Raw genomic sequence first — 72,089 nt, 5'->3', positions numbered from 1 at the left:
TGTGTGTGTTTTCCTTGTTGAAGATAAGAAAAAATGAAATTCAAAGAGGTTAAGAAATACCCTAAATCGTGGATGTGGTGAGTGGTAATGTTAAACTTTATACCCAGGTCTGTCAGGCTCCATTAGACATTATCTTTATTACGCTGTGTTTCTGAGATTAACATGACTACTTCAAAGGTTACTGTGGAAATTAAATAAAATCGTGCACATGGTTTATAAATGCTAATATACTACACTAAATGTTGGGTTGAGCTTTGCAAGGACATATTTTTATCTTGCCACCATGCCTATTAGCTTTAGACAAATGGTCTCCAAACTTTGATCTCATACTTTCATTGGCCTTTTTATTGGTTTGGAAATAAGTAATTTATATGTAAATTAAATGTATGCATTACTGTAGTAATAATTCTTGATTCTGTCACTTTTTTTTTTTTTTTTGAGACAGAGTCTAGCTCTGTCGCCCAGGCTGGAGCGCAGTGGCCAGATCTCAGCTCACTGCAAGGTCCGCCTCCTGGGTTCACGCCATTCTCCTGCCTCAGCCTCCCGAGTAGCTGGGACTACAGGCGCCCGCCACCTCGCCCCGCTAGTTTTTTGTATTTTTTTAGTAGAGACGGGGTTTCACCGTGTTAGCCAGGATGGTCTCGATCTCCTGACCTCGTGATCCACCCGTCTCGGCCTCCCAAAGTGCTGGGATTACAGGCTTGAGCCACCGCGCCCGGCCTATTCTGTCACTTATTAGCTAGTTGGTCTTATGTTTGTTTCTTAAGCTCTGTGTGCTTCATTTTGCTCATCTGTTAAATAGGGAGACCAGTATAATCATCATTATGTGTTATGAGAATTAAAATAATTATGTATCTAAAGCATTTAAAACAGTGCCTGTGCATGGTCATGTGGTGTCTTAGTAATAAATAAAAAAAGGAAACAAATAAAACAGTGTCTGGTATACTGTAAAATGTATAAAGTGTCACATATAATTATTGATTGTCTCATTATAAAACATACCAAAAATAAAATTTTTTAAACTTAATTTTTTCATTTTAATTATTAATAATATAAAACTGCTTTAACTAAAAATATTAATTTTAGCAAGAGAGACATGATTCAGTATGCTTTACTGTCTTTAAATGTCTAGAAACAACATTTTGTGATAAAATGATTCAAAAGCCTAGTTCTAAATGTATTTTTATTTTTGTAATTTTAATGACTGCCATAGTTAAAAACATAGTTTACAAAGAAGCACAGGTCCATACGGAAAAAGCATATCCACATACAAGTTATCATATTAGCTTTAAGTATTAAATCATCATCCCTACTTTTTGGCCCTATCTACCAGTAATTCCAAGTTTTATGTTGATATTTGACTAATAAATTTCCATATTATGCAATGTAAATCATTTTGCAAATTAATGGAAGATATTTAATATTTTATTTTTTTATAAATTGTTTCAAAACCTACTTATTCATTTGAAAGATTTTTAAACAGAAAATGTAGTTTCAAAGACTTAGTGTTGAAATATTAGAATTCTATAAGTAATATATAGCAGTTGTAGTCTCAGGGAGAAAATCTCATAATGATAAATATATTTAAACATTTCAAAATTTTTAAAAGAATGAGTTTTCTTCAAAATAATATTTTTTATTTATTATCAAAAATATTACTTTTAACTAAAAGGGATCAAGTAAATGGATATATATATATTTTTAAATTCTGCTAATATATCACCAATAGCCATTGATTTTTTTCTCACAATGTGGCTGAAAAAGTGTTCAAACCAGGAAGAGAGGCATCTTGTTCTTCCATTTCTTTGTTAGTATCTGCAGCTTGAATTATTAGTATTATTTTAACCTGAAGTATCTTTGCAGGAAATATTTTTTAATGACTTATGTATTTTAAGAGGATTAGTTTAGTTAAAATCAGTATAGCCTATAAATCCATTTTACTAAACAAATCCACTAAACTGTCTCATGCCAACAGTGCCACCACGTGGTCAGCAAAGACTAGTATGATGTGTCTTTTTGTCATACCTTCAACTTATTAAAGGGATTTCAGCACTCACAGCTGCTTTCCTCTTCTGTTTACCATTGTCTTTTACTGTTTACTTCAGTTAAACATAAACATATTAACATACATACATACATTCTTTTAAACTCCATTTATTTTATTTCACTCTTATACTACCGATAAATGTTCCTTTTCCCTACTCCTTTTTCTCATGAACGTAAAGGATAATATTAGTCGTTTGTCTGAAAATCATCCATATTTTGTTTCTTTGTTCTTTTGTTGTTGTTGTTTTGAGACAGGGTCTTTCTCTGCAGCCTCCAACTCCTGGGCTGAAGCAATCTTCCCACCCTAGCCTCTAGAGTATCTGACACTCACAGCCCTGTGATACCACTTCTACTTGTTTTTTTGTTTTTTTGTTTTTTTTCAGTAGAGTCAAAGTGTTGCTGTGTTGCTCAGGCTGGTCTCCTTGAGCTCAATCCTCAGCCTCCCAAAGTGCTGGGATTACAGGTGTGAGCCACCGTGCCCAGCTGGAAGTATACAGTTTTATCTAAAATCAGACACAATGAGTGCCCGAATTCTCAAAAGCTTTTGTAAAGTTTTAGACATAGAATCACTACTTTTTTTACTTAAACTTCTATTTATATATTTGTCCTCTCCTAATTATGTATATTGGATTTAAGCATTTGGCTGGGTTCAGTGGCTCATACCTGTAATCCCAGCACTTTGGGAGGCTGACAGGAGCACATCAATTGAGACCAGGAGTTCGAGACCAGCCTGGTTAACATGGTGAAACTCTATCTCTACTAAAAATACAAAAGTTAGCCAGGTGTGGTGGGGGGTGCCTATAATCTGAGCTACTCGGGAGGTTGAGGCATGAGAATCACTTGAACCCAGGAGGTGGAGGTTGCAGTGAGCCGAGATCACACCACTGCACTCCAGTCTGGGTGACAGAGCGAGACTTTGTTTAAAAAAAAAAAAAAGCATTAGCATTCAAAAGCAAGTTTTTACTTTATTTTTTATTCAATTTCAACCTTGCTTTATTTCAGGAGGTTCCAGTTCTTGGTAAGATGGGATGAGCACAGTCTACCCTGTCTCTTGCACTGACAGCTTCCACTACAGTTATGAAGCCTGGACAGAACATGATAGCTGCATGGAACAGCTACTTGAGGACTCTCAAAAATAAATAGCAAGAAGATTGGGAAGGCACCCCAAAGTTTAAAGTACCACCAAACCTGGGATGAATTTTTATGTTTTTCTCTTCTGGTATTCTCTAGCCCGAAACCCAGAAAGAAGCACCAGAACACCCAGAGAGCTCCAGGGGAAACCCTTTTTTTGCCTCAAGGTGTGAAAGGCAAACTCCTAACATTCATGTAAGAGAGTGAGTAATTCCCTCCCTTTCTTTCATTCTTTCTGTTTTCTCACACTATGATCCCCAAGCAATTCCACAGCAGTGATGGCAGAGGCCTCCAATAGGAGCCCCACTGGAGGGGGAGGGTTCTGGGGGATCTTCCTTTCTGATCAGTGGAGCTATAATTCCAAAGATGTGAAGTGACTCTCCCTTAATTTTTATTCTTTCTTTATCCTCCCAGCAGTTAGCTCTGGATATGTGTACCAGAGTGGGAAAACTAAAGCCTCCGTTCTCTAGCAGAAAAAACCAAAAAGAGACTCCCATGAAACAAGTACCAGCAGATTGCAAAGAGAGGGGATATCAAGAAAGAAACCCCATAAAGTTGCTTATGAACTCCGTGGCTTACCTCAAATTTATGTATGTATGGGTCTGGCCCTAATCAACATACCAACAAGTCTAAGAACTAGACATGTAGACAGACATTGCCCAGGTCACAAGCCCACTCCTAAGTGAGGCACATATGAGACAGATATGATTAGAATTGTGAAGCCTTTAGAAATGAAACTAACATCAGAACTATAGCCCACTGGCTGGGTATGGTGGCTCACACTTGTAATCCCAACACTTTGGGAGGCCAAGGCAGGCAGATCACCTGAGGTCAGGAGTTTGAGGACAGCTTGGCCAACATGGCAAAACTCCACCTCTACTAAAAACAACAACAACAAACAAACAAACAAACAAAACAGCCAGGTGTGGTAGTGCAATGCCTGTAATCTCAGCTACTTGGAAGGCTGAGGCAGGAGAATCGCTTGAACCCAGGAGATAGAGGTTGCAGTCAGCCAAGATAGTTTCACTGCACTCCAGCCCGGGTGACAGAGAGAGACGGTCTCCAAAAAAAAAGAACTATAGCCCAAAGAAGCCAGGTTAAAACTTGTAGCCTGAACCTAACCAGGTCAGCTACCTGCTAAGACAAAAATATTTGTGTTTTCAATAGGAGTTGAATAAGACCAAGAGTCTTATAACAGTCAAAATGTGCAGGACACAATGCAAAATTACTCAGCACATGAAGAACCAGCAAAATCTCAGTTTACATAAGAAAAAACACTCAACAGATAGCAACATCAAGATGACACAGTGTTAAGGGCTGAATTGTGTTCCCTCAAAATGTGTATGTTGAAGTGCTAATCACACAAAATTCAACTGTATTTGGAGATATGGCCTTTGAAAAAGTAATTGACTTAAAATGAGTCATTAGGGTGATCTCTAATCCAATATGGTTAGTGTCCTTATAAAAAGAGGAGATTAGAGGACACACAAAAAGGGACACCAAGGATGCACCCACAAATAAAAGACCATGTGAAGACACAGAGAGACAACAGCCACTTACAAACCAACAAGAAAAGTCCCAGGAGAAACAAAACCTGCTAACATTTTAAATTTCTGTTGTTTAAGCCACCATGTCAGTGGCCTTATAATATCAGTGTGTATTACTGTGCTTGGATTTTCCAACAAATCTCAAAGTAGCTATTATATGAATGCCATAACAAGTAATAGTAAATATTCTTGAAACAACCGGGAAAATAGAAAATCTCCACAAAGAACTAAAAGATATATAGAAAAATAAAAAATTTTTAGAAATAAAAAATTCAAATAAAAAGTAAATACATAAACTTACTAATTGAGCACAATAGCAGATTGGAAAAGAGAGAAAATTATTACTGAACCAAAAGACAGATCAATAGAAAACATCCCATCCAAAGAACAAAGAGGAAAAAATATTGAACAAAAATTAACAGAATCTCATGGACCCGTAGGGCAATAAAAAGGATCAAAAATTAAGATCACTGGAATCCCATAAAAAGAGAGAGAAGAGTATGGTGTTGAAAACATATTTAAAGAAACAATGACTAACATCTTCCCAAGTGTAGCAAAAGATGAAAACTACAGGTCCAAGAAGTTAAGTAAAACTCAAACAGAATAAACTCCAAAAAAAATCCACACCCAGGTAATCAAACTGCTGAAAACTAATGACAAAATAAATAAATAAATAAATAAAGCAGAGAGGCTGGGTGCGGTGGCTCACACCTGTAATTCCAGCACTTTGGGAGGCCAAGGCAAGCAGATCACCTGAGGTCAGGAGTTAGACATCAGCCTCGCCAACATAGTGAAACCCCATTTCTACTAAAAATACAAAAATTAGTCAGTTGTGGTGGCAGGTGCCTGTAATTCCAGCTACTCAGGAGGCTGAGGCAGGAGAATTGTTGAACCCAGGAGGCAGAGGTTGCAGTGAACCAAGATCATGGCACTGTACTCCAGCCTGGGCAACAGCAGGAGACTCCTTCTCAAAAAAAAAAAAAAGAAAAAAAGAAAAAAGAAAGAAAGAGAGAGAGAGAGAGAGAGAGAAAGAAAAGAATGAAAGCAGAGAGAAATAATGCACTATCTATGGGGGAACAACTTGAATGACAGATTTCTTATCAGAAACCGTAGAAGATAGAAAATCTGGGGTTCTTACAAATAACACAAAAGCACAAACCATTTTTAAAACTGATTAACTGGCTGGGCTTTGTGGCTCAAACCTACCTGTAATCCCAGCACTTTGGGAGGCTAAGGTGGGAGAGTTGCTTGAGCCTAGGAGTTCAAGACCAGCCTGGGCAACATGGCGAGCCCTCATCTCTACAGAAAATTTTTAAAAAATTAGCCTGTGATATGGTCTTGCTGTGTCCCCACCCAAATCTCATCTTGAATTCCCATGTGTTGTGGGAGGAACCCAGTGGGAGGTAATTGAATCATGGGGACAGGTCTTTCCTGTGCTGTTCTCATGATAGTAAGTCTCACAGATCTGATGGTTAGAGTAAGGGGGAGTTTCCCTGCACAAGCTCTCTCTTCTCTTGTCTGCTGCCATGTAAGACTTGTCTTTCACCTTCCGCCATGATTGTGAGGCCTCCCCAGCCACATGGAACTGTAAGTCCATTAAAACTCTCTGTTTTGTAAATTGCCCAGTCTCTGGTATGTCTTTATCAGCAACGAGAAAACAGACAAATACAGCCAGGCATGGTGGTGTGCACCTATAAACTCAGCTACTCAGGAAGTTGGGACAGGAGGATGTCTTGAGCCCAGGAATTGGAGGCAGCAACGAACTGTGATCGTATCACTACACTCCAACTTGGGTGACAGAACAAGATCCAATCTCAGAAAATAAATAAATAAAACAAAATAAACTGGACTTCATGAAAATCAAAGTCTTTTGCTCCATGAAAGACGTTATTAAGTGAAAAGGCAAGCTATGGACTAGAAGAAAATATCTTCTAATTACCTATCTGACAAAGAACTTATTATGTATATATAATAACCTCTCTAAACTCAATGCAAGAAAACAAAAACCCAATTTAAAAATGGACAAATGAACAGACACTTGCTTACAGAAGATACAGGGCTGGAAAATATGCATGTGAAAAGATGTTCTACATAATTAACCATTAGAGAAATGCAATTTAAAAGCATAAGATTCCACTACATATATATTAGAATAGCTAAAATAAAAAGTACTATTAGAACTAAGTGCTAGTGAGGATTTGGAGCAACTGAAACTTGCACATTGCTGATCGGAATGGAAAATGATATAGCCAGTTTCTAAATCAGCTTGGCAGTTTCTTGCAAAGTTAAACATACAAGTATCATATACCATTTCTACTGCTGGGCATTTCCTCTTTGAGAAATGAAAACTTGTATTCACTCAAAAATCTGTACATGAATGTTTATTGCAGCTCTATTTCCCATTGCCAAAAACTGGAAATAACTCCAACATCCTTCTGAAACCAGCTTAATTGTTCCATAGAACTGACGTTTGCAGCTTTTTGAATAAACATAGAAATCGACACTTCTGGTCTCAAAACCTGAAATTAAATTTGTCTTATCATCTCAGTTTCTTCCTCAGAAAACCAGACCTCAAACAAGAAACTGAGGCACTGAAACTCACCATATCACTGCATCCAGACAATGAGATGCCAGACCCCTTATCTACCATGTTGTTGTTGTTGTTGTTGTTGTATTTTGTAGAGGTGGGGTCTCAGTGTGTTGCCAGGGCTGGTCTTGAACTCCTGGCCTCAAGTGATCCTCTCACCTTGGTCTCTCAAAATGTTAGAATTACAAGTATGAGCCACTGCACCTGCTTCACATGATTCTCTTACCCTTCCCTATTTCCTGCTTACCAACTTTCTTCCTCATTCCCCCTAATTCCTGTTTACCATCTCTTCTTCCTTGCCCCTCCCTAATTCCTGTTTTCTCGTATCTAACAACATTCGTTCTCCTACATAGAAACCCCTGATTTTAGTTGATTGGGGAGATGCACTTGAGACTCATCTCCCATATCCTTGGCTGCAGCACCTGAATAAAGCCTTCTTCCCTGGTAACACTCTTTGTCCCAGTGATTAGCTTTCTGTGCAATGAGAAATGAGACCTAGACAAACCCCTGGTATTTTGGTAACGCTTCATTGGTAAGTGGAAAAACAAACTGTGGTATGTTCATACAATGGAATACAACACAACATTAAAAAATAACAAACCATTGATACATGCAACAATTTGGATATATCTCAGAGGAATTATGCTACGTGGGGAAAAAAGTCAATCTCAAAAGATTCCATTTTATATAATATTCTTGAAATGTCAAAACTATAGTGATGGAGAACAGATCATTGATTGCCAGGGTTTAGAATGGGTGTAAGGTATGTGACTGTAAAGAAGTATCAGGGTCGTTTTGGGAGTGCTGTAGCTGTTCTGTATCCTAATTGTGAAAAGCATACATGTGTTAAGATTCATAGAATCATATACAAAATGTTAATTTTTCTGTACAGTAATTTAAGAAAGAAAATTAATAAATAAAAATATATTATTCTGCTTTATACAATTATTTATTTGATAACATTATTACTTCTCCAAAAATTTGAATTGCCAGATATCAGGTACCCTATTGGAGAAATGACCCTTTGGCAACTTGCCTAGAAATCTAAATTTCAGGGAAAAAAAAAATGTATCTTCAGTTCCCGTCATTACTTGACCATGAAGGATGACTTAGATTAAGAAGTCAAAGAAGAAAGATGGGGGCCAAGCCCAGGCTAACATGAAGTAGGGTGGAGGAAGCTCTGTGCAAAGCCAAGTTGTAGAAACAGGTCCAGCCAAGGTGAGTGAGTGTGGACCTTCCAAGAAGAAAGGAATAACTTCCTAAGAGGTAGAACACCAGGCCCAAAGGGAGTTTGAGCTTTTAATCAACAGTTTATTTACCTGAGAGGATCTTTAAAAACTATTTTTTGTTTTTATTTTTTGAGATGGAGTCTTGCTCTATTGCCCAGGCTGGAGTGCAATGGCACAGTCACGGCTCACTGCAAGCCCCGCCTCCCAGATTCAAGCGATTCTCGTACCTCAGTCTCCTGAGTAGCTGGGATTACAGGTGTCCACCACCATGCTCAGCTAATTTTTGTATTTTTAGTAGAGACAGGGTTTCACAATGTTGGCCATGCTGGCCTCGGACTCCTACCTCAAGTGATCTGCCTGCTCAGACTCTCAAAGTGCTGGGATTATAGGCATAAGCCACTGCACCCAGCCAAAAAACTGTTTTCTAGAAAAGGAAGAGATTGATCTTTTTAGTTACTAAATTTTTGTTCTACCACTCCACCACACTCCTCAGCATCAGTGGTTAAGAGGGTACCAGAGCAAGATGAAATAAATTCTAAAAACAGCACTTTTTTTTTTTTTACCACCGATACAGATACAGCTAGACTGTACATACAGATTATATATATACAAATATTTGTACATGTATACATATATAATATATATCCCCAAAATATATACTACTATATTTATATTAAAAGTTGACATTTATTAAGAGTTTGTCATGGCTTTAATATATGCCTGTAAATTCTTTGACACTCTTCCACTCAAACAGTGGAAGCTAAATCCCTTCATTTTGAATGTGGGCTGATCTTAGTGACTTAGTGACTCACCTTCAACAAAAAGAATGTGGCAGAGCTGATGTTATGAGAAATCAGAGATTAGGTCATAAAAAGGATTCAGCATTTCTCTCTCTCTCTCTCTCTCTCTCTGTCTGTCTGTCTCTGTCTCTCTCTCATTGCTCTGTCTGGGGTGCAACAGCTGTCAAACCATGAGGGCATCCATTCAGCCCTATGGAGAGGCCCACGTGAAGAGAAAAGAGGTCTACCACCAACAGCCAGCACCATGTGAGTGGGCCATATGAGACAGCCACCTTCAACGTGGATGCTCCAGCTGCCATCAAGCCTTCAAATACTTGTAGGTCCAGCCAATATCTTACTGCAAACTCACGAGAAACTCCAAGCCTCAACAGCCCAGCAAAGCTAGTCTTGAATTCCTTAGTCACGGAAACTGTGAAGGATATTACTGCTCTAAGCTACTAAGTTATGCAGCATTAGATAAATAAGTAATACAAAGGCTATATGCATCAGGCTTCAAATACATTGTCAAATTTAGCTCTCATAAAGTAGAGCATCTCATTTTACAGATAAGCAGCCTGCTTCCTGGAAGTTTTGAAAAATTTACCACATGGTCATGGACTTAATTCATAGCCGTGCAGAAATTCAACCTCCGGACATGCCATATAGATCATGTGACTGGATGTCAGGCACTGGGAACATGGTCACAGAAACTTTAGGAGTCATGGGAGTGTTTATCAGAGGAGAGGCTGTTGAGCAAGAGAAGGAAAAACAACATCAAGTTCAGCTAGAAGAAATAAAAAAAGATAAATTAGCAAATTCAGTAGAAACTCTACCTACAAATCAGATTTAACTGGAAGGTAAGGAGTAACATTCTGGGCAAAGAGAAAAGCCAGACAAGGTGAGAAAAAGACAAAACTATGGAATGGTTTGTGTTCTTTTAATCACAAACAAGAGGGTAACCAAGAACACAATAAGAATCAGCCAAAGTGGAGTAAGTCATTTGTCAAAGCCGTACTGCTCATTTTCTATTATTGGTTGCCCTGGTAATAGAACCCCCACTTTATGGTAATGAAATTTAAATGAGAATATCACATGCAAATGAAGTTATGTGATTTTTTTTTGGGTGCTGATGTTCACATTTATCTATTTAGCTCCATTTTCTCAGGAATTCTAGGTACAATTTGGGAGGAGTTTTGTCGCAGAAAAAGAATGATACCATGAAAGAGAACATGAAGAATACAGCTCATTCTATTAGCTTGGCCATCCAGAAAGATCTTCTAGGTACCATTGATGTGTTTATTTTCCCCACAACCCTGGTAGGAGTCAGTGTTAAATAATAAATCTTGTAATTTTTCTTGTCTGGCCCAAAAGGAACCGTGTAAGTCAGGGCTGCAACCAGGCCAACTGATCACTTCCCCAGGGCCCTCAGTAAGGGGTCAGAGCCCTATATATGCTCACTGCTTGGACAGCTCTGCCTACTGTGGCCATTTCTTCATAGACATAGGCTGCCCAGAGAGACTGTATCAGTTTCCTAGGGCTGCTATAACAAACCACCACAAGCTAGTTACCTTAAGCCAAAAGAAATTTATTATCGCATAGTTCTGAAGGTTAGAAGTCCAAACCAAGGTGTCGGCAAGGCCATGCTCTCTCTCTGAAGGCTCATGTGGGAGATCCTTCCTTGGTTCTTCCTAGCTTCTGGTTGCTTACTGGAAATCCTTGGCAATCCTTCGCTTGCAAGTGTTACACTTCAATCTCTGTGTCCTATGTCATACACCCATCTACTCTTTGTGTGTCTACATGCCTTCTTATAAGAATACCAGCCAAATTAGATTACAGCCCACCCTAATGACCTTATCTTTTTGTTTCGTTTTGTTTTATTATACTTTAAGTTCTAGGGTACATGTGCACAATGTGCAGGTTTCTTACATATGCATACATGTGCCATGTTGGTGTGCTGCACCCATTAATTCGTCATTTAGATTAGGTATATCTTTTAATGCTATCCCTCCCCCCTCCCCCCACCCCCTGGCAGGTCCCAGTGTTTGATGTTCCCCTTCCTGTGTCCAAGTGTTCTCATTGTTCAATTCCCACCTGTGAGTGAGAACATGAGGTGTTTGGTTTTTTGTCCTTGCGATAGTTTGCTGAGAATGATGGTTTCCAGTTTCATCCATGTCCCTAAAAAGGACATGAACTCATCCTTTTTTATGGCTGCATAGTATTCCATGTGTATATGTGCCACATTTTCTTAATCCAGTCTATCATTGATGGACATTTGGGTTGGTTCCAAGTCTTTGCTATTGTGAATAGTGCCACACTAAATATACGTGTGCATGTGTCTTTATAGCAGCATGATTTATAATCCTTTGGGTATATACCCAGTAATGGGATGGCTGGGTCAAATGGTATTTCTAGTTCTAGATCCTGGAGGAATCGCCACACTGTCTTCCACAATGGTTGAACTAGTTTACAGTTCTACCAACAGTGTAAAAGTGTTCCTATTTCTCCATATCCTCTCCAGCACCCGTTGTTTCCTGACTTTTTAATGATCGCCATTCTAACTGGTGTGAGATGGTATCTCATTGTGGTTGTGATTTGCATTTCTCTGATGGCCAGTGATGATGAGCATTTTTTCATGTGTCCGTTGCCTGCATAAATGTCTTCTTTTGAGAAGTGTCTGTTCATATCCTTCGCTCACTTTTTGATGGAGTTGTTTGTTTTTTCCTTGTGAATTTGTTTGAGTTCTTTGTAGATTCTGGATATTAGCCCTTTGTCAGATGAGTAGATTGCAAAAATTTTTCCCATTCTGTAGGTTACCTGTTCACTCTGATGGTAGTTTCTTTTGCTGTGCAGAAGTTCGTTAGTTTAATTAGATCCCATTTGTCAATCTTGGCTTTTGTTGCCATTGCTTTTGGTGTTTTAGACATGAAGTCCTTGCCCATGCCTATGTCCTGAATGGTTTTGCCTAGGTTTACCTAGTTAAGACCTTATCTTAACTTGATTACATCTGCAAGGATCCTTTTAAAGAATAAGATCACATTCTGAGGTATGGGGGGCTAGAATTTTCAAAATAAGAATATTCAAAATAAGAATATTTTGAAGGGTGTAATGGTTAATTTTATATGTCAACTTGACTGGGTTAAGGGATGGCTAGATAGCTGGTAAAACATTATTTCTGGGTCTGTCTGTGAGGATTGTTTCCAGAAGAGACTAGCATTTGAATCAGTAGGTTGAGTAAAAATATCCACTCTCACCAATGTGGACAGGCACTATCCAATCCATTGAGGGCCTGAATATAACAAAAAGGTGAAAGAAGGGTGAATTCTCTCTCTCTGAGCCAGGACATGCATCTTCTTCTGCCCTCAAACATTGGAGCTCCTAGTTCTCTGGCATTTGGGCTTGGATTTAATGCCATCAGCTTTCCTGGTTTTCCGGTTTGCAGACAGCATATAATGGGACTTCTTGGCTTCCATAATTGCATATAGATAGATAGATAGATAGATAGATAGATAGATAGATAGATAGATATGGCAGAAGAGCCCAGAGTCAACAGAGATGGCAGAAATGGGCAAAAGAAGAAATGACCCCGAAACAAACCACTTGCAGTCCTCACAATGCCCCAGTTAATCTAAGATATAAGATGCTGGGCTAAAAGTGTGAAGACTTGGCTTTCCATTACTCTGCTGCAGACTGTGTGTGAGCTTTCTGTGTTGTGCACCTGAGCACCTAGCAGTGACCTTCAAATGAGTGTCCCTTCAACACACAGTAGCTCATGGGTCACTTGTGCTTTGGTGAGCCATTCCCTCTGCTCAGCACTTTCACCAACACAAGACACAACTACTCCCTAGATAAGCTCTGGGTCCAAGATATATCTTCTAGGACGCCATAATCACATCTGCAACTCAACCTTCAGGGTAAAGAATGGGCAAAAGAAATATGTGAATATATTCACAAATACGTGGGGACAAGATAAATGTGTGAACATTTCCACAAATACTTGGGGGCAATCTGGAAATGGCATGAAACACTCCATGGTCCAAAATTCAGTTTCATGATCGTACCCAGCAGCCAACTACTTGGAGACAATCTGGAAATAGCACACATCACTCGTGGTCACATTCCACAGTCCAGAATTCAGATGCATGGTCATGCCCCAGCGGCCAAGGAGAATGAGAAATGAGGTTTCTAGCTGTGTAGCCATGTGTCCAGCTAAAAGTCTGGAATTCTATTCTTTAAAAATTCCATTATTTTAAAAAATTAAATTCTGTCATTAAAAGAGGAGAATGGATTTTGGAGGAAAACTTGTCTCTCCCATACTCTATACATATTTTGCTAACATGCTAACTTTTTTCTTTGCAGTCATCCTGAAAACACTACTTTATAACATTTACATAGTTTTCAGCCATCCAGTTGTATAAAAGCTTATATCATCATTTTCCTATTGCTGGACATTTACAATATTCACTTTTTCACGTTATAAATAATGCCTTAAAGAAGAAACACACTCATCTCTGTGCGCGTCTCTGTTAATCTCCTTATGGGAATCTCTTAAAAGGCTTTTTTGAGAGTCCATGACCAGGTCTGTGATACAGGAACCACATTAGCCTGAAGAACTGCTGTTCCAGGTCTCTCTTTGAGAGAAGTGAAACTTTCATAGTCTTAGTGCATTCTGACCATCTTTCCAAGCCATTCTGCTTTGGCCAGTTCCTCTAGGCCCTCAGCTGGATTTCAGAGGCAGGGTACTAGGGAGATAATTTTTTTTATAGCCAGATGTGATATTAGCAAAAGCATGCCATTACTAGATGTTTTCAGAGGTTTGACCTGAGGGTTTGCCTTGAAATTGTGTCCCAGGCATCTCCAGGTTATGTGTATGTACAATTTTTACTCATTAACTCTATTTGCACACCTGTTTACAACTTGCAAGGTACTTAACCACACAGGATCTCATTGGCTGTATCCAACAGTGATTTTTTCTAAAACACAAATCTGATACTACCAGTTTTATGGCTTAAACCATTTGAAATATCCACACACCTGCAGATTAAAGTCCAAATTCATAAACATAATTCATAAGTCTCCATGACTGCCATACCAATTAGCTTATTACTGCAAACAAACAAACACCCCCACCACTCCCACCCCACACACAAAAGCTTCATGGATTAAAATAATAGCCTTTTAGTTAGCTTATAATACCATAAATCAGCAATTCGGGCTGGGTTCGGCTGGGCAGTTCTTATGCTAAGCTCAGTTGGGCTCACTCCTGCATCCATGGTCAATTGCAAGTCAGCTAGACAACTCTATTTCCGAAAATAGCTGATTGTAGGCTGGGATGACCAAGAAACCGAGGCAAGTGTCTCTTACCATCCAGCAGACTACCTTGGACTTATAAAAATGTCAATGTCGGGTTGAAAGAGTAGCAAGAATCTCCCATGTCAAAGCATTTTTCTTTTCTTTCTTTCTTTCTTTTTTTTTTATACAGAGTCTTACTCTGTCACCCAGGCTGGAGTGCAGTAGTGCTCACTGCAACCTCCACCTCCTGGATTCAAGCGATTCTCCTGCCTCAGTCTCCAGAGTAGCTGGGAATACAGGCACACACCACATGCCCAGCTAATTTTTTATTTTTAATAGAGATGGGGTATCACCATGTTGGCCAGGATGGTCTCAATCTCTTGACCTCATGATCCACCTGCCTCGGCCTCCCAAAGTGCTGGGATTACAGGCATGAGCCACTGCACCCGGCTTTCTTTTTTTTTTTTTTGAGACAGAGTCTCACTTTGTTGCCCAGGCTGGAGTGTAATGGTGCCATCTTGGCTCACTGCAATCTCCACCTCCCAGGTTCAAGTGATTCTCCTGCCTCAGCTTCCCAAGTAGCTGGGACTACAGAAGCACACCACCATGCCTGTCTAATTTTTGTATTTTCAGTAGAAATGGGGTTTTACCATGTTGGCCATGTTGGTCTTGAACCCCTGACCTCAGGTGATCCGCCTGCCTCAGCCTCCCAAACTGCTGGGATTACAGGCATGAGCCACCTCACCCAGTCTGCAAGCATTTTTCAAGTGTCTTCTTGCATTATGTTTGCTAATTTCTCAATGGCCAGAGCAGGTCCTATAGCCAACTCAGATTGAAGGGATGAAATGAGAAAGCAGACTTTCCCTGATGATGAAAGGGAAAAAACAATTGTGGCTATTTTTGCCATCTACAATGACTTCTTTCTCCAGTCCCATCTCCTTGTGTCTCCACCTCAATACTCTGCTCCAACTAAACAGAACTGCTTACAGTGCCCCTACCCTAACTTGTTCTTTCAGGCCTCCAGCCTTTTGCCCATGCTAATGCCTTGCCTACTAGGTTTCTATCACTATTCAGCTCCAAGTAAGACCCATCCTAGATATCCCTTCCTCCAGGAAGCCTCGCTTCTCTCACCTCTAGCAGGGCTGATATTCCTCTTCTGTGCTCTTATCCTTCCCCTTATAGCCCATACCATGTTCTGTTACAAATGTCTGTTTTCTTGTCCATTTTTCCAAAAAGACTATAAGGTTCTTGAGAGCAATACTTGTTTCCTATTGCATACTTGGTACCTAGTGCCATACAATAGGAGCAAATAGCTATTTGTTGGTGACTGCTTATGAGGGAGTGAAAGAAACAGAGGTAAGAAAACCTTTTGCAAATCGATAGGCACCACATATATCACAGTAATGGAAACTCAGAGTAAGAAGGAACTTTTTTTTTTTTTGAGACGGAGTCTCGCTCTGTCGCCCAGACTGGAGTGCAGTGGCGCAATCTCAGCTCACTGCAAGCTCCGCCTCCCGGCTTCATTCCATTCTCCTGCCTCAGCCTCCCAAGTAGCTGGGACTACAGGAACCGCCACCACATCTGGCTACTCTTTTGTATTTTTAGTAGAGACAGGGTTTCACCGTGTTAGCCAGGATGGTCTCGATCTCCTGACCTCGTGATCCACCCGCCTTGGCCTCCCAAAGTGCTGGGATTACAGGTGTGAGCCACTGCGCCCGGCCAAGGAGGAACTTTTTATCTTATCCATGCACAATTCCTTGGAAGAACATGGTTAAAAATTTCCTCTCAGTCCATTGGTCACAGCTGTAAATACAGAAAACAATGCATGCCCTCATAGAGCTCATTCTATTTCCAAACTCTTTTTAGGCTTAATACTCTCTTTCTTCACTGAACCCAAACCTTCCCAGTAACTTACACCTATTGTCCAAGGCCTGCTGTCTGAAGCCTCGAGGTTAAAGTGCAATCCTTTTTCTTCTCACATCAGGCCTTCTCACACCTAATCTAACGCCTGTCCCTCTTAGCGTGTGTCTTCACAGCCCTCACCGACCCGGTGGCCTTCTTATGGCCACACCAAATGTGTCTTGGTTTCTCTTGGAAATAAGATCGGGAGCTAGACAGGATATTCCCTTGGGCTTGAGAGATGAGCTTCTCAGTAAACTAGCAGTCAAGACTGTAATGGCACCAGCAAAGGTTACTGCCGAGAATTGTAGCTCCCGCTGAAATGGAACTCACCCACGAATCACACCATTAATATAACTTTTCTAAAAAGGTTAAACTCTACACAGGTATTGATATGAGGAAAATTCCACCTGAGTCTTTTTACCTGTTCTTATCATTTGTATCCCAGTCAAGGCCCCCAAAACGCTTAACACTGCTAGATTTCAAATATCTCTAGCAAAAAACAGCAAGAGATACTGAGGTGTATTTCATCATGAATGGACCATACACTTTGGAATGAACCAAAACTGCATTGCAGAGCTAGTTCCAAAATGTACTAAGTATGTGCATTAGGAAGGGAGTTAACCTCTTTAGGGCAGGCAGTTCCTCATCAGCCTCCAGAGTTACTATTAGGACTAAACGTGTCTAACTCGAGCTGACACTTAAATTTCAAGCTTGTCATGTGTCAAGCTAGGTACTTATACATATGCTATGCATTTTAACATGCACCTACCTTTATGAAGAAAATTCCATTAATATGTGTATTTTATATTATATAAGAGGACATAGAGGCTCTGAATTTTGAAGTTATTTGCCCAACGTCACAGAACTAGCAGGTAGCAACACTGGGCCATGAACCCAAGTCTTTTGCAACCGGTGAACCCTCTAGAAAAGTTGGTACTTACGTTCCTACCTTGAAAAGCAGAGACACAGGTGATTCCTAAGTCACCCATGTTACTAAATGATGACTAATGTGAGCTGCCATGGTTCTGTGGCTTCAGGGTTTACACGGTCACTGTGATCTGCAGTAAAGGCCTGGCAAGAATACTAGGCTCAGTACAACACTGCCAATCTCTTGGGGATTAGCAGTGGTGCCCAATTTTGCTGCTATATTAGCTCACTTTCCCAGAGATACATTAGAAGGCAGGAAAAGAAAGAAGGAAGGAAGGAAGGAAGGAAGGAAGGAAGGAAGGAAGGAAGGAAGGAAGGAAGGAAGGAAGGAAGGAAGGAAGGAAGGAAGGAAGGAAGGAAGGAAAGAAAGAAAGAAAGAAAAGAAAGAAAAGAAACCTACCCCAATGTGTTATTTTGCTAACAGCCTTAACTTTGCAATAAATAAAGACTGCAAATGGCAAGAAAATGCATAAAATGAAAATAAGCTGAGTGAATCATGGCACGTGGTTTGTACAGTATATAAATATTCATGTTAAATTACCTTTTCTTCCAACTCCATGGTTCTCCTGTGTGCACTTAGGGCTGAGTGGTTTCGGTAGGCCTTAGTTACCTACACAAATGTGGTGACTTTCGTGAGAGCCTGAGGAGTAAATAACGACTATTAGCACAAGCCTGAATAATATCTAATCCCACTGAAAGCCCTGGATGCTCAAGCACCCCTCTCCATTTGGCAAGGGAACAGTAATCCATCTCTTGGTCTTTCCTAGTCAACGGAAACTGAGCTGAGGGAGAAAAGAGAGGGGAAAATCCTTAATCTTAGCAACAGCGAGATCTGGTATTTTAGCTGTGGAGCTTAAAGGAAAAAAAAAAACAAAAAAAACAAAAAGCCTTGTTGAAAAGTTCAACTCTAGGTAACCAGGTTCTGAAAGCCTCTTTTGTATGAGTAGAGAGGTGGGTTGTGTGAGCAAAGAGGAACGAGGGTCACGCCGGGGTTGCTTGACTGCCTGGCAGCAACATCGTTCCCTTCCTGTTGAGGAGGAACAGGGCAGGGTTGCTAAGGACCGTCACAGCTCACAGCTCGACTGCATGGGAAGGCCCAGAGACAGGAGCCTGCCCGAGGCTCAGCTGGCCCCAGGGGCCAACATTCCTTCCCTGATTCTGCTCTGGCCTCCCAGTGACCTTAGGTTAAACTGCAGTCAAGTCCATTGCTGGTAACATTTATCACCCCTCTGTGCAGCCCTCAGCCGCTTCCCACCCAAGGCAACATTCTAAATGTGAGTTATTGGAATTTCCTTACATCAGCACAGAGAGATGTGCTGGCGTCTTACTCCCCAAGCGATCCCAGTTTATCTCTACCTAGGAAAAGGAACATCAGCATATGCGGGGTGTGGTGTGCATGTGATTGTATGTTCTATCTGTGGTGAAGCAATTTTCTGCATGTAAAAAGGATCCTATATAAATTGTCTTATATATAACAGCAAGATGACTAAGTGTTAAGCCTGGCTTTCTCTTATACCTCTTCAAATTTGTTAAAATGCCATTTTCTTCAAATAAGAATATATAGTTCATAAAGCTAAAAGTTTCCGAGTATAGCTTTGGGTGTTTATTTCAGCTAATCCAATAAGCATTTCTTAAAGACATACTATGAGGCAGGTATTGCACCTGGAGCTAATACCAACATGACTAGTGTGGAGGGAAGAAAAACACAGACTCTTCAGGCGGACCAGGTTCGAATCCTGGCTATGCTACCTGCACCTTTGAGACCTTAGGTAAAAAGCTAAAACTTTTTTCTCCTTCTTTTTGAGACAAGGTCTCGCTCTGTCGCTCAGCCTGGAGTACAGTGGCGCAATCTCAGCTCATTGCAATCTCCGCCTCCCAGGCTCAAGTGATTCTCCAACCTCAGCCTCACAAGTAGCTGGGACTACAGGCGTGCACCACCATGCCCAGCTAATTTTTCTATTTTTGTAAAGATGGGGTTTCACTATGTTGCCCAGGCTAAAAGCTAAAACTTTGGATGCCTCAGTTTCTGTATCCTTAAAGTGGAGGTAACAGTACGGATGTGAGGATTCAATGAGATGGCATGTATAGAAAGCAGAGCGACACAGTGACTGGCACCGGGAAGCTCTATACATGTGTCTGCTCAGATGCTGCCTGCAGAGAGTGCTCAGCCTAACTGGGAGCCTGTGGGCAGATCCCAGCATCACAGCGTGATGAGCTCTTTAATTGAGATATGAACACAACTCTACAGAATGATAGACAAAGGAGAAATGAGAAGGAAGATTTGACGGCAACAGACAGGTGGGAAGGCAGCTTTTCAGAGACAGGATCAGCAGGAGCCGTGCATGGAGTGGGGAACCTAGAGGACATTTTCAGAGATGTGCGTAGCCATGGCACTTGAGTGTAGAAGAACTGGGAACTGCCTATTTTCTGTTGGTGTTGATTTAATAAGTCAGAGAATCCTGTGAACTACCCCTGGCTCCCTATTATGGGTGCATTAATGGATGCTTTTAAAATAAAGTAAAATAAAATAAAAGGGGTTTCAAGAGGAAGAGTCATTTATTGAGCATCCACTAGCCTTTTGCATATGTAATTTTCTTTTTCTCATCTCGCCGTAACAAACAAGGAAACTGAAGATCAAAGAGATGACGCAGCTCATCCAAGTTCATATTAATAAGAGGTGGGACTGGGTGGCAACCCTATCTGGACTAATGGGACCAAAGGCTGTGCTTGTCTCCTTTGCCATGCTGCCTCCCACTGAAGCCCTTCAACTCAATATGTTCCCCGCCCTGTCTTCTCTAGCCATTTTCTTCTGCATCCCTTGGCTAGAGGACCACGGGGTTATCTATCTGAAGCATCTCTCTTCCTCCCATTCTTTCTGCTCTCTTGACCCCCCTTTTTATTCCCCGTGGCAGTCCAGACAGCCTCCCAGCCCAGAAAATATATACAGGCAGTAGGAAGGCAAGCTACCTTCTTCATGCAAAAAGACCCACGTGTTTTGTGTCATTTTTAATCTGTAGAATATTTTTGTGAAGTAAGGCTGACAATTTACAGAAATCCAGGTAATATGACTTGCTCATGGTCACGCGGAAAGTAAAGAGCAGAAACATAACCATGTGGAAAGTCTGTTAATACCAAGGTCAGGAGTGGACCTGTTTCTAAAATATCAGCCCCCATGGTGCTAACAGCTCATGTCTACACCCCACACATAACTGCATCTTGGCACTTTGAGGCCCCATTTCCTGTCCCTCCAATAACCCAAAGAACCCTTACTCTTTTGAGAACACTTACATTGGTGAATAGTAGCTTAAAAGACATTTTCTTCATAGCAGCATGTTCACATGCTAACAGGAAAGACAAGAAAAGATGGTACAGGTGAAAGACGTGGAAAAGAGTGGAAGAAATATTTGAGCATTTCTCAGGAGAGGAGAAACAAACTTCATTTTCTTTCTTTCTTTATGTTTTGAGACAGGGTCTCACTCTGTTGCCCAGGCTGGAGTGCAATGGCCCAATGACAACTCGCTGCAGCCTCGGCCTCCCAAGGCTCAGGTGTTTCTCTCACCTCAGCCCCTGAGTAGCTGGGACTTCATGTGCACGCCACCATACCCAGCTAATTTTTTTAATTTTTGTGGGGTTTTTTGTAGACAGGGTTTCATCTTATTGCCCAGGTTGTCTCAAACTCCTGAGCTCAAACAATCCACCCACCTTAGCCTCCCAAAGTGCCTGGGATTACAGGCATGAGCCACCACACCCAGCCACAAACGTAATTTTATTTGGATACCAAAAGAAGCACAAACTTTTCATTACCTGGGCTTGTGTGGGGGCCACATGTGTGGCCCTCTGTTGTTCCATTTAAGTCCTGCTTCATGTCCTTAACCCTAAAGTATTGGCAACTCACTTACATCCAACAAACAGCAACGCTAATAGTCACAGCTAACTTTCATGAAATACTTCGTGACAGGAAATGTGCTAAGCCCTTAATGTCATTACATTATTTAATCAGCTCAGCAAGGCTGTGAGTTGGTTTGTGCTGGATGTCTTCCATTTGCCCTCCACAGCCATTTCCACCCATTTCCATTTGTCTCTCTACCCTAGGAGGCTGCTCTGTGCAGACTGTATCACCTGCTCCCATGCCCTCTGGCTTCTTGTTGGGTTTGGCCAGCAGGGAGCTTCAAGAGAGCAGGATTTTGGAGACAGAAAGTAAAATAAGGTCATATTTCTTCTCTGTAAGGTCATTTCTGATAAAAGCCATGGCTGTTCTCAAAGAGGGCTTTTCTAAGTACCTCTTCTCTTCTCTGGGTTCCTATAATTTCTATCTCCCCTCTTAGATATTGGCTTAGAGAAAGTCACAGATCTGCTGCTCTAACTCTGGGTATCTCACTATCTTTCGTGGTTTTCTAAACCACTTCCACACATTTATAATTTGTTACTATTTCCTATTGGGATCCTGATATATAGGTACTATTATCATACCCATTTTACAGGCAAGTCAGGGAAATGAAGTAACTTGTGTGAGGCCCCACAGCTAGTTAGCAGCAAAGCTGGATTTCAAAGCCAGATTCGTCAAAATCCAGAGCTCAAGTTCTTAGCTGCTTCACTGAGCAGCAGAAAACAGTTCTGAACAAGGCAGACAAGCTGGGAGGCCTGGGAGCTGCATCCTTGAGGGACTCCTCATGGAAAAGTGCAGTGGGCAGAACTAAACGGTGTGGGTGGTTTGCTGCCACTGTCCATGCCCACCTGTCAACCTCTTGATAAGGCAGATGGAAGGAGGAGAGGAAAGACGGACATCTTCATTGAGCCTGCTGTCCTCTCATCCTGGAGTCAGCCTATGTTGTTGGGACAGAACATCTGCTGGTACCAAGAGGCTGTGAGGAGCTGTCAGATCTCACCCACATTCAATTCCTGTTTGGAAATGCATTCCAAGGCCCCAGAGGCTTTTCTCTAATTGCCCTGGCTGAGCCTAGAGGTGGTGCCATTGAGACAAAGCCTTACTTAAAACAACCAAACATACCAAGGGCAGACAGTGGTTGACTTTATTTCAAAAGAAAAATCCAGGATACTTAAGTTCCCCAAATATCTATCTTTTTTCCCAAGACACCAAGAGAATCCACAGCAGGAAATAAATAACAATGTGGCTTGCATCTGAGCTAGACTGACCTCTGCATATTGGCTTTTGACTTCCACTTTGGGAAGCTGAATGATCTTTATTTAATGCTGGGACACTGAGGCTTCTTCCACAGTGAGAAATTTATCATCTCAGGCTTTAGATTAAGTGAAAGAGAATATTTTAGCTAAAATAGTTACATACATTTCCATAAATGATTTTCCTGTAAAAGAGGAAGAGGTCTACTTCTTCTGCTTAAAGCCAAACAAATTTTAGGCAAGGGCTTTCAACAGTGCCTTCTTCCAAACAGTTCTGTTACCTCTTGTCTCTTTCTTAGAGTCCCCTGCACTAGAAAGTAAGGTCCTTGTAGGTGGATCATGTGTCTCTTTCATCTCCACATCCCTGGCCCAGCACACAGCACTCAATATATATTGCAGGATGAACAGACACATGGATATCCCCAGAGGACCCTGGGAGAGCTGCCGTCAGAGAGTGCATTATGCAATTATATGTTGACTCAAAGACAGACTCCATATTTCATTTAATCTTAAAAACCCCATATTTGAAACATCGTAACTGCTCAAAATATGTGTTGGAGGAAATTGGAAACAGAGGATGTAGCAAAAAATAATAATAATAATAAATAAATAAAGCTTCATTAACTATTGCCCTCCTGTCTTCCTGTATTGCTTGGAGATACTTTGGCAGCAATTTGGGTTGGTATTACAGGATAACACCCACTGTGTGCTTCAGTTATTCCAACAAGAGCTGCATTCCACAAGGCAGTTGCCCCATGGAGAAGACAATGGAGAAGGGGCTGTTAAGCAAGATGCTGGTTGAACTGATCACAGGCCCAGCAACTTCTTCCATCTCCGAAGTCAGCTTTTGGTTAACTTTAAGATGGCAGCTCAAGTGTCCTTTCCTCTAGGAACTTTCTTTGACCCTCCAAGAGAGGCCAAGTTTTCCTTCCTTCCAAGCACTTTACTCCAATTGTAATTACATATTCATTAGTGTGACTCTTTGGCGAATGCCTGACTCTCCCGAAAGTTCCATTTATCAGTTCCATTTATCTGCTGTGTTCATTATTCCATTCCTAGGACCAAGTATGACATCACAGAGTCCGGTGTTCTGTAAATCAGTGTTGAATGAATAAATCAGTGATGAATGAATGAATAAATTTTCAGTCTCTGCTAAATCATACTAAGTCACACCCTTGTTCTTGGTCCACTGTTCTTCCCCTAATACCAGCCATTTTAAATGGATGGTGTGTGTGTGTGTGTGTGTGTGTGTATTGTTGTTTTTTTTTTTTTTTTCCATGAAGCAATCATTCTCATTCCACCCCCACATCTGTTTCCATGGGCACTATACCTACAGGTTGACCTATCCCACACCCTGGCCACCCCATAAAATTAAACCATAAACACTAAACTGACAATTTTTAAATGTACTCTTTGTAGAAAACCTCTTTTAATAATCTACATCCAAAAAATGATGGTATATCCATACACTGGGATATTAATGATTTTTTTAAATGAGCTAGCAAGCCAGGAAGGCATGAAGGAGCCTTAAATGCATAGTGTTAAGTGAAAGAAGCCAGTGTGAAAAGCCTACATGCTAAGTAATTGCAATTATATAATACTCTAGAAAAGGCAAAACTGGCTGCTCCTAGAGGCCCAGCCTCTGTGGCTCCATTGTGGCTCCATCACCTGCAGGTACTGGGAGATCCACAGCTAAGATGCCTGGACCCCCTGGAAGCCTAGAAATGGAACCATTGACATTTATGGACACAGAATTGTCTCTGGAGGAGTGGCAATGCCTGGACACTGCGCAGCGGAATTTATATGGAAATGTGATGTTAGTGGACTACAGAAACCCAATCTTCCTGTGTATTGCTGTCTCTAAGCCATACCTGATCACCTGTCTGGAGCCAAAAAAAAAAAAAAAAGAGCCTTGGAATATGAAGGGACATGAGATGGTAGCCAAAGCCCCACTGGATGGGAGCAAAAGTGAATACAACAGACGACACAGATGAGAAGTCCAAAGGTCAAGGAGAAAGTCAGTCCTTAAAATGTGATTTGGGAAGCTGTGTTCTAACGAAAATAATGTCTGGGAAGCCTGAGTTTTTTTATATTGCTTTCTCATAGGGCATCTTCTGTCTTATGCTTTTAAATTCTCTAAGAATTCTACTTCCCTTTGGTGATCTTCTTTCAAGTTTACAGTGAGAGCCAAAAGTCTTCTCCATGGCATATTAGAGACTGCACAATCTAACTGCTTTTCCGTTGTTTTGGGGAACACACAAATATCTGCATACTTTTGAGAAACTCTAGGTTGAACTATTTTTTACATTCTCTTTTTGCATCATGTCTGAAATGTGTGAGTAGTGATTTCTGTTCCATTGGTTTTTTTTTTTTTTTTTTTTGGTATATTTTTTGAACTTTCCATCCTGTTTGCATTACTCTAGTCTTTAAATATAGTTTGAAATTATAAAGTTAAAAAATAAATAAATAAAAAGCAAAACTATGGAGACAGGAAGAAATCAGTGGTTGCCAGGAGCTGATAGAGAAGGAGGAAGGGGTGAATAGGCCAAGCGCACGACATTTTTAGGGCAGTAAAACTATTCTGTATGATACTATGATGATGGATACATAGCTTTATGTGTTTGTCAAAACTCAGAGAATGTACATCAAGAGTGAATACTAATGTAAACTATAAACCCTTGAGTTTTTTTGTTTTTTGTTTGTTTGTTTTGTTTTGTTTTTAAGATGGAGTCTCACTCAGACTGGAGGGTAGTGGCCAAAAATCTCGGCTCACTGCAACCTCTGCCTCCCAGGTTCAAGGATGCCGGGCTGGGTGCGGTGGCTCACGCCTGTAATCCCAGCACTTTGGGAGGCCGAGACAGGTGGATCACCTGAGGCCAGAAGTTCAAGACTAGCAAGGCCAACATGGCAAAACCCCGTCTTTACTAAAAATACAAAAATTAGCTGGATGTGGTAGCACATGCCTCTAGTCCCAGCTATTTGGGAAGCTGAGGAACAAGAATCACTTGAATCCATCCTTGCTCCCAGAGCTCCCAAGATGGTGGCAGCTGCTCCCAACATGGTTGCAAGCCTCTTGTTCTCTGACCTGCGGTTCTTGGCCTCAGGGATTCCAAGGAATGGAACCCTGGGCTATGTGGCGAGTGTTATAGCTCTATTAGAAGCCATGGGTCACGAAAGAGAACCACGGAATCCAGCGACTAGTGTTCAGCTCGATCAGGACCAACCCGGGCACTTAGCCGTGCAGGAACAATGGCAAGCCTTTAGCCCGATCGGGAGCTGCAATGAGCACCTCACTGGATCAGGAGCACAGCAGACACCCTGCTGGACCCAGAGGGGTGCAAGTCAGCAGCGGGTCTGCAATGGTGGCAAAGAGCAGTGGTGGACAGCGAGCGAAAGCTCAGCTTGAGTGGTAACAAACACAGACCAGAAGAGTGTGCAGTTTCAAGATTTAAGAGAGTGAAAACAGAGCTCCCATACAAAGGGAGGGGACCCAAAGAGGGTAGCCACTGCTGGCTCTCATGCCTGGGTTTATATCCGATCATTGTCCCGCCCCCTGTGCTCTCAGGCGATAGATGATTGGCTATTTGTTTACCTCCCGTTTTTGCCTAATTAGCATTTTAGTGAGCTCGCTGTACTACCTGATTGGTCAGGTGTGAGCTAAGTTGCAAACCCCATGTTTAAAGGTGGATGTGGTCACCTTCCCAGCTAGGCTTAGGGATTCTTAGTTGGCCTAGGAAATCCAGCTAGTCCTGTCTCTCAGAGGGATGCCGGGCTGGGCGTGGTGGCTCACGCCTGTAATCCCAGCACTTTGGGAGGCCGAGGTGGGTAGATCATCTGAGGCCAGAAGTTCAAGACTAGCAAAGGCCAACATGGCAAAACCCCGTCTTTACTAAAAATGCAAAAATTAGCTGGATGTGGTAGCGCATGCCTGTAGTCCCAGCTACTTGGGAGGGTGAGGCACAAGATTCACTTGAACCTGGAGACAGAGGTTGCAGTGAACTGAGGTAGTGCCACTGCACTCCAGCCTGGGTGACAGAGCAAGACTCCATCTCTGAAAAAAAAAAAAAAAAAAAAAACAGGGATGCCAGTATGCCAGCTGAAGTAGGAGTGCTGTCCTAATCCATCCACTTACTTTTGCACCCACAGACACATCTCAGATTCCACTTTCCTCTTCCCAGGTCCCCAAGACACCACTGAGGACCAGTAGGAATGTAAGCCCCAGTTGTGTAGGGAGGAGGAAGCCAGAATTCTGAATTGGGAATAGGTGAAGTCAGATTGCCTTAATCTTCCGAAGTCACAGACAAGACCCTTCAGCCATCCTGCTGATAAATACACCCTCATTGTCATCAAAGAACCCAAGAAGAACTCACTAACCCCTTGAAGGCAAACCACAGCCTGTTAACTAACAGTGGTGGCCCCACAATTACTGGCAAGTGTTTGCTGGGCAGAAGAGTGCCAGTGAAATGCTGCAGGGCACCAAGGCAGAGAAGAGCCGGCTCCACCAATTAAGGGTGTGCTTCTGAGCAGTCGCTGTGTCTAGGAGAGTTTCTGAAATAAGCCCAGGCACGCCAGCACAGGCCCCTGGGAAGAGACAGCAAGCAGCCTCTCTCTGGCAGCAGGGAGCCAAGGGGCACAGCATCGCCATGGCTACCTCTCAGAGCCTGCCTCAAAGCCTTTCAGGAATCTCTGCTATTTATGGAATTGGATCACATTCCCCAAGGCCAGCATTCCTTCACTCTCAGGCACTCTCCCTTTACTTTCCTTCGCCCCAGTTAAATTAAGGCAAAGGTGGGCCCTGACACTGTCCGTGCTGGGGAACCTCAGTGAGATGCAGCAGAGGCCCTGTGGCCGAGGCCGTCCCAGACATTTCTGCTTGCCACAAATCCCACATATCCACAGAGCACAAGGTGGAACATCCTTCGCATGCTCTTAAACTTCTAACAGGATTTGAGGAAGAAACAGACCCTTCCTGATGTGACTGATGTGCCAGTTCAGGCCTTGATGGATGTGCCAATTAATGCCAATTAATGCCTTTTTCCATTCTGTCTTCCCAGCACAGTTTCAGGAAAGGGAGAATGAGACAGTAACGCAATCAGTATTGTATATTTGCCACAAAAAACACCCAGCTAGGTTTCCTATTGGGCCAGCATCAGATGCTAGTCTGATTTAATTATTTTTCCAAAATAATTAAATAAATAAAATGTATAGCTTTGTTTATTAGGTAATGTTTTGGAAAATGATAGAAATTGAATTTAAACTGCTTAAATTCTTATTAAAACCAGCTTCTTTCAACCAGCTAACAAAACAAAAACCTCCAGAAATAGAGTCCGTGAAGTTTCCTGCTCAAATAGTCCCTAACTCCATCTGTTGGTCTTGTCTGGCCAGTATGTCTTTGTTATTCCAGGGGCATCACCTCATTTTTAGGATGGTGGCTCCAAAACTGTTCCTTCTACAACCCCATCCAAACGTGTAGTTACAGTGGAAACTGGCGATAATAGTATCCCGATTACTTAGCCTCAGGACAGGCGTCAGACCATGTCAGGCTAGTCAGTGTGCTTCCCAGCACCTAAGTGGGAAGCTGAGAAAGGGATTTCTAGAGCTAAGGGCAGCTGTGGTTACTACCCTGGGGAAAGGGGTGTATCTAAAGGAATGAAGAGGACTTGCAGAGAAAAGCAATGACAAGATAAGGAGATCCCTGTAGACATTCAAGTCATTGATTTGAGGCTTATGTGGTGGATTGGTAGAATAATGGTCCCCAAGAAAGTAGGTCTCCTTGTAGATGCCACCTTGCATAGTCCCCTCCCACATTGATTCTGGGCTTGACCATGTGGCTTGCTTGGGCCAGCGGGACATCAGCAAATAGGATGCAAGTAGAGGCTGGAAAAGCACTTAGACATTGAAACTTATCTTTTCCCTTGCTGCTGTTCAAACCTCTTCACCATGTGAAGCAGCCCGGGCTAGCCTGCTGGCATCAGGTGGCCCAGCCAATATCCAGCACCAACTGCCAGACATCAGTGGACCATGGCCAGTAAGAGCATCACAGACCATTCAGCCTCAGTTAAACCACATGGAAGACACCAGGACAGCCCAGAAGAAGAACCATCAAACTGAGCTTCACCCAAAATGATGACCCACAGAGTTATGAGCAAATAAAATGGTGGCAGCTTATTCATCAAGTTTTGGAGTCATTTGTTACTCAACAATAGGAGACCTTTCTGCCATCATGTAAAGAAGGTGACTATAGGAGAAGAAACCATGTAGAAAGAAGGCCCAGATATCTTAACCACTCCAACTATCCCCACCATCTGGCTGAAGTCACAGATATAACACAAAGCCCAGTTGACACTGAAGGGAGCAGAGATTAAGTCTCCTAGACGAGGCCAGTCCAAGCTGCCAATCCACACTTTCATAAACAAATTGATGTGTGTTTAAACTTTAAATGTAAAAAGTCGCCACATTCGGAATGGCTTGGTATGCAGGAAAAGCTAACTCAAATAACTTCCTTAAAGCTGTCCTTCTTATCTTTTTCGTGAAGGCATTTATTTGCCCATGCTGCTGAATGAAGCAAGATCATTAAGGGCATTCCTCATATCCAGTCATTTCTCCCTTGACAACAAAATCCTATTTTTGTGTAGGGAGGCAATTTACAGAAGTAAACAATCCTTGTATTCCTTTGGAGTTTGGAGTACAAGGAAAATGGACATTTTCCTGGCTGCTGGATATGTTTATATGACACAATTGAAGCTACAAAGAGGTTATGAACAATTGATAAAATGGAACACACTCTTTTCACTTTCTGCCTTCTTTACTAGAACACAGAGGTGATGCCTGGAGCCACAGCAGCTATTTTCAGAATGGGAGTATAAAATAATTTTTTTTTTTTTGAGATGAAGTCTCTCTCTGTCACCCAGGCTGGAGTGCAGTGGCGCAATCTCAGCTCAGGGCAACCTCCACCTTCCAGGTTCAAGAAATTCTCCTGCCTCAGCCACTTGAGTAGCTGGGATTACAGGTGCGCACCACCATACCTGGCTAATTTTTGTATTTTTAGTAGAGACAGGGTTTCACCATGTTGGTCAGGCTGGTCTCGAACTCCTGACCTCATGATCCACATGCCTCAGCCTCCCCAAGTGCTAGGATTACAGGCTTGAGCCACCGTACCCGGCCCAAAAAAGAAAATTTTTAAAGAATTACAGAGATGCCAGATCTGATATTGAGCTGCTAAAGCAATGCCCCTCAACAAAATAATGCAGTGACCATCTTACTCCAGAAATGTACAAGAACTATACAGAAACTCAGTTACAAGACACCTCTTTAATGTGGGTTTCTGGCTGGGCACATTGGCTTATGCCTGTAATACCAACACTTTGGGAGACCAAGGCCAGAGGATTGCTTGAGCCCAGGAGTTTGAAACCAGCCTGGACAACATGGTGAAACCCTGTCTCTCCAAAACAATACAAAAAGTTAGCTGGGCTTGGTGGCACATGCCTGTAGTCCCAGCTACTCTGGAAGCTGAGGGGAGGATCGCTTGAGCCCATGAAGCGGAGGCTGCAGTGAGCTGAGATCGCACCACTGCACTCCAGACCCTGTCTCATAAAGAAAGTGTGTGTGTTTGGGGAGTGCGGGGGAAGTCTTGCACACAGGCAAATACAATCTGAAAAGAAATGACTTGAGATAGATTTCTGTCCCTGTGACTAGAAGACTTGTGACTAATGATTTGGTCTTTCCATTGGTGAATTCTGTGATCACCCCTGCATGCTATACTGTAAAGTACACTAATCCCCCATTCTCTCCAGCCCAAGCACAGACACAAAGTTATTACCCTCTTTCTCTTTAAAATAAGTGAGATACATGGAGACTTTTTAAAATTATTTTACTAAAACTCAAGCAAGGCCAGGCACGGTGGCTCATACCTGTAATACCAGCACTTTGGGAGGCTGGGGCGGGCAGTCACAAGGTCAGGAGTTCGAGACCAGCCTGGCTAACATGGTGAAACCCCATTTCTACTAAAAATACAAAAAATTAGCCAGGCATGGTGGCGTGCACCTATAAACCCAGCTACTTGGGAGGCTGAGGCAGGAGAATGGCTTGAACCCGGGAGGCAGAGGTTGCAGTGAGTCAAGATCGTGCCATTGCACTCCAGCCTGGGTGACAAGAGCGAAACTCTGTCTCAAAAATAAATTAATAATAATAATAAATAAAAAATCGGTTTCCTGAGTCCAGTTCAAATCTCTCAATACTCTTAGCTACTGCAACTTCAGCCAAGTGTCAACATGAAGAGCACAGCTCTTCATAGCTTAGTAGCTGATTTGCTGAAATTATTGGCAGGCGTCACTCCCCAGTAGTTGGTATAGCCCTTTTTGGCTTGGATTGGAGGAACTGCCTACCTCTTGAGCGCCTCTATCCTCTTTACCTCCAGAGGTCTTGTGTCAGTCCACTTCTTTCCATTAAGTAAGAAAACAGCCTTTAACCATGTCATAAATACACTCAGAGTTAATCACATTCAGAGACAATTATTCGTGGAGAGGACGCAATTCAGAAACATCCAACTATAAGATGGATATTTGACATGGTTTGCTATTTTTTTAGTTTATCATTTTGAATAAGGAATCCATACCCATGATTAAAAGATTCAAATACTATACAAGAGGATGTTATGCCAAGTTATTCTCTTTTCTACCTCTGAAACTTAAATCCCTACCCAGAGGCAACCACGCTTATCAGCTTTTTGGATAAACTTCTAGAAATAGACTATAGAGTATATAGAAGAATCAAGAGGAAGAAAGCATGAATATATATACAAATATATATAGTATATAGGATATATTTCTCTCACTGTTTTCCACAAAATGTAATTAATATATTATTATCTATGCTATCTGCACCAAGAATATGGAAAGCAACGGGACAGAGGGAGGCTGATTAATAAGAGACCTTAATAACCTGAAAAGTCCTACACTGAGGAAGCCTGAGTGTTCTAATGACATTATCTGCAAAACAAAAGGATCGTGTCCTGTGCCTCTGGCTACACACAAATGCCCCCTTGATTGTGGTTTCTGTGTCTCTGTGCGTGCATGCAAGTCATACACGCACATGTCTACCTTACTGTGAACACAAATTGGCCACACTCATCTTTGGGGATCAATGTGTTCTCCATCCCACTGGCCTGGTCATTCAAGAGTCCTAGATGGGGTCGGGCGCAATGGCTCACACCTGTAATCTCAGCACTTTGGAAGGCTGAGGCGGGCAGATCACCTGAGGTCAGGAGTTTCAGACCAGACTGACCAACATGGAGAAACCCCGTCTCTACCCAAAATACAAAATTAGCTGGGTGTGGTGGCACATGCCTGTATTCACAGCTACTGGGGAGGCTGAGGCAGGAGAATTGCTAGAACCTGGGAGGTGGAGCCGAGATCGCATCATTGCACTCAAGCCTGGGCAACAAGAGTGAAACTGTCTTAAAAAAAAAAAAAAAAAAAAAAAAATTCCTAGATGGGGCTTCTAGTCCCTAGGCCTCTGGAATTCCCTTGCATTGGTGACTGGCTCCCCATTTGCTTCCCTTCTGCCTGAGTCTGTGCAGCAACATTTAATTTATGGGGGACTCACACTGGCCTTGGCTCAAGCCTTGAAGCCCAGTCTCCCTGGCTGCATACTTCCTCCTCCTGCACTTCTGATACCCATTATCAAGCAGCCTATGGGACCATACATGAAATCCCCCCATATTTTACAAATGGGTGAAATGGTACCTAGGCATGGACTTGGCAGAGAACCAAAAAGAATATGGACGGCAATATATGCCGGAATGAGGACTCTTGCTTCAGCTTGGGTGACCTGGGATTGGGTGACTAACGGTCACAGGATTGTATCCCGGTTCCTCTACATAGAAGATGTGTTTTCTTGGTTGGGTTTCTTATTTCTGCAGCCTCAGTTCTCAATATCTGTAAAGTGTGGATAATAATACATTATAGAACAATTAGGATTATAGAAAATATATGCAAAACACCACATAGGATATTTTATTGGATAATAATAATTTTCCAAAATTTACACTGCATTTTTTATTTCTAAAATAGGCTCACCCTCAGGTTCTGGCCTCTTTCTTATTTCTGTAAACATTATTAGCACCTATAGAGTATGCTTAGACATAGGTGATACAAAGATTATCAAGATATTATTGCCTTTGTCCCCTGGAGGTAGAAGTTGTGACAGAGGAGACAGAACAAGCCAGTTCCAGTGGCACAGTAAGTACTTCTTCTGTGCAGGTGTGAGGAGAAACTATGGAAATATAGAGTGCTTAACCATCTGCTATTAACAATATATGCAGCAGAGCCAGGTCCAGAGTGAGTGTGACTGTGGGACCAAGGTCAAGTGTGGGCTGAAATGGGAACCTCCATTTCCCAGCATATTTTCTCAATCATGCCCAGGCATCACACAGTTACTTGCTGCCTGGCTTCTCTCAGAAGTGACCCAGCTTTTCTCTGGGATTTTCCAAATACCATAGCCAGCGCCGTGACCCCTTCCATTTCTGAGCTTCCAGGTGCACAGGAACGCAAGAGTTCCCCTCCTCTGCACGCAGGCACTTCCCTCCACCTTTCACTCTTGGGCCCTCGCATGACCTCTAGATGAAGTCTCCAAGAAATACACCGCTGAGGATAATTTGCCAAGCCAGCAATTCAGCAACAGGGCAGGGAATCTTTCCTGACTTCTGCAGTTAGGGGCTTACATGCCAGCATGAAATTTGTTTACCCTTATCTTAGCACACAAGAACAAATTATCCAGCCCTTGTTATAAATCCAGCAGCTCTGTGTCTGTGGGTAGATTTCTGTGTAAATCTCCAGCAAACTCTACTTAGGTGACTGTTCACTTTTGTTGGCTGCCTTTTCCTGGCTCTGGGCTCACAGAATTGTCCGTCTCACTAGAGGACACACTGGTTTTCTTTTTTTTTTTTTTTTTTTTTTTTGAGGCCGAGGTCTAAACTCCTGTCGCCCAGGCTGGAGTGCAGTGGCCAGATCTCAGCTCACTGCAAGCTCCGCCTCCCGGGTTCATGCCATTCTCCTGCCTCAGCCTCCCAAGTAGCTGGGACTACAGGCACCCGCCACCTCAGCCCGGCTAGTTTTTTTTTTTTTTGTATTTTTTAGTAGGAGCGGGGTTTCACCGTGTTAGCCAGGCTGGTCTCTCAAACTCCTGACCTGGTGATCCACCCCTCTCGGCCTCCCAAAGTGCTGGGATTACAGGCTTGAGCCACCGCGCCCGGCATACACACTGGTTTTCATCTGTGGAGATGGTGGAAGAAAGTAGAGAGCAGCCAGAGTCACTGCAGCCACAGAAACCCCACCACCCAGGTATGTGTCTCTCTCCCAGCTGACCTGCAACGGTTCCATCTGCCAAAATGGTCCAGTGAGCCAGGGAACCTCTGCCCTGGACAGCCTGGAAAACCAGAATGTATCACCTTTCGGGGCCTCTTGAGGACTTACCCCATTCAGGATGATTAGCACAAATAGATGATCCCAAGTGGGGTAAGAAACCTGTCCAAGTGAGTTTTAAATGGCATCAGTAGCCCCAATGCTAAATGATGGGGTTTAGCCAGGGAAAAGGGAAACCTTCCAGAAAACTAACAGATAATTTAACCACCAAAGTAAACATCATTGGCCTGGAGGCCTAGGTCTCAAAGACAACAAGAGTGGCTTAAGGATAATACTTTAAAAAAAAAAAAAAAAATCATTAACAACAATAGTGATTGAGCCATTACTATGTGCCGGGCCCATAAAAGCAGTCTCAACTGGCTTCAACCCTCCAGGTCCATTACCTGAAAAGCTCATAATAGCCCAGAGAGGTGAGTGCTGATAAAACTAGGGACTGGGTCGGCCGTGGTGGCTCATACCTGTATTTCCAACACTTTGGGAAGCTGAGGCAGGCGAATCACTTGAGGTCAGGAGTTCAAGACCAGCCTGGCCAATATGGTGAAACCCTCACTCTATTAAAAATACAAAAATTAGCCAGGCGTGGTGGTGCGTGTCTGTAATCCCATCTACTTGGGAGGCTGAGGCAAGAGAATCGTTTGAACCTGGGAGGTAGAGGTTGCAGTGAGCCAAGATTGTGCCACTGCATTCCAGCCTGGGCAACAGAGAGAAACTATGTCAAAACATAAATAAATACATACATACATAAACTAGAGACGGAAGCACAGAGAGGTCAGGTGATATTGCCTGAGGTCACACACAAATAAGAGAAAGATCAAAATTAAAACAGGTTGTTCAACCTCAGAGTCGATGCTCTAAATTAGGGCTTCTTAAGCATTGACACACACAACAAAAATCACCTGGAGACCTTCTTAAAATGCAGATTGTGTTTTTCATGAGTTGTTGGTAGGGCCTGATATCCTGCATTTTCTACATGCTTCCAGGTGAGGCTCATGCTGCCAATTAGAGGGCCACACTTGGAGAAGCAACACCCAGTCCGACTCAGTGCTAGAAAATGGAATAGAAGGCCGGGCACAGCAGCTCACGCCTGTAATCCCAGCACTTTGGGAGGCCAAGGTGGGTGAATCAACTGAGGTCAGAAGTTCAAGACCAGCCTGGGCAACATGGTGAAACCCCATCTCTACTAAAAATACAAAAAATTAGCCAGGCATGGTGGCAGGTGCCTGTAGTCCCAGCTACACAGGAGGCTGAGGCAGGAGAATTGCTTGAACCTGGGAGGCGGAGGTTGCAATGAGCTGAGATTGCACTACTGAACTCCAGCCTGGGCATCAAAGCAAGACTCTATCTCACCAAAAAAAAAAAAAAAAAAGAAAGAAAGAAAAAGAAAAAAGAAAATGGAATAGGAGCACCTCTATCAATCCACCAACTGTTTGTTACCTGTCTACATTGAAAGAAGAAAAGAAATTGGGAATAAGCCTCTAGAAATCTTGTAACAATTTGGCAATTATTTTGTGACTGTTAAATCTAGAAAATAGTAACAACAACCAACTGAGGCTTTCTCTTAGTCCATTCCAGTTGCTCTAACGAAACATAAACTGGGTGGCTCATAAAAAAGAGAAATTTGTTGGCTCATGCTTGTAATCCCAGCACTTTGGGAGGCTGAGGCAGGCAGATCACTTGAGGTCAAGAGTTCGAGACCAGCCCAGCCAACATGGTGAAACCCCATCTCTACTAAAAATACAAAAATTAGGCCAAGTGCGGTGACTCACGCCTGTAATCCCAGCACTTTGGGAGGTTGAGGCGGGTGGATCACGAGGTCGAGAGATAGAGACCATCCTGGCTAACACAATGAAATTCCATCTTTACTAAAAATACAAAAAAAATTAGCCGGGCGTGGTGGCAGGCGCCTGTAGTCCCAGCGATTCGGGAGGCTGAGGCAGGAGAATGGTGTGAACCCGGGAGGCGGAGCTTGCAGTGAGCCAAGATTGTGCCACTGCACTCCAGCCTGGGTCACAGGCGAGACTCCATCTCAACAACAACAACAAAAATACAAAAATTAGCCAGGCGTGGTGGCACGTACCTGTAATCCCAGCTACTTGGGACACTGAGGCACGAGAATCGCTTGAACCTGGGAGGGCCAAGGTTGCAGCACACTGAAATCCCACCGCTGCACTGCAGCCTGGGTACAAGACTTCCTCTCAAAAAAATAAAAGAACAGAAATTTATTTCTTACAGTTCTAGGGGCTGGGAAGTCCAAGATCAAGATGTCGACAGATTCACTGTCTGGTGAGGACCCACTTCCTGATTCATAGATGGTGGCCTCTCACCTTGTCTTTATATGGTGGACGGTGCAAGGGAGCAATCTTGCTGAAGCCTCTTTTGTAAGGGCACTAATCCCCCTCATAAAGACTCCACCCTCATGATCTGATTACCCCACCCACCCCAGGCCCCACTTCCTAACACTGTCACATTGGAGATCAGGTTTCAACATACAAATTTTGGTGCAATACAGTCAGCTCATAGCAAGCATGCATGAATGTCATTTTATTATCATTTTTTTACTTCATTCCTTTAGTAATTTATATCTATGGTATTTTACAAAGATATCAATTTACAAAATATTGCACATTATTAATAAATCAAACAAATAAAATGAACAGCCCTTACTCTTTCCCACAGATAATGTGGAAATCACTTCTCTAAAACCACTACACCATACTTGCTCCCTAACTGATGGGAAGTCTAGGGCCATCAAGATGCACACACATGTATGCATGTGTGTGTCCCACTCAATTCCCATTTCCTATAGGTTCCATTTCCTCATAATTTTCACACTGCCCTGTATATCCAACCCCATCAGATGAAGACTGCCATTCCCCAAACCCCTCAAGCTATGTGAATTTTGATTTGTCACTTTCTAGCTTCAGAACCTCTTGGCCAAGTCACTCAACCTGTTGCAAGTTCCATTTCCTCCTCTGCAGAATGAAGGTAAAGCCCACCGACCCCGTGCCACTCACTGTGTGGCAACTCAAATGAAATGACCTACGCCTGCAAAGCACTTAGCACAACACCCGGAACAAGCACTAGCAGTCAATAAAGGGCAGACACAATTATCATGAGGAAAAAACACAGCAATAAAGAAATTCAGGGCAGGAGCGGTGGCTCATGCCTGTAATCCCAGCACTTTGGGAGGCCGAGGTGGGTGGATCACCTGAGGTCAGGAGTTCAAGACCAGCCTGGGCAACATGCTGAAACTGGTGAAACCCTATCTCTACTAAAAATACAAAAATTAGGGGCCAAGCGCAGTGGCTCAAGCCTGTAATCCCAGCACTTTGGGAGGCCGAGGCGGGCAGATCATGAGGTCAGGAGTTCGAGACCAGCCTGACCAACATGGTGAAATTCTGTCTCTACTAAAAATACAAGAATTAGCCAGGCGTGGTGGCGCACACCTGCAATCCCAGCTACTTAGGAGGCTGAGGCAGGAGAATCGCTTGAACCCGGGGGGCGGAGGTTGCAGTGAGCCAAGATCATGCCACTGCATTCCAGCCTGGGCGACAGAGTGAGACTCTGTCTCAAAAAAAAAAAAAAAAAAAATCTTATTAGTCATTCATCAATTCCATCAACATTTTCAAGAAGGAGCTCCCGACTCTCTGCTAGGCACTAGGAAGGCAAAGAGATGGTTTTCTCTCAACAAAATTAGACAAATTTCCTCTTCAACTCAGAATGGTTACAGCCCAACTTCTCGCCAAAGTCTACAGCTGGAGTTAAATTTTAATCCTAACTGATAGGCAGAATAATGCCCCATGGCACTGCAAGATGCCCAATCACCAAGCAAAAATGTAATTATTTTCATTCTGCTCTAGAAACTTAGAAAGGTGAGTGAACTAACACAGTTTAGAAAGATTTTCAATATCCAGTTACAAAAAGGCAGGTTTTATTTAACCTTTGGTTAAACAGAAATCCAGTTAACTAGAGACTTTGCAGGCAGAGTATTCCTAGTGAATGGCTGTTAGGGTTTGCCGGTAAGTCATTTACATAATGACTCAGGGGTCTGGAGGCACTGGGGCTTGGGGATAATAGAAGGAAAAGGGCAGAGAGGATGGCTTTGGGAAATGTTGATCTAGTCCCTGAGGATTTGGGCAGAAATTTGTTAATCACTAGGGGAGACAGATTTGCCTGGTAGGAATGGGAATATTTTTTACCTTGCCAAACTCACAGACCTCTTCATGCCCAGGTTGTCATTGTGTTTACGTGCCTGCAGGGGTATAGGGATATGGAAGGGAACACTGAAATTTGATTTACTTATCTTTGTTGTCATGCCCCCAATGCTTTAATGGCTCAGACCCTCCCACGGAAATAAATTCATTTGTCCAATTAGGGTCCCCAGATTATTCTCTCTCCACCCTTGTGCTGGACTATCCCTATAAAGAAAATTCTGGTTCCTTTTCCCAGTGGAGCCATCTTCTATCAATCTGTTCCTGAAATCTGTCTGGGTATGCTGAAATCTAAGCAACTCATCTGAAACCCTGGGGCTAGCTGCTCTGGGTGAAGCATACTCCAGCGAGACCAGGAGGAAGAGGAAAAAGAAACACTTGATCATTGGGTGCATTTGCCTCACCAAGAAGCTCCTTCCTGTTGTTTCTTATACCCTGGGACAACCACGGCCAGAGAGCGAAGGCGCCATATGCAGTGGGCTTGAGGTCAGACCTGCCTGGGTCCATGCCCTGTTGGTTGGCTGATATGTGGGCTCTGGATGGGGACAAGTCCCTGCTGGTGTTTCACTTTCCCCAGCTATAAAATGGGTATGAGCAGAATAACAAAACCTGCCCTGTGAGGGCTAGGGAGGATTAACCAGGTAACACAGTATGTGCCCCAGCATGAATCTTACTACTATCTCCTAAACAAGGCTTCATCTTTTTGCTGGCTTATGGCTATTCAGAGTGGTGACAGCTACTCTGATTTGCAAAAGTTGAGTAAATATAGCTTTTATACTTACACTTTTGGCTCAGGCTCTACATATCCCTTGTCTGGCATTTCCAACTACTTTTTGTGCCCTTAAGACAAAAGCCTCATTCTTTGCCTTCATTAATCCATTACTTCAAAAATGCTTCCTAAACACCTATTAAGTGTTAGTCAAAGTGACCGGCTGTGAGTCTCTACAGGGCAGCAACTGAGCAGAGGTACTCAAGGCAGGTGTTCACTAAGGATTCCTAGAGCTGGGTTGCCAGGCTCAGCTGAGCAGCAGTGTACAGTGAAATACACAGGGCTGCAGCCACAGAGCCTAGGGCAGGGCTCTCATCTTAGAGCAAAGGTAAGTCCTCTCCATATGAAGCAAGAACTTCACCCTTCACTCATACAGTCCAGCCAGACCTTTCATTCAGCAAACAGGCAGTTAATGCCCTGTGCAACCAGCCTTAGTAACATCCTTTCTTGAAGTTTGCTCTTTTTAACAGGCCCTTACAAATGTTTAACTTCGTAAAGTTTTTTGTTTGTTTTGTGTGTGTGTGTTTCTCCTCCTTAACCCACACTTTACCCTGTCAACTTCTTCCTGGCTCCGGTTAACTCATTCGTTTTGCAAACCTGAGCACATACTTGAAATTCAAAATCACTTCTTGGCCAGGTGCCTGTAATCCCAGCACTTTGACAGCCCGAGGCAGGCAGATAACTTGAGGTTGGGAGTTCGAGATCAGCCTGGCCAACATGGTGAAACCCTGTCTCTACCAAACAATACAAAAATTAGCCAGGCATGATGGTGGGCACCTGTAGTCCCAGCTACTTGGGAAGCTGAGGCGGGAGAATCATTTGAGCCTGGGAAGTGAAGGTTGCAGTGAGCCCAGATCATGCCACTGCACTCCAGCCTGGGTGACGGAGTGAGAACTTGTCTCCAAAAAAAAAAAAAAAAAAAAAAAAATCCCTCTTTGAAGGAGTCATTCTCTTAACTCCCCTCCTCCATAATATGAATTTCAGACTCCTCCAAAGAGAGATCCAGTTACTCCAAAGGTAATTGTTAGGCATGTACCACGAGGAGGCCACTGCACTGGAGAACGAGGGAGTTACATTGGCACAATAAAGCCTAGGCTCCTAGCGAGACAGGCAATGGCGACCAAATGAGCAAACGAAATCACTCTTGTGATCAGTGTTATGCCGCAGACAAAAAGGGCTGAGAACAAGTGAGGGGGGCAACCAGCTAGTTAGCAAAGGCCCCTTCACGAACTTAATTTGAGGCATAAAGAACACTAAATATTTAACTTTGAGAAGATAGAGGTGAAAAGCATGCCAGGTCCAGGGGATGGTCATGTCACGGGCTGAGGTTTTCATGAGCTTGGTATAGGCAGGAACCCAAGGACTGGTGTGGCTCAGTGGGCAACTAGGAGGCTGGCAAGGGATGAGGCTGGAAGGATGGTGAACAGTCAGTCTCATGAATGGACATGGAGCTGCAAGGTGATGGCTTCATCACCGTCAAAGAGGCATGTGGAATATGAAGACAAAGAAACTGAGCCATAGTGGTCAATGTCAAGGCCAGATAGGTGGCTGGGGTTACGCCCCCTCCATGGCACTGCCTGAGTCTAACTCTTGGCTCCGCAAATCACTAGCTGCGCGGCCATGGGTGAGATGCTTAAGCTTCTTATGCCTCTGTTTTCTCATTTGTGAAATGAGGATAATGATCATAATGCCTACCTCACAGGTGAGGGTTACATGAATGAATGCATAGAAAGCTCTTAGAAAGGTACTGGATACAGTAAGGATTCAACACATGTTAGCTGCTTCTATTTATTAGAATTTGTGAATTCTTTATCATCTGAGGTGTAATCCTCAAGCTCCCAGGTTCAAAAACCCAGCTGTCAATTCATGGAAAGTAGAGAGTCACATGAACCCAGCCCACAGAGTCAGATACACAAAACCAGACTGCCAGTTTACTGATTACCACAAAGAAACAGAGTTATCAGGTTAATTTGTATCCTCTCTAAGAATGTCCATACAGGCGGCCAGATGCTCTTCAGGAGGTTACTCAGTTGTCAGGAAGAAGAACATGCTCGATAATGTTAATGGTGGGTGTCTAGTCAGCTTCATTCAACTTCATTATATACTGGGAATTTCTTCTTCACAGACCCAACTCTCAAGTTAGTGTAGGGGACTATCTGCTTTACTTAGAAAGCACTGAAGAGCCGGGCGTGGTGGCTTATGCCTGTAATCCTAGCACGTTGGGAGGCCGAGGCCGGCGGATCACCTGAGCTCAGACCACCCTGGGCAACATGGTGAAATCCTGTCTCTACTAAAATACAAACAAATTAGCTGGGTGTGGTGGCACGCGCCTGTAATTCCAGCTACTCGGGAGGCTGAGGCAGGAGAATCTCTTGAGTCCCAGAGGCAGAGGTTGCCGTGAGCCAACATAGCGCCACTGCACCCTAGCTTGGGCTACAGAGGGAGACTCTGTCTCAAAAAAAAGAAAAAGGAAAGCACTGAAGACACATTACCCCTGGAGGTCACTTCCATCCTCTTTTTGCTTCTCTTGGAGACTGTTTTTTGGAAAGAGACATTCATTCTTTAGGTATTGTTATGGACAGAATGTTTGTGTCCCCTCAAAATTCACATGCTGAAATTCTAACCTCCAATGTGTTGCTGTGGACAGCTAATGTGATACCTCAGTTCTTGTCTTCTTCTTTCTTTTTTTTTTTTTTTTTGAGATGGAGTTTTGCTCTTTTGCCCAGGCTGGAGTGAAGTGGTATGATCTCAGCTGAGCTCACTGAAATCTCCACAGCTCTCCCACACCCGCCCCACCCTGCCACCAGGGTTCAAGCGATTCTTCTGCCTCAGTCTCCTGAGTATCTGGGATTACAGGCGCACGCCACCACGCCTGGCTAATTTTTGTATCTTTAGTAGAAACGGGGTTTCACCATGTTGGCCAGGCTGGTCTCAGACCTCAGGTGATCCACCCCCCTGCCAGCCTCCCAAAGTGCTGGGATTACAGGCATGAGCCACCATACCTGGCCAGTTCTTGTCTTCTTAGTTTAAAATAATTTAAATAAGAGACACACAGCAAAGGAGGTGCAGCACAGAGTAATGTATTGCAAAAGAATATTTTGAAACTTAAGTGCAGAGGCCGGGCACGGTGGCTCATGCCTATAATCCCAGCACTTTGGGAGGCCGAGGAGGGCAGATCACCTGAGGTCAGGAGTTCGAGACCAGCCTGGCTAATATGGTGAAACCCTGTCTCTACTAAAAATACAAAAATTAGCCAGGCATGGGGGTGGGCACCTATAATCCCAGCTACATGGGAAGTTGAGGCAAGAGAATTGCTTGAACCTGGGAGGTGCAGGTTGCAGTGAGCCGAGACTATGCCATTGCACCACCGCACTTCAGCCTGGGCAACAAGAGTGAAACTCCATCTCAAAAGAAAAAAAAAAGAAAGTGAAGTGCAGAATGGACAGTGCACCCTGAAAGATAGAGGATTCAGGGTGGGCTGATTGTAAGTATGAGACAGCAAAGACTGGCACTAGGGAGACTCCCTTTATGGGAGTCTTATATGATTATAAAGAGGTGGAAAGAGGTGTTACTAGTAAGCATGTTCTCGATGGTCTTCTGGGTGCTCATGTGCAATAGCTGTTCATGCTTGCTTCTACACCACATGTCTTGTTAGCATCTTAAACCTCCACCCAAGGGTGTGTTTTTACTATTATAATGAGCAAAGGGTCAGTTCGAGGACAGGTAAAATCAAAATGCCATGCTATCTAGAAGGGAAAGTTCCTACTGGAAGATAGCTTTGCTGGAATGTGCCCAATTGCAATGTGAATGCTGAGGCTTATTGTGTTGACTGTAGGGTCACCACAGTTGCTGCGTCTGGAGAACACTGACTACCTATCCTGCCTCATTGGTATTAGGAGGTGAGGCCTCTGGGAGGTTAGTAGGTCACGAGGGTGGAGCTCCCATGAGTGGGATAAGTGCCTTTATAAAAGGAACCCCAGAGAGCTCTCTTGCCCTCTATCTGGCATGACAGGATGCAACCAGAAGATGGCAGTCTGCAACTCATTAGAATCTAACCATGCTGGCACATTGATCTCAGATGTCCAGTTTCCAGAATTGTGAGAACTAAATTTCTCTTATTTATAAGCCACCCAGTCTATTGCACTATGTTATAACAGCACAAACTAAGATAGGCATGTTAATGCCTTTGAGAGTTATTGATGTATTCTACGTATATTTGATCTTATTCTTACAGAAAAGACAAGGTCACAGCATCCTTGCCCTCAAGAGTCAAAGAGGTAATATTCTTGAAGATAGAGATGAAGGGTGGAATGGAAATTGCTAGAAGTGGGCTGCCCATTAAAAATATAACGCAAGCCCAAATGCAAACCACATACATAATCTAAATTTTTATAGTGGCCACATTTTTAAAAAGTAAAAAGAAACAAGTGATTTAATTTTAATAATATATTCCATTTAACCAAATAGATTCAAAATTTTGTCATTTCAACATGTAATCAATATTTTAAAATTAGTAAGATATTTTACTCTTTTGTATTGTCTTGGAAGTTGGTACGCATTTTGCTTTTATGACATATTTCAGTGCAGACTAGTTACATTGCAGATGCTCAATAGCCACATGTGACCAGTGGCTGCCATGTTGAGCTACAGAGCTGTCATTTCTTGGTGAACTTAGCTGTGTTTCCTGGGCCCAATTTCTTAACCTCTCTGAAATTCAACTGCCTAGTCTATAGTGCCTGGCACATCATACGCATTTAGTAATTTAGAATTAATTTTCTCATCTGTAAATTAAGAATAATCTTATACCATTAAGATTGTTGTGAGCATAAATAGAGATTGCTCATAAAATGTCCTTTTATTTATTCATTTAACCATAGCTTATTTAGCCTAGCACGTGTCAACCACTGTGCTAGGAGCTAAGGATGCCTCCAGTGAACAAACAAAATCTCTGACTTCATAGAGCTTATAGTCCAACTAGGAGAGACAATAAACAAAACAATTTAGCAAATTACACAGAATACTAAAAGGTGATAAGGGAGTAGAATAAGTGATAGATAATAGAGAAAGAAAGAGGATGAGGAGTATGTATGGGAGAACACTTAGAATTTGAAATAGGGTTTTCAGGGAAGACTCACCAAGGTGCTAATATGCAAGTCAAGACTTAAAGGAATGGCTGGGCGCATGGCTCACACCTGTAATCCCAGCACTTTGGGAGGCCAAGGTGGGTGGATCACTTGAGGTTAGGAGTTTGAGACCAGCTTGGCCAATGTGGCGAAACCCTGTCTCTACTAAAAATATAAAAATTAGCCAGATGCACACCTATAATCCTAACTACTCAGGAGGCTGAGGCAGGAGAATCACTTGAACCTGGTAGGCGGAGGTTGCCATGAGCCTCTTGGCCACTGCACTCCAGCCTGGGTGACACAGCAAGACCCTGTTTCAAAAAAAAAAAAAAAAGGCTAAAGGAGCACTCTATGAAGATATGGGGGAAGAAATTGGGGTGGAGGAGAAGTATTCCAAGCAGAAGGAACAGCCATGGGGGAGAAACAGCAAGTGGCTAGTATGTCTGGAGGTGTAAGTGATGAGCTATCAGAGAGGTTATGAAGGAGCCGGGTTATAGGAGCTATTGTAGGAAGTTGGCCCTTCTGCAAGGAAGACGGGGAGCCATGATAGGGTTTTGAGCAGAGGAGTGACCTAGCTTGGCTCTCAGTCTCACAGGATCCCTGGGGCTACTGTGTTCTGAATACACTTTAGTGGGGTGAGTAATCCATGGAGATCCCATCGCCCCAGGCCAGATAGGAATTGACCAACTGGATTTGTTGAACACTGTGTCCTAAGTGCTAGGTGGGTGGTCCCCCTACCCATTGGTCCTGCAGAAAGCCACGCTGAAGAAATGCTGTCCTCCTCTCTCTTGTCTGAATGCTTCCTCCCTGGAAGCATGAAGAATACCCAAGGAAAGAAAAGGAGGTCAGATTTGCTCTGCCGAAGCCACTCTCATTATTGACAGCCTTGTCTCCTCTCCGAATAGCTCATCCTCTTCTTGCACAAGAAGTGCAAAATAAGATTCTTAGAATTTAGATTATATTTTGAAATCCCCACATTTGGATTTGCAGATATGCCAATATTTGGATTTGTCGAGCTGTAATTTAAGCTGGTCTCTCCCCTGGAACGGCCTGGTGAAATGCATCTTTCATGAGGTTTCTGCAGGAGCCCAGCTACAAGCTCAGACTCCCAAGCACAAATCAAACTCTGGTTCAACATAAACAATATGATGTCAGGGCCTCCTAAAACAGCAGGCCTCCAGCAGGGACTGGCTTCGAAGTCTCGCCACCCATGTACCCTCTTCCAGGAAAGGATTAAAAGCTTCCTCACAGACAATTTAGCTGTAGGATTAATGCGTGGAGAGCTGGCTCGGGGTGGGCTGCAGCCTCAGACCCCTTCTCAGGGTACCTGCTTTTTCCCCCTACCCGCAGGGTAAACTAGCTCTTGCCCAGTCGGCTTCAGAATCTGCTCTGTTGATCTGAGCAAATAAAATGCAGAAGCCAAGGAAAAGGATGTCATTCCACAGCCTCTGGGCTTCCTTCCTTCATCTGAAGGTCAAGTAATAATTCAGCCAAAATGTAAAACTCTTTATGCAGGACTTAAAAGTCAAAGGCAGGCAGGCTGGGAGGGCTAAGGAAAGCAGTTACAGGCCAGCAGCTCTCAAAGTGGAGACAGGCCCAGGCCTCACCTATTGTGAAGAGTCTGATTTTAAAATAAAAATGAATGCCAAAAGCAGGCTATAATATTTATTGTCCCTTTTATTGGATGGCCTTGTCTATGCAACTGCTGCTGCATGTATAACCTCGCCTGGCAATGGGGGCTTGTTGTAAGAGTGGGGCCTGGGCTAAAACATCAATTTCTCTTTGCTCTCCTCCCCCTTCCCTGCTCTATCCTAGCAATATCACCAGCTTCACCCTCATGACAGCCCTTGGCTTAGGGAGGGCAATGATCAAGACAGGGAGGCACCCAAGCAGAGTGACCAGCTGTCCTAGTTTGTCTAGAATGTGGTGTGCCTTTCAGTGCTAAAACCAATAAAGTTCTCGGCCAACTGAGTATTTTGGTCACTCAGACCTTTCAGTTTCTGGCTAAGCAAACAAACATACATGCTGGTGTTCCCTGAGGCTGCTTGACAGTGCGAAAAACAGACTTGGAAGCAGCCAGGTTTGGATTCGAATCCAGCCTCTCCCCTTACAGTGGGCAAGATTTATACTGACCTCCCTGGGCCTTTGTATTCTTATTTGGGAAATGTCAACAATAGGACTGATAGAGAGATTTAGTAAGAGGATGCCCACAACAAATGGTTACCTGGTTATTCTCCATTACAAAATCTTATCTAGGCCAGGTGTGGTGGCTCAGGCCTGTAATCCCAGCACTTTGGGAGGCCCCGGCAGGCAGATCATAAGGTCAGGAATTTGAGACCAGCTTGGCCAGCATGGTGAAACCCAATCTCTACTAAAAATATAAAAATTAGCCAGGTCTGGTGGCGCACACCTGTAGTCACAGCTACTCGGGAGGCTTAGGCAGGAGAATCACTTGAATCCGGGAGGTGGAGGTTGCAGTGAGCTGAGATCGTGCCACCGCACTCCAGCCTGAGTGACAGAATGAGATTCTCTCAAAAAAAAAAAAATCAATATTTTCATGTAAAATCATTATCACAGAGTGTCAATAATGCCTGGCATCTACACAGCCTTTAGGATTTACAAGGTGCTTCCATATAGAGGGTTTCATCTGAGGATTCACAAGTGAGGCAAACAGTATCATCAGCCTCCCTTTAGAGTTTGGAAAATGAAGCCCGGAGTGGAGAAGAGACATCTCGGAGGTTATGCAGTTGGCAAACAGGATTAGCCCAGGTCACCTGGCTCCATTTGCTATTGCTTACCTCCAAAAGTCACAACAAAACCCCAGTAGTGAATCAGAGGTGCAGGTAAAGCTGAGGATTTCCCACTGTAAGGAAGGTGTGGAGGAAGCTGTTTCCCAGCCAACTCGCTCAACTCTTTGCTGCTGCCATGAGCCTGGGGCCCAGCCTAGGGAACAGGCAGAGTTCCAGATTGCCTAATCAGAGAATTCTGCCCTCATGCTCCTGTTTTGTACTTTCTTGGAGCAAGCCATTTAAACTGAGATCTCTACCACACCTGCAGAGTCAGGGCCAATGCTTTGTCAGGTAGAAACGTCAATTCTCAATTATTCCCCACTGGTCTAGACAAGAGTACTGTGAGAGTGACTAACTGGCATTCAACGCAACTTGTTTTTGTTGAGTGCCTCCTCCGAAGAGGTGTGTGGGATGTGACACTTGGGTCACGGTTGGGGGGATGAAGTTGCAGTATGGCTGAGAATTCAAATCCCACTAATATTTCTTTTTCGAACTGCTGCTCTTGAGGAAGGCATTTTCCCAGCCTGTCCTTTGCTTTCCTCCAGCCTCCATCTGCCTGGGATGCCTTTCCTCCCACAGCCCAGGCCTCTGTGGGACCTGCTTCCTTTCTCACTCCTGCAGTCCATTTCCTGTAGGGCAGCTGCCTGGATGCCCTTAAACCCAAAGGCTCACCCACCTTTCTACCTGCATCTCCTATCATAGCTACACTCACTCACTGTGCTCTGGTCACAACTGTGGTCTTTTCTTTTTCCTAAACACTTCCAGTCTTTTCCCCCTCTAACCTTTGCTCTTGTTCTTCCCTCTGGAGGTAATATTAAGGCTGGCTCCTCATCCTTCAAGTCTCTGCTCAATTCTATTTCCTCAGGAGTCCTTCCCTGACCATCTTAACCCAACTAGGCCACTCCTGTCACCCTCTCCTTACTGATAGCTATTCAATCCCATTTCCCTATGTTATCTTCTTCATGACCCTGCTCTCTCTCTCTCAGATATTTCCATTGATCTATTTACTTATTTATTATTTGCCTCCTTCCATCAACATGTAAACGCCATAAGAGCAGGGACGTTTTTTGCTACATCCACAACTGTATCCTTGGAGTCTGATAAACCCAGACACTCAAATATTTGTTAAATATTGTAGAATCTGTTGGACTCTATTTAAAACAAAGAAGTTAAAATCATGGGCCTGGGTGGTCACAGTGGCTCATGCCTCTAATACCAGCACTTTGGGAGCCCGAAGTGGGCAGATCACCTGAGGTCAGGAGTTCAAAACCATCCGGGCCAACATGGTGAAACCCCATCTCTACTAAACTTATTTAAAAAATTAGCCCAGTGTGGTGGCACCCAAGTAGCTGTAGTCCCAGCTACTTGGGAGGCTGAGGCATGAGAATCGCTTGAACTAGGGAGGCGGAGGTCGCAGTGAGCCAAGATCACGCCACTGGACTCCAGCCTGGGCGACAGAGTGAGACTCCATCTCAAACAACCAACCAAAATGAAAAGCATGGGCCTGGAAGTAAAGTGGTCTTGTGTGATCTTTCCTTCCACCAGCTGGGAGAAGCTGTGGCCTCTCTAACCTTTCTTCTCCTTTATAAAAGAATCAAGAGCTCACTCCATGGGAGTTATTATTAATTTCAGAGTTGTGTTTCCCCCATGAGCTCAAGACCCTGTTGGCAGGCACTTTGTCATTAATCTCTGTATCCACTGTGCCTTGAAACATCACCTTACTGCCTCAGCATCCTCTATTTCTTATTACAGGACATGTCACAGTGTCCCAAAGAGTCTATGTATTTCTGTCTCCTCCAATATGGTGACTACCTGGGGACATGAACATCTAAGAAACCTAGCACGGTGCCCATTGTAGAATTGGATGCACAGCGATTAAGACTAGCAGGCACCTAGTATGTCTTCATGAAATGTATTTTGAACCAAGTCCTCTTTAGAAAAGACATGAATAAATATATTAATTAGAATATGAATTTTAATACCTGAATTAGAGAATAATACCAGATAGTATATGATCATGTGCTGAGTTATACATATTCAGGTAATAAAAAGTGTAGTACAGATATTGGATGGCAAAGGTGGCCAACAGAGAGCTTCCTGGACCAGGCAAGGGACCTAGGTGGGTGAGGTATAGGGGATGGGAACTGGATCCAACTGGAGATTACATTTCACCTGCAAGGTAACTACCACTTCTCTCCAGCAATTTGTTGCCATCCTGGAACATGGGTCTGAATGTCTCATATCTTTATTTTGTTTTATTTAGAGATAGAGTCTTACTCTGTCGCCCAGACTGGAGTGCAGTGGCGCGATCTCGGCTCACTGCAACCTCTGCCTCCCGGGTTCAAGTGATTCTCCTGCCTCAGTCTCCCAAACAGCTGGAATTACAGGTGCGCCCCACCATGCCTGGCTACTAATTTTGTATTTTTAGTAGAGATGGGGTTCACCATGTTGGCCAGGCTGGTCTCGAACTCCCGACCTCAAGAGATCCACCCGCTTTGGCCTCCCAAAGTGCTGGGATTACAGGCGTTGAGTCACCACGCCCAGTTAAGTCCCATATCTTTATAAATTTTTCAAATGAAACTGGAAATGTGAATATTTTAATGATATCTCCCAAGTTTTCAAATTGTTGACAACAAGCTTAAATTTATTAAACAACTATTTGAGATGAACAAAGCATGTTTGAGAGTCATGTTGTAATCTCTGATCAAGTATTCTAGGTGACAAGATGGATGTTGAACCCTCAACAGGCATTAATGGAAGAATCTACACTAGAGGCCAGTTATCAAAAGGCAACATTTCTTCACTCACTCACTCACTTACTGCCCCATAAAACCAGGAAGCAATTATTGACCTATGGCCAAATTTTCCCCTAAGGCATCCATCAAGCATTTATTGAGTACCCACTCAGTTCCAGGCATTCAGATATAAATTGGATCAGGGCTTGTTCCCTCTGAGACTTTATAGTTGGTCAGTTCAAGATATGTTGTTGAGTCACTATTGTGCACCTGAGAACAGCTCATCGAGACAAAAGGAGACACACCTAGACAGCCAGGCATTGCTTCCTCACCCACCAGATCTCTGACCTAGAGTGCCGGCAGCAAACTGTCAAACTACTGTGTCCTCTCAGCTCAATTCTTCCATTCCCAGCCATCCCAGTAGCACCTAGGAGCAAAGTGGCCTCCCAGATCAGACAGTAGCAGAGGTCTCCCAATCTGATGAACATGGGATGACCAGCCATAATCTCTACAAGCCTAACTCCTGTCTATAATATGGTGATCATATGATGACAACAAATATCACTCAGATAACAGCAGCCCCCACACCATTTGCTATCAAAAGGACTGGGGTGTGGTGGACTCATTCAGTCACACGTGCCTGAGGCCAGCCAGTCGGAAATTATTGAAACAGAATCTCACAGCACACAGTAGTCTCATGTTGATCTAACTTATACTGTGATCTCAGACTTGCTGAAGGACTAATTTCTATCACAGCCCTGCCAATATTGATTACTTGGACTCAAAATTACATAAGTAGATTGATTTTTATTTTTTTCTCTCAAACTGGAAAGGATCACAGCAGTGCTAGTATATTCCTGTTTCCACTGGCTGGTTATACACGCTGGAAAAAATTAGTTAAAAGAAAGCAATGGAAGACACAGCTCATGTCTTGAATGGCATTCTTAAGTCCCCCACAGATAAGTTTGGGTGCTTGCAGTTGTGCCTAAACTTGTTTATTGTAAACAGAGCTGTCAATCTTCCACCCCCACCCGACCCATTATTTAAAAAATATAAACAACAACAAAACAACTTTGGTAGCCTACATTTAGGTAAAAGAAACGAAACCAGTGGGGAGGTGGAAGTGTCCTTTTGTGGTGGAGGTTAGTAGGCAGTACTGGTCTCCTGTCACTTCCCTAAGTCAACAGGAAGGAAATATATGCACCAGGGGCCTCTGCTAATTTGTTTCTAATTTAAGGACAATTAGGCAATTCCTACATCCCCCTAACCGCACCCCCCCAAAAAAAAAAAAAAAAGCAGTCAGAGCTGCACGCTTTCTCTCACCATCCAAGGAACTGGTACCCCTCTGGAAATACCAGAGGTTATGAACTTTGTCCTAACTTCCAGGGACATCTAATAAATAGAGCGGTGGTCTTGGGACCCAGTCAGTGAATAAGTCTTCGTTCTGTGTTATACTGTTTCCTTTCTGTGATTTTCTTTTCTACCCCAAAGTTTCCCACTACTAACTCTGAAAATACCTTTAAGATAAAGCACTCTTTGAGCTGTCCTAGTGAAGAATCCTTTCTTGTGACCTTTAGGGCAAGAAATATGTTCCAGGAAAGAAAAGAAACGACTGTTCCTCCGTCTCCAGATACTCTGGGAAAAAAGAGGTGAAAGGGAAAAGGCGCAAACACCAAACTCTCCTTCCCTTTCTCATTTCCACACTGGCAAGTTGTGTTTGCCTTCTAACTTCTCCCGGAAAGCAAGCGGAGCTCACAGCGCCAACCCTAGCCAGCGGGTGGATTATTTACCGGGGGATTTAAACCCGCTCCGGCGCGGGGGCGTGGCCAGGCGGAGCCCCGCGGCCTGAATGGGCGGGGCGGGGGGCGGGAATCCCGGCGGCTCGGCGCAATGTGAAAAAGACCCGAGCTCGGGGAGTGAGCGCCTGTCTCTTTAAATGCCACGGGCTGCACTCCCGCCCGGGAGCCGGGAGCCGGATCTACAATCCCGTCCCTCCCGCTCCGGTGCTTGTTGCTCGCCCGGCCCGAGCAGGAGCTGTTGCCGCCCGGCTGCGAGGCTGCAGTCTTCTCCTTCCGCGCGCCCCACCTCCCCTGAGAACTGGCTGAGGAGGTGCAGCAGCCCCAGCTGGCGGGAGGAGGCGCGGTGTGAACAGGGATTGCCCCCCGCCTTCAAGTATCGGGGCGCTACGCAGCCGCTGGGGAAAGACATGCCCCCAGTCTACCCGCTGCGCTGCCCTCTGCCCAGCCTCGCTGCCGCCCGCGCCAGGAGAGGAGGGACTGCGGAGGCTACACCTTCAAACTCGCCCTAGAAGTCTTGGGGCGCGGCAGGGAGCCCTTCCCCAGGCCCCACGGCCTCCACCTCTCCGCGGGTGAGTTTGCGCAGGTAACCCGAGCCTGAGGGCGGGCGCGGGGGAAGGGCGGGCGAGCCGGGAGGAGGTAGCGCTGCCGGTGAGCCAGGTAGGGTGACTCACCTGCCCAGGTCGCGCTCTGAGATCCTCGCTTGTTCCTCTGGGGATGGATGCGTTGGTGGGGAGGAGGCGTCCCAGGGGCTAGTTAGGGCCCGAGGGTGGGAGGGGAAGTTAGCAGAGGAGGGGGGATTGGAGTAAAGTTTCTCTTTCCTTCCCTCTTCCTGTCCAAGCTTGGCAGGTAGGGCGCAGGCGGAAGCTGTAGAAGCTGCTGATGCAATGGGTTTTGCCAGGGCTAGGCGAAGGGCTGGGGACAGGGAGAACTGGAGTTGCCCAGTCTCCTGTGACCGTGACCTTAGAGGTGGAGAAACGAGGGAAAGCTCGCTACATCCGAAACTCCCCCTAAAATGGCTCCAGGTGCTGAGCCCCCACCGGTTCTTTTTCGGAATAAAACGCCCTTTTCACGGAGGGGCTCCTACATGGCTTTCTTGCCTTCCTCTCCCAACAGGTGGCTTCAGCCCCTGTCCGGGGACCTGTGCAAATGACCCTAGAGGTGGTTTCGCTTTCTCCCCTCGCGGCGGTGTGAACGTGTGTCCGCAGCGTGATGGGCAACCAGGTGGAGAAATTGACCCACCTAAGTTACAAGGAAGTTCCCACGGCCGACCCGACTGGCGTGGACCGGGACGACGGGCCCCGCATTGGGGTCTCCTACATTTTCTCCAATGACGATGAGGACATGGAGCCGCAGCCGCCGCCTCAGGGGCCAGATGGCGGCGGCTTGCCCGACGGTGGGGACGGGCCGCCGCCGCCCCAGCCGCAGCCGTACGATCCGCGGCTGCACGAAGTGGAATGCTCCGTGTTCTACCGGGATGAATGCATCTACCAGAAGAGCTTCGCGCCGGGCTCGGCGGTGCTGAGTACCTACACACCGGAGAACCTGCTCAACAAGTGCAAGCCGGGCGACCTGGTGGAGTTCGTGTCGCAGGCTCAATACCCGCACTGGGCGGTATATGTGGGTAACTTCCAGGTGGTGCACCTGCACCGGCTGGAGGTGATTAACAGCTTCCTGACTGACGCCAGCCAGGGCCGTCGCGGCCGCGTGGTCAACGATCTGTACCGCTACAAGCCGCTAAGCCCCAGCGCTGTAGTGCGCAACGCTCTGGCGCACGTGGGCGCCAAGGAGCGCGAGCTGAGCTGGCGCAACTCAGAGAGTTTCGCCGCCTGGTGCCGCTACGGCAAGCGCGAGTTCAAGATCGGCGGCGAACTGCGCATAGGCAAGCAGCCCTACCGGCTGCAGATTCAGCTGTCGGCGCAGCGCAGCCACACGCTAGAGTTCCAGAGTCTAGAGGACCTGATCATGGAGAAGCGACGCAACGACCAGATCGGGCGCGCGGCCGTGCTTCAGGAGCTCGCCACGCACCTGCACCCAGCGGAGCCGGAGGAGGGCGACGGCAACCTGGCGCGGACTACGCCGCCTCCCCGGCGCCCCCCTGCGCCCAGCTCCGAGGAGGAGGACGGAGAGGCGGTGGCACACTGATGGGCGAGCTGAGCGCAGAGCTGCGAAGGGGAACTGTTTGCAGTAGCAGCCGCTGCCCCCTTTCTCCCTCTCTTCCTCCCTCTTTTGCCACCGTCTGGGCCCCATCTGGGATTCCTGGGCCCTTTGGAAAAGAGTTGGTGAAATGCGCAGCCGGCTGTGGACGGGGGAGGAGGAAGGGGACAGAGGGAGCAGGTAGGAAACGCTTTAGTTGGGGGTGGGGGGCGTCTCTCTCTGGCCCCCTAAGTGTGTCTTCCTCTCCGCGGTGAGGCAGACTGTGGACTTGCCTGGCTATTAAACCTTGGTAGATCTGGGTTTATAATCGGCCATTCTTAAGCACGTGGGGTTGGGGAAAAGTTCGGAGTACCCATTACTGCCATTGCTTCCTATCCTGGGCTTGGAAGAATCCTGGTACAAAGGCCAGAGTGGGTTTGTGGAGTCGCCATCGAGGTACCAGCACGAAAGCTGCTTATCTGCTTTGGCGGAGCTGAGCTGTATGTTGGATCCAGCGGGGCTGGGGTGATTTATTTTATGGGATTCCTGGAGCGCAGGGCTGGTGAATCCATGACGGGGTCTGGGAGCAGCAGACCAAAACCACAGCAGTCTCCTATTAAGTGTAACAAATAGTTAAGCAAACTCGGGCTACAAAGACTTTGCTACCTCCCTCCTCCACAACCCCCAAGTAATTAGTCTTCTGGAGCTGGCTCTTAGCTGAGGCTCCTGCTACCTCCTGCTCCACCCGCCCCTTCCTAGGTTACAAGTAAATCATTGTCAAGGGCCAGCCAGAAGATTTCAATTAAGGTTCTGTTCTGCTGCCTTTGTTTCTCCCCTGCTGTTGTAGGCACTTACAGCTGCGTTGTTATGAAAGGAGGGAATAGCCCTTTGTGTCTTTGATCTAATTAAACCTGCTCGGCTGTGTTCATCCGCAGGGCAGGCCACAGATAGGGTTGGCTGTGCCACTCCATAAAGTATCTATTGTGGAAGCAGCCAAAAAGGACTGCCCTGGCAGGAATTGGTTAATCTCTCCTTCCACTCCCTTTCCTGAATAGTGAAGGGAGCCCTTTTAAAACAAGGCTTTGGTGGTAATCCTGAAATTTTTTTTTTTTTCTTCCCCCATCCCTTCACTGGCCCATCCATCTCACCCTCACTTTTGTTCTGGTGGTGGGTAAAAAATCTTAGGCTGAACACATATTTCAATGGTAAGATACTACTTTTGCTATCCACACTTGATGCGATTTAATTCAAGGTGCAAAGTCTTGTACTGCAGCTGTCTCCTTGTTGCTTGGAGAACACCTCCTTCGGAGCCCTTTGTTAAATAAGAGGGCCAACGCTGATCATAGATGCCACCTGGTTAGTCAGCACCGAATCTGACTTTGGTGACAGTCCTAAAGCACAGTTGGTGATTGTGAGATGTTAGCGGCAGGCTGAGCAGATACTACTCGGTTTTGCTTAGTATGAGATACTACTATTTGCTTAGTATGATTTTTTTTTCCAGCCTGTCTCAAACTCCTGTGAGATCTTCAATGATACGTGCCCTGAGTTGCAGCATAGCTTCTCTGCTGCCTATTGCCATTGCTGCCTCAAAAGTTGAGTGAATTTTGAGGTGTCTTTTTTTTTTTCCCCTCTCTCGGGAGTCATTATAAACTACTCTGTACAAGTCATTTTGTGATACGATTCTTAACAGTTGGAATAGAATCATAGTTGAGTGGTCCACAGCCATGGTTATCCTCAGGCCTGTTGCCTGGAGATCTCTAAGTTAAGGCAACAAGACTTAAAGGATTTTCTAGTATAGGTGTTTCACACATGGATGTTGAGGCCATAGTCCTTAATAGCTTGGATCTTTGTAGCACCTCAATATGAAAGGGCATTAGCTACGTTCCCTGTTTTTAGAGTGATCACCAAACAGATCTTGCCACTTTGATTGTTAAAAATGAACCACATTCTAGCCCTGGTCTGGGACTGTGGAGGGAGATGAATTTCTTGTTGGAAATGTAAATCTAGTGTCCATATTTAATACTCTCGCAGCTTTGTGTTCTCTTCGCTCATGGAATAGAACAAGATAAACATGGGTTAAGACATTTAGGAGAACCTGCTATATCTAACCGATTTGGATTTTCTTTCGTGCTTAACACAGTAGTGAAAATAGAAGGTAGGCCGGGGGCAGTGGCTCATGCCGGTAATCCCAGCACTTTGGGAGGCAAGGTGGGTGGATCACCTGAAGTCAGGAGTTCGAGACCAGCCTGGCCAACATGGTGACACCCTGTCTCTTCCACAAATACAGAAAATTAGCTGGGCGTGCTGAGCAGGCGCCTGTAATCCCTGCTACTTGGGAGCCTGAGGCAGGAGAATTGCTTGAATCTGGGAGGCAGAGGTTGCTGTCAGCCAAGATGGCACCACTGCACTCCAGCCTGGGCAACAGCGAGTAGTAATGACCACTGTGTAGACAAGTGAGAGGGAAGAATAGAATGGCACTGTCCAGCTCTGGGCTAGCCAGATCATTTTTCAACTCCCCCACCCGTCTCCTTCCTCTGTCCCAGAATGGCAAGTGATGTATGGTCGGTTACACTGAAGTATAGCAGTGACTGTTATAAGCAAACTGCTCTAAGAGATCTCAGCTTGAAGGAAGAGCTCCTACAAAATCCACATCAGTAGTAGCATATTGAAAACCTCTAGAGAAGAAGTTTTCAATAAAAGGCTTGGAAATGAACTAGAATAGGCAATATATCTCTTCAGATGCCGCTTTCCCATGTAATGCAAGCGTTTCTACAGAATGCCAGAGGTGTGAAATATGTGACACTTAAGAACAGTGATTTTTATTGGGAATTTTCTTAGGGTTATAACACTTAAAGCAACAACCAATTAGTAACAGCCACAGAAAAGGGGAATGAATCAACTCTTGGTTCTTTCCTCAACACGGCAGTGTTGTGGATAAGTGCGTTTATAATGCCCTGGCAATGGCTACATTTGACACTAGAAAAAAAACATATTTAATAATTTTTGTTTCTCCTTAGGAATAAGACTTTAGAACTGTTTTGTACTGTGAATTACGGATGCTCTTTGAAGGAAAGAAATATCGATTCTAATGTTCTTCAGAAGCTGGCAGGGATAAGCAGGACATCGACTGGAACGTATGCTAAATGAAAGCAGACAAATTTCTATTTTCTTACTTGAGCAAATATTTTATTGAAACGCTTCTGTATGTCAAAGGAGTCCACAACTTCAGCTACACAACTTTTTGTATTGAAAGAACTCATACTTTTTGTAGCTTTTATTTCACATTTAATTTAAAATGACTTTTAGCACTAAAATGCCTAGAAGATTTTACTCCAGACCTATAAGGAAATGTTTAGTTTTTATGAAAAATGACAAGTCAGTGGTTAAACTTCTCACGTCTTTGGTGCTTTGGCCCTAATAGCACTGGACAACACCACGACCACATGGAAACATATTTTTGGAAGCAAAACTTTAATTTTGTATAACGTATGCTATGGAGAGCTAAGAAAATTTAAGGACTACTTGTTTTCTATTTTTTTTTTCTTAATAAAATGGAATCCACTGTGTTGAAGACTTAATATCATGTGCTTGTCTAACCATTTTTTGTTTTATAAATTAGAATAAAATCTAGTTGTGATTATGGTCATCAAATGAATTTGTTTGGAAAGCTACATCTTATTTGTGAAATGTTTTTTTAAATCAGAGTAACTAGAAACTGATTCAGCTTTTCGTTAAGCTTTGTTCTTGGCTGTAATACTTGTGACTCATGAAGAATTATGTTGACAAACAGGATAAATTCCACATGCATTTTATTTCCCAGTGAGTCGTATAAACTTTATTTTTGTTGAAGGTATATGTATGTTAAATCAATGTTACATTCTTATATCACTTCTTGAGAAGGAAGTTCCGATTTGAAATTGTATCATTTCCTTCAAAATGAAGGGCAGTGCTTAAATAAAAGATTGATGATATCTTTTAAGCCATTTCCTCTTCACTATGTCTTATTAAAATAAAACCTGTCAAGTTCTTTTGAAAAAGTGCTATGAGGGTTTCCAATAAACCATCTATTAGAGTTCACTGGATTTATTTTTTTTTACTTGAATACCCCTTTTCTGACATTTTTGGTCCAAATTCAAGCTACTCAGTTTACTATAATTTCTCTGAGAATATTAGTGTGCATCACCTTTGTACTGCACAGTAAACATTTTGTTGAATTCATTTAGTGACTGAAAACCTTGCATCTACTTTGTGAAAATCACTTATTGCTAAACTATCAGTGTTCATGAAAAATGTCTTATGAACATAAATTTCCAATACATACTGATTTTTCAGAATCCATGCAAAAATTGCTGGAAGCCACACTCATGGAATCTACATAGGGGAGTCTAGTAACCCACCGGGAATCTGTGTTGCATTTTAAGTGGCTTCAGAATTCCAGATGAAGGGAACGTATTTGCCACATAATTACAGAAAATGGGTGAACACAGTTGCATGGCACTGTTGGCATGATAAGGGATGCAGGTGCCAGTGGTTGGTAAGAGAACAGATGTGGCATCAGACTGGTTCATGGGATGCCACTGCTGCACTCCCTAGGCCAGCACCTGAAGCCACCACCACAATCCTGTGATGTTCAAATGCCTGGGCTTTTAAACAGGCTCCTGTGAGAATTTTAAATAGGAAAAAAGTTGAATGAAGGTTATAGGAAGCCCAAGCAGCAATGAGGCCATTTATCCCTAAAGTGGAAGTCTGATGTATCATGGTTCTCACTGCATGAGAAAGCAGGGGAAGGGGTGCTTAACACACAATGTGCATTTATTCTTGGGTGATGTTGATGGAAGCTGTGGTTCCTATTTCTCCTAAGTGGACTGAGCTTGCTTAATGTAGGAAAATGACATGTTTGCGACTTCCAAAATGAACAGGCCCAGGATATGTGCAGAAAAGCGTTTATTTCCTTTTACTGAGTTTTCTGGGGAAACTAGTCATTAAACAAATGGCAATTTTATCTGCAGAGTAGATGCGAGAATGGCTAGTGTCTGCATTTGCAATTGCACTAAGGTACTGTCTATGAAGGGCTAGAAGATGCTGAGCCCTAGCCTAGGAGAGGTCAAAAAACAAGAACCTTGAGAAATAGTCCTGCCCTTGAGCCTATTTCTAAGGGGAAATCAATTTCACTCATAACATACAGGACAGATTGTAATAAAAGGTGGACCTGTAAAGTATGGATGGTTGATAGATACTCAAAACAGATGTGAGGAAGTTCAGAGTTTGAAAACTGGTATTGGGCATGTGGAGAAATCGGGTAGACCAAATACATGAAGATACAAATGATGAGAAAAGGACGTAACGAATATAACTAATATTCACTAAATACTTAACCTGGAAGCTCTTCAATTCCTAGTGCCTAACATAAAAAGATAAAGCTAATCCTGGCCGGATGCTGTGACTCACACTTGTAATCCCAGTACTTTAGAAGGCCTTGGCTAAGAGATTACTTGGGCCCAGGAGTTTGAGACCAGCCTGGGCAACATGGTGAGAACTCCATCTCTACAAAAAATAAAATTAGCCAGGTGTGGTGGCACATGCCTGTGATCCCAGCACTCAGGAGGCTGAGGTGGGAGCATCGCTTGAGCCCAGGAGGTCGAGGATGCAGTGAGCCAAGATCATGCCAATGGCACTCCAGCCTGGGCAGGTGACAGGGTGAGATCCTGACTCAAAAAATAAAAATAGAAAAACAGAGTGAGATCCTGACTCAAAAAATAAAAATAGAAAAATAAAGATAAACCAAGTCCATAGTTACTATCATCATGTAACTTTCATTTTAATTAAGACAGATAACTACTTACCAAAATTGTGATAGGTGAAATGAAGGAAATGTACAGAGTATATAGGAGAATCTCTCCCCATCAATGAGTCAAAAAAGGCTTCCCTGAGGAAATATTTTTGCTGCACCCCAGAAGTGGAGGAGGGAGCGAGGGGCTTCAGAATGGGTACTGATTAAGGGGGGAAGGCTGGAGAGTGAATGAATGGACCTCAGGTGCTCTCAAAATGCCTTTGTTTGTACTCCTGATACACACCCATTTCTCCTTGGGGCTCTCTTTTACAACAAGTTGTCCAACTCGTTCATGTATCTCCAAGGCTTAACACAGGACCAGGCGAAGAAACCCCCACTAAAAAAAGTTTAAGTGAGTAAATGAACTTTCAGTTTGGACTTCGCCAGACTAAAAAGCCCCTAGATTATCTCAACATGATGTTGTGACTGGTTTGAAAAGAATGAACGTAATAGTGTTTTTTAGGGTGCATTAAACAGGGAGAGCAAGAAGTGACTGTCTTCCCTTCCTCTTAGAAGGCAACCTCTAGAACAGAAGGCAACTAGAGGTTGTTCTGGGTGGAAGGGTGCTAAGGATGACTTGTATTTCCAGCCAGGTTATGGAGTGGATTGTGAAGTTGGGCCTTTGCCTGGGTGCAAATCAACAGACAAGTGGCATTGGCCAGGCTGGATGGAAGAGCAGTGGTAAAATGGAGTAGGAGGTTTTATAATCTGGCTGCCACGGCCTTGGAATTGTGATTGAGGAAGAGGTTATTTTGTTCAGTTAGCAAGCCATTGGCATAATATAGTACCTAGTGTCTTGTCCAGTGTGACCATAAATGACTCAAAAGGTGAGCACTCTGATACTTTCTTTGGAAAGCTTGTATAATGTAGTGAACTCCAAGAATCTAGTTGGGTTGATATTCCGTGCATTCTTTTTAAACACATTACTTTGGAGAATTCTCAGTGACAATGCTAAACTGCAGATAGAGAGTCTGACCTGGGCACACCGTATTGAACAGTGGTTAAGGCTTTACAATCAAATGACCTGGTTTCTCTCCTCCAGCCTTTGCTTATTATTAGGCCAGTAACCTTGGCAGAAGTTACTTACTTTCTTGGAACCCACTTCCTCTTACAACGAGTTAATGGCATCCACCAATTCACTCTCTTAAACTTTAGTTGCATTAGTAAAGTAATATGACTAATATGTAATATGTAATAATATAACCAAACTAAATCTACCTTAAATGGTGCTTGTGAGGACAAAATGGAATACTGCATGTAAATCTCAGATCAATACCTAGTGTGGTGGCTGGGTGTGGTGGCTCACGGCTGTAATCCCAGCACTTTGGGAGGCCGAGGCAGACAGATCACCTGAGGTCGGGAGTTTCAGACCAGCCTGGCCAACATGGTGAAACCTCATCTCCACTAAAAATACAAAAATCAGCTAGACATGGTGGTATGCCCCTGTAATCCCAGCTACTTGGGAGGCTGAGGCAGGAAAATAACTTGAACCTGCGAGGCAGAGGTTGCAGTGAGCCGAGGTCATGCCACTGCACTCCAGCCTGGGTGACAGAGTGAGACTCCCACTTAACGAAAGAAAAAAAAAAGAATGAAAAAAAAAAAAAAACTAGTATGATTGGCTAGGGAAATCTGGGCTATTGTGTGTATTCAAAAGCCTTAGTCAAAATGAAGTTATTGTCTGGGAAAGAGGTCTTCCCTTTCGTCTTGGATAATTTCTTAGCTATACATGAGAACTTGGTAAGATAAGAAAGAGATAACTAGTTAATACTTCAGTGGTTTAGCAGATGCTGTAGTGTTTGAAATATTTCATGGCCAGGTGAGGTGGCTCACGCCTGTAATCCCAGCACTTGAGGAGGCCAAATTGGGAGGATCTCTTGAGTCTAGCAGTTTGAAACCAGCCTGGGCAATACAGTGAGACTCCATCTCATTAAAGCAATAATAAGGCCAGGAACAGTGGCTCACACCTGTAATTTCAACACTTTTGGGAGGCTGAGGCAGGCAGGTAACCTGAGGTCAGGAGTTCGAGACCAGTCTGGCCAACATGATGAAATATAAAAATTAGCCAGGCATGGTGGCACACGCCTGTAGCCCCAGCTACTTGGGAGGCTGAGGCTGAAGAATCACTTGAACTTGGGAGGCGGAGGTTGTGGTGAACTGAGATTGCGCCACTGCACTCCAGCCCAGGTGACAGGGTGAGACTCCATCTCAAAAACAAACAAACAAAACACCAAAACAATAAAAAAAATTTTTTAAGAAATAATTTTTTGAGCATCGTTCTTTAGTAGATTAACCGTTTACTTTGTCTACACATATTTATTATTAAATATGTATACTAATAAATTCAACACATATTTACCGAGCACTTTGTTTGTTTAGGACTAATTATATTGCCCAGCTGGATTTGAACTTCTGGTCTCAAGCAGTCCTTCTGCCTCAGCCTCCCAAGTAGCTGGGACTACCAGCATGCACCTGTTACTAAGCATTTTTAAGACACTGGGCTCTGGGTAGTCAGGGAGGGACAAAAAGGGATTTTACAGTAATAAACAATGACGATGTCACCTTGTCCACTCTGTCCTAATTTAATCACCACAGACTTTCTGAACAGATACTAATATTATGTTCATTTTACAGTTGAGGAAAGAAGTTTAAGGAAATTAAGTGATTTGTCCAAAATTACATAACTAATAAATGGTAACTTCTGGCCAGGAACAGGAAAGCTGGTCTCCAAAGCCCCAGACTACTCTTCCTGCATGGAAAAGATCACCTGATCACCCCTTTCCTGCCCTTCCTCTCACCCCATGGAGAGTACTGGGAGCCCTCTTCTGCTCCAACAACTGGCAAGCAGCATTATCTGAATAGCATTTATGTTTCCACTGTTATTGCAACAACCCTGGAGGCAAGCAGCAGCAGGAAGAAGAGAGGCAACTCATCCAGAAGGACTTTGCATTCTTATGGGTAGCAGTAACAGGCCCCAGGGTAATCACCCCACCCTCCCTGTGGCCAAGCACTGTGACAGTCTCTTCTTCAATTGTTCCTCCTCTGTCTGTCTTTGCGTGACTTCTTTACCGCCCCCCCAGTACATGTAGTCATCAGGCCACATAGCCTGCTTCTCATCGTGGCTCCAACCCCTGACCTCCAATGTAACCTTGGGCAAGTTAGTAACTTCTTTCAGCCACCTTGACTAATCTAAAAACCAAGGCTATTAGGAGTGCCTACTCCATTAAGCTGTTCATTGACTTACGTGAACAGCTTAGTGCATCACAGGGCACTTAGGTACGGCGTGGTGACCCTATGGGTTGGCTCCGCTACAAATGGCTTGATTTGAGATGTGTGACCTTGAGCAAGTCCCTTTACCATGACAGGAACTTGGTTCCGGGTCTGTGTGTGTGGAGCACACAGCACAATCTATGGCAAAGTTTCAGGTGTAACGTCATCCTTTGAGATGGCTGTAAGATGTTGCTCTTTATTTTAATGAATACTTGTTCCTTGGCCATCACCCTAAACCTCATTCGTGTGAAAAAACAGGCTCGGTGAGTCATGCCTGTAATCCCAGCACTTAACCAACTAAGGTCAGGAGTTTGAGACCAGCCTGGCCAACATGGTGAAACTGCATCTCTACTAAAAATATAAAAATTATCTGGGTGTGGTGGCAGGAGCCTATAATCCCAGCTACTCAGGAGGCTGAGGCAGGATAATCTCTTGAACCTGGGAGGTGGAGGTTGCAGTGACCCACTGCACTCCAGCCTGGGTGACAGAGCAAGACTGTCTCAAAACAAAAACAAAAACAAAAAACAGTTAATAAGGATAATAATAACTGACTGAATTTCAGGAAGTGCTTTTGTTGTGAAAAGTTGGCACTATCCCCAAAACTTTTTTTTTTTTTTGAACTGGCAAATTTTGTCATTATGTTTAATATTATAAACCAAACGTAAGTAGTGGCTAGGGAAAAAGCAAATTAATCCATGTCTTCTTTATTTTAGAAAACATGTTCAGAGGTTTTTGTTTGTTTTAAATTTTGCTTCATTCAATGATTTGTTGTGTTTTGTTTTCCATCCCAGAGTATATTTCTTTTTACTATCTGACTCTACTCCTGGGCAACACATCACAGCCCGTCGAGAGAATGCTTGTGTATCTCAGTGGATATGCATGCTTTATTCTAATGTATTCTGAGAGGATCTGTTTCTTCTCATATTTCAGAAATAGCAGAGTTGTCCATAAAGCCATAAAACATCAAAATGGTGATAGTTCTTTGTGCTGATATTTATTTTGGTACTTTTTTAAAAATTAAAACCTCTTTTTTTTGAGAGTCTCTCTCACCTAGGCTGGGGTGTAGTGGCGCGATCTCAGCTCACTGCAACCTCTGCCTTTCGGGTTCAAGCAATTCTCCCGCCTCAGCTTCCTGAGTAGCTGGAACTACAGGCACCTACCACCATGCCCTGCTAATTTTTGTATCTTTAGTAGACACCGGGTTTCCCCATGTTGGCCACGCTGGTCTCAAACTCCTGCCCTCCAGTGATCCCCCCGCCTCAGCCTCTCAAAGTGCTGGGTTTACAGGCGTGAGTCACCGTGCCCAGCCAAGACACTATTTTTTAGAGCAGTTTTAGGTTCACAGAGAGGTCCCACATGCCCCTCTGCCCCCTCTCCCCACAACTACGCCCCCTTTAACATTAGGCATCAGTGTGGTACAATTATTACAATCAATACGCTGACATTGACCCGTCTTTATCCACCAAAGTCCATAGTTTACATTAGGGTTCACTGTTCGTGTTGTACATTCTGTGGTTTTTGACAAATCCACTATTACAGTATCCAGGAAAATAACTTTACGTGCAACTATTTCTCCTTCCTTTCTTCCCAGCCAGGGCTGAGAATTGGACTATTTCAGCTGCTCTTATCTGGCCTTAGAGACACTTCTCCGCAGGCCCCTCTGCTGCTCTCCCCAGGCCAAATGACATTCCTGGCTAGAGACATGTCTGCTCATTCCTTAAGTGTTTAAGAAGGCCCACCAGGCATTGTTCTACCACTGGGACTAAAAGGAGGAATACCACATGGTTCAGGTGTCTGCCCACATTCCCTGGAAGGAAAACAGACAGGCTGACAGTAGATGCAATGCCTGTGATAGAGTGTGATAAAGTTCAGGAAAGCCCCAGGCCTAGGGCGCCACTGAGTGGGGTCAGCTAAATTTCCCCCCACCCCAACCACCCACCCCTTGGAAGTGGGAGGGGTAAGCAATAGACTTCCTGGGGGAAGGTTAACCAGGTAGGGCATGTCTTATCAGAGAAAGATTCCAACATAATCCTGCTCCCATCTTATCAGCCCTTTATGTTAATCGTGAAACACACATATCTGCCCTTGTACATGTGTGACAACTGGAGTAGGATAGGGAGTGAAACGTGAGAGCCAATACTAGAAATTGATTAGTAACTCCCTTTTTTCATATTACTGATATAGACTCAGCCAATTAGATTACATTATTATTTTTTTTTGAGATAGAGTCTCACCCCGTTGCCCAGGCTGGAGTGCAGCGGTGCAATCTTGGCTCACTGCAACCTCCGCCTCCTGGGTTCAACCAAGTCTGGCTAATTTTTGTATTTTCAGTAGAGACGGGGTTTCACCATGTTGGCCAGGCTGGCCTTGAACTCCTGGCCTCAAGTGATGTGCCCACCTCAGCATCCCAAAATGTTGGGATTACAGGCATGAGCCACCACACCTGGGTAATTTTTAAAATTTTTGTAGAGTTGGAGTCTCACTGCGTTGCCTAGTTTGGTGTCAGACTCCTGGCCTCGAGATCCCTCTGTCTTAGCCTCCCAAAGTGTTGGGATTACAGGCATGAGCCACTGCGCCCAGGTTTTTGTTTTGTTTTGTTCTGTTTTACTCAAATTACATCTTGCTACCCATATTTCTCTGCCATGTTTAAAAGAAAATCGTCAGTAAATCAGGAATTTTATTTTAGTAAAGTGTCTAGAACATTTTTAACAGCTGGCTATTGTAGGAAAGCAGCTTCTGTTTCTTATTTACCCATTGTCACATTAATGCCCATTTAAGCCATCTCCAGATTTTCCTAATTACAAATGATACCACAAACATCTTGCTATAACCTGTTCTTGGCATATATGTGAGTATTTCTGAAGGATATAATCGCTGAAGCGAAATTTCTAAATAAAAGTCATGTACAATTTTTTTTTCTCTTTTTATTGATACGGAGTCTCACTCTGTCACCCAGGCTGGAGTGCAGTGGTGCAATCTCGGCTCACTGCAACCTCCACCTCCCAGGTTTAAGCTATTCTCCTGCCTGAGCCTCCCAAATAGCTGGGATTACAGGTGCACACTACCACGCCTAATTTTTGTATTTTTAGTAGAGACGGGGTTTCACCACGTTGACCAGGCTTGTTTCAAACTCCTGACCCCAGGTGATCCGCTTCCCAAAGTGCTGGGATTACAGGCGTGCCTCGGCTTCCCAAAGTGCAGGGATTACAGGCGTGTGCCACTGTGCCCAGCCTCAAATTTTGGTAGGAACAACCATGTGGCCCTCTATAAAAGATGGTGCTGATTTTCAATAATGCTAATAACAAACTCAAGTGTTTGCAAACGTTTGCCTACTCATAGGTAAAAAATAATATATTGTTTTAAGTTTCTATTAGTATTTTGTTTTTTACAATCTGAACGAGTCTTATTTATTCTGCCAAAAATTCAAAAATTGAAATCAGTTGGTCACCGGTTTTCTTCTATGGCAAACATTTGAATTCAGTCCCAAGCACTTGGTTGCTGGATTCACTCAGTGAATTTTTTTTTTCTTTTTTGTTTGAGACAAGAGTGTCACTCTGTCACCCAGGCTGGAGTGCAGTGGTGTGATCTTGGCTCACTGTAGACTCTGCCTCCTGGGTTCAAGTGATTCTCCTGCCTCAGCCTCCCAAGTAGCTGGGATTACAGGTACCTGCCACCATGCCCGGCTAATTTTTTTATTTTTAGTAGAAACACGGTTTCACCACATTGACCAGGCTGGTCTTGAGCTCCTGACTTCAAGTGATCAGCCCACCTTGGCCTTCCAAAGTTCTGGGATTACAGGCATGAGCCACCACACCCAGCCCCATAGTTTTTTATCCTTCTATTGTATGTCTCTTCCCACTAGAATAAGGGCAAGGACCTCAGTTGCTTTGAGCACCACGGTATACCCAGTGCTTAACACAATACTTGGACAATAGTAAGTGCTCAATAAATACTTCTGAATGAATAAAGAGATGCTTGTTTTTTACACTCTGAGATGTTGTTACATAGCTCAGCACATTCATATACCCTGCTAATTTTGATCATAGAACATTTTCTCACATTGTTTTTTAATCAGGAGCTTCCTAGTTTTGCCTTTTAAAATAAGATTTCGAAAGGTGACAGTGCACATTCTATTTCCAGACACAGTTATGTATGACGCTAAGAGCAGGGACTGCAGGGAAGACTGCTTGACTAGCCTTACCCACCTCTTCATCCCCCAATGACCTGGAATGAAATGAGAAATAAAAGAAATGTGTAGGTTGATTGTTTCAAGAAAATATCATAACCAACATCTGAATAGAACTTAGCATTTCACCCAACAGTTTCACTTACAAACCTTATAGTACTCCTGTTGGAAAAAGTAGAGGGCTTAAGATCATAATAATAATGCTGACTATTCATTGAGGGCTCTCTTGGTCCCAGCTCCTACCGACTCATTATCATTGTTCTCACAATAGCCCTGCAAGGCCGCATTTATGGCCATTTTAAGGGTGCTGCTGAGGAGGTTAGGTAAGCAGAGTGGCACAGCTACTAAGTGATGAGACAGAGATTCCAAGGCCAGCTTTTCCAATCCTGTGGTGAGATGATTTGGTAGGCAGAATACCGTCCCCTCTGCCAAAAGCTATCCACATTTGAATCCCTGGAACCTGTGAATATGTTACCTTTCATGGCAAAAGGGACTTTGCTTGTATGATTAAGTTAAGGATCTTGAGATGGAAAAATTAGCCTAAATTATCTGGGAGCGCCCAGTATAATCTCAAGCCTCTTTACCAGAAGGAGGATTAGAGTACTGACTGCTTTTACCCAACATAATGTTTTCAAGGTTTATCCAAATCATAGCATGTATAAGTATTTCCTTCCTTTTTTTTTTTTGAGATAGAGTCTCACTCTGTCACCCAGGCTGGAGTGCATTAGTTGTGCAATCTTGGCTCACTGCAGCCTCTGCCTCCTGGTTCAAGCAATTCTCCTGCCTCAGCCTCCCAAGTAGCTGGGATTACAGGTACCCACCACCACGCCTGGTTAATTTTTTTGTATTTTATTAGAGGCAGAGTTTCACCATGTTGCACAGGCCGGTCTTGAACTCCTGACCTCAAGTGATCTGCCCGCCTCGGCCTCCTAAAGTGCTGGGATTACAGGTGTGAGCCACCATGCCCTGCCAGTATTTCATTCCTTTCTATGGGTGAATAATATTCCATCGTTTTTATATACCATATTTTGCTTAAACATTCATTTGTTCATGGACATTTGGGTTGTTTACACCTTTTGGCTATTGGGAATGCTATGAACATTGGCATGCAAGTATTTAAGTTCCTGTTTTCAACTATTTTGGAAATATATTTAAAAGTGAAATTGCTGGATCACACGTTAATTCTACGGTAGCTTTTTGGAGAACTGCCAAACTTTTCTTCACAGCAGCTACACCATTATCTTTTACCATTTGTCATTAAGTATTTTTTAATATGTAATGTTGCCTGTTTTCTTAAACTTCTTTGCATCATTTTAACATGGTTTTGACAACTCTGGATGGTCATTATTAAGATCAATGAAAAGCAGAATTTTTTCAGTTTTTTAATTTGAACGCAGGAGGGAATAATGATATTAATGATAACAAGTTTACAATTATATAGCACATGAAAGTGCTAGGCCCTATTGTAAGCAGTTTCTATATGTAAACTCATTTATTCCTGCAGAGAATCCTAAGAAGTAGGTTGAGGTATTTATTATTAATCTCTTCGTCTTACAGTTAAGGTAATGGAAGCACAGAGAGGTCATGAAATTTGCTAAGCGCATATGAAATTGATTCCTTGCCTGTTTCCTAAGACAATTGTTCTCAAAGTGTTAGGAAAGCAAATTCTCAGGTCCACTTCAGCCCTACTGAATCACAAATTCTAGGGGCAGTGCCCAGCTATCTGATTTAAGAAGCCCTCCAGGTGATCCCAATGCAGCTGGAGTTTGAGAAGCACTGCCCCAAGAGATTTCCTTATGCGTTAAGTTAGAGTTGCCAGATAAAATACAGGACACCCAGTAAAATTTGAATTTCAGATAAGCAATGAATACATTTTTTTAGTACAAGTATGTCTCAAATATTGCATCTTGTATTTTCACTTGCTAAATCTGCTAACTCTAATGTTCAGAGTTTCATTGTAAGGATTCGGCAACAGTTTTAGATGTTCCATCATTTCCAATTTACTTGCAAATAGCTGAAATAGTCAACTAAGAGACAATGACTGCATCAGGGTTCTCAGTGCGCTTAAGAAATTACAAAATCCTAGCCAGGTGTGGTAGCCCAATGCCTGTAGTCCCAGGTACGTTAGGAAAACAAGGTGGGTGAATTGCTTGAATTCAGGAGTTCAAGACCAGCCTGGGCAACATGATGAAACCACATCTCTACCAAAAAAAAAAAAAATTATAAAAATTAGCTGGGCATAGTGGCGTACACCTATAGTCCCAGCTACTCAGGAGGCTGAGGGGGAAGAATCACCTGAGTCTGGGAAGTTGAGGCTGCAGTGAGCTGTGATCATGCCACAGCACTCCAGCCTGTGCAACAGAGTGAGACCCTGTCTCAACATAAATAAATAAGTAAATAAAAATTTAAAAACGCATGGCAGGTGTACTAGTCTGTTCTCATGCGGCTATGAAGAAATACTTGAGACTAGGTATTTTATAATGAAAATAAATTTAATTGACTCACAGTTCCACATGACTGGGGAGGCCTCAGGAAACTTACAATCATGGCAGAAGGCACCTCTTCACAGGGCAGCAGGAAAGAGAATGAGAACCAGCCGGGGAAATGCCAGACACTTATAAAACCATCAGATCTCGTGAGAACTCGCTCACTATCTCGACAATAACACGGGGAAACTGCCCCCATGATTCAATTACCTCCCACCGGGTCCATCCTCTTAACACCTGGCAGTTATAATTCAAGATGAGGTTTGGGTAGGGTCACAAAGCTAAACCATATCAGCAGGGGTGGGGGATGGCATACAGAGGTAGGAGAAAAGGGTAAGGATGTTATGGGCTTTAAAAGTAAATGTTTTTTTCCAAAGTGATGCTGTCAGTTGGTGAAAATCTGTTGTCAAGTGTTCTTTCTGTTTTCTGAAGGAGCCTAAACCCACCAGAGGGCTCTGGAGCTATCCAGGGTGAGGACTAGCCCCAAGAAGCTCAAGCTGGGAGAAGAGATGAGGTTCTCTGTGGCTGGGGACAGACAGAACCAAAGAATATAGATGTAGTATGACCTACACTAGGGCTTCTTGGCAGGCCCCTGGGGACGTAGCAATGACATAGATGAGTGGCTTCATGGGGCCCCAGGAGATCAGAGCCTAGGTATATGGCACCCTACCTTGCCAAAGATCCCTAAGTCCCCTAAGAAGTAGATGAGAAATTGCAGGGCTGCAAGACCTGAAGGTGACTGATACACAGACCTCCCCAAAACCATAGTTCAGAATAGAGGATAGAAAGGCAAGAAATATTAAGTCTGAACTTTCTTCCATCTTGGAAGCCTGGGGATTTGGACTGTGAATTTAGTTACTTCAGGAAAATAATGTCAGTGATAATTCTTGCCCTTGTGAATTTATGAACTGAGGTTCATACCTGCTCTGCCTCTATTCAACCTGCTACTGTCCTGTGTCCTGGGACTATAAAGACAAATAAGATACTATTGACCTCAGGTATTGCTCAATCTGATTTTGCAGATTTCAATGAACTCATGAAAATCTACATCTATTTTTTTTTTTCCAGACAGGGTCTTGCTCTGTCACCCAGGCTGCAATGCAGTGGAGCAATCACAGCTCACTGCAACCTCTACCTCCTGAGCTCAAGCAATCTTCCCACCTCAGCCTCCCCAGTAGCTGGGACCACAGGCACATGCCACCATGCAAGGCTAATTTTTTAATTTTTTTGTAGAGATGGGGTTTCTCTGTATTGCCCAGGTTAGTCTCAAACTCTTGGTCTCAAGCAACCCTCCTGCCTCGGTCTCCCAAAGTGCTGGGATTACAGGTGTGAGCCATTGTGCCCAGCCTGCATCTATTTTTAAATTAGTATGCCAGGCGCAGTGGCTCATGTCAGTAATTCCAGCACTTTGGGAGGCCGAGGCGGGTGGATCACGTCAGGAGTTCGAGACCAGCCTGGACAACATGGTGAAACCCTGTCTATACTAAAAATACACAAATTGGCCAGGCATGGTGGCGGGTTCCTGTAATACAAGCTACTCAGGAGGCTGAGGCAAGAGAATCGCTTGAACCTGGGAGGCGGAGTTTGCAGTGAACTGAGATCACGACACTGCACTCCAGCCTGGGTGACAGAGTGAGACTGTCTCAAAAATGAATAAATAAAAAATAATAAATAAATGAGTATTAAAGAAAAATTTTGTGGGGAAAATAGACATATGTAAAGATTCTATTGTATGCCTGGATTTGTGCTGGTGCTTTTATATAAATTAGCTCCTGAGCAAAGCACTATCCTCATGTTGCAAGTGAAAAACAGAGAGATGCTTCATGATTCACCCAAGCCTAGTCCATTAGTGTGCTAGGACTACATAATAAAGTACAACAGACTACAGGGCTTAAACAACAGAAATTTATTTTCTCACAGTTCTGGAGGCTGGGAAGTCCAAGATCAAGGTATTGGCAGGGTTGGGTTCTTCTGTGGTCTCTCTCCTTGGCTTGTAAATGTTCACCTTCTCTCTGTGCCTTCACATGGCCTTCCTTCTGTATATCTTTGCCCAAATTCTGTCTTTTCCTAAGGACACCAGTTATATTGGATTAGTGCCCACCCTAATGACCTTATTTAACCTTAATTACTTCTTTAAAGACCTTATCTCCAAATACAGACACATTCTGAAATACTAGGGGTTAAGAGTTATAAATTTTGGGGACCACGACTGAGTCCATCACAGTTAGGAAACTAATAAAGGAGGAGCTAGTCCTAAAGCTCAGAAATTCTAACTCCAAATCCCCTGTTTTCTTTAGGGAAAAATAATTCAACATGATTACAACTGCCTGCTAGTTGACTCTGCTGGTGGCGTAGTCTCTAGACCATTCATTTATTTCAACACGTTTTTTTTTTTTTTTTTGAGACAGGGTCTCACTCTGTCACCCAGGCTGGAATGCAGTGGGGTGATCACAACTCACTACAGTCTCAACCACCTGGGCTCAAGTGCCTCTCCCATTTCAGCCTCTCGAGTAGCTGGGACTGCAGTCATATGTCATTATGCCTGGTTAATTTTTAAAATTATTTTTGTGCTGGGCGTGGTGGCTGTTGCCTGTTATCCCAGCACTTTGGGAGGCTGAGGCAGGTGGATTACCGGAGGCCAGGAATCCAAGACCAGCCTGGCCAACATAGTGAAATTCCATCTCTACTAAAAATACAAAAAATCAGCTGGGCGTAGTGGCAGCCACCTGTAATCCCAGCTACTAGAGAGGCTGAGGCAGAAGAAT

General features: G+C 43.7%; 1 protein-coding gene and 1 pseudogene across 2 annotated transcripts; both read left to right on the top strand.

Annotated features, from left to right (window-relative positions):
• The first annotated feature begins 24,300 nt into the window (after positions 1 to 24,300).
• On the top strand, positions 24,301 to 24,509 carry LOC116276407 (annotated as a pseudogene).
• A 27,021-nt stretch (positions 24,510 to 51,530) lies between these two features.
• LRATD2 (LRAT domain containing 2) lies at positions 51,531 to 57,632 on the top strand. Of its 2 annotated transcripts, none has more exons than XM_009213572.3 (3): positions 51,531 to 52,005; positions 52,536 to 53,756; positions 56,573 to 57,632. In XM_009213572.3, the coding sequence occupies exon 2, from the start codon at positions 52,632 to 52,634 to the stop codon at positions 53,562 to 53,564; it is 933 nt and encodes a 310-aa protein (XP_009211836.1). In that variant the 5' UTR covers positions 51,531 to 52,005; positions 52,536 to 52,631; the 3' UTR covers positions 53,565 to 53,756; positions 56,573 to 57,632. The 2 variants fall into 2 exon arrangements, with proteins under 2 accessions (XP_009211836.1, XP_003903204.1); XM_003903155.4 differs by having other exon boundaries at positions 51,532 to 51,991.
• The last annotated feature ends 14,457 nt before the right edge of the window (positions 57,633 to 72,089 follow it).

The sequence above is a fragment of the Papio anubis genome, chromosome 8 (genome assembly GCF_008728515.1).
Source record: "Papio anubis isolate 15944 chromosome 8, Panubis1.0, whole genome shotgun sequence".
Classification (NCBI taxonomy): Eukaryota; Metazoa; Chordata; class Mammalia; order Primates; family Cercopithecidae; genus Papio; species Papio anubis.
This window is presented reverse-complemented; position numbering and strand designations above follow the sequence as displayed.

Bases quoted from the DNA above. Each gene is read 5' to 3' on its own strand.
- LRATD2 (XM_009213572.3), top strand. From the start codon at position 52,632: ATGGGCAACCAGGTGGAGAAATTGACCCACCTAAGTTACAAGGAAGTT.